Here is a 72,089-nt window from a genome sequence, read left to right on the forward strand (position 1 = left end):
AAATAAGGATAAATGGTATCCCAGCTTAGGTAAATTTGGTGTAGGAAAAGAAAACAGTAATGGATACAGACTTTTGCAATTTTGTAGGTATAACGATCTAGTTATAACCAATACGGTGTTTGGTCATAAAATGGCTCATAGGCTAACATGGTATTCACGTGATGGTAAGACAGCAAGCCTTATTGATTATGTTATAGTAAATCGAAGACTGGCAGCATCAATACAAGATACTAGGATATATAGGAGTGCTGTTATTGATGTTAAAAGTAAAGATCACCATCTAGTAGTGTCAAGGGTTAATTTAAAGCTGAAATATTGGAAGGGTAATTACCTCCTGGGAAGTTATGATGTTAGTAGACTCCAGGATGAGAATTTGAGAGAAACTTTCTAGGAACAGTTGAATACTAAACTTGAGAGTTTAAAATTTGATAATGTGGAAGATGGTTGGAATAATTTTAGAAAAATAATTTATGAAGATGCTGAAGGTGTATTAAGGAAGATATATAGAACTGCAGCTAAGAATATTAGTGAAAAAGATTTATGTTTAATAGAAAGTACAAAGAACTAGTACAAGAATTATCTGAGTGATAGATCGCATGAAAACAAAAGAAATGTATAGAAAGTGGAGAAAGCATTGAAATATGAGCTAAGGAGGTGTGAAGTGGAGGACATGGATAATATTGCCGAGGATTTAGAAGATGCAGCTAGACGGCATAATAGTAAAATATTGTACTGGCACGTTAACAAATTGAGAGGTAGTAGTCAATCCGGACTTGTCCCAGTTAAAGATAGGAAAGGGGTGGCAATTAGCGATAAGGAAAAAGCTAAAGCGAGATGGGCCGAACATTTTGAGAATTTGCTTAACCAAGATAGAGTTGCAGGAAAAAATATAGAGGAAAATGAAAAAGTTTGTGATACCTTGGATGAGAAGGAAGATTTGTTTTATGAGGAGAAATTAGCAACGGTACTAAAAGGATTAAAGAATAATAAGGCTCCAGGTGCTGATAGGGTGGTAAATGAGTTTCTGAAATATGGTGGCTCTGAGGTTAAAAATAAGTTACTGAAGATTATGAATATGATTTTTGAAAAAGGGAAAGTACCTAAAGATTTTAGGAAAACCTTAACTAAGCCACTTCATAAGAAAGGTGATAAGAGTGAGTGTAGTAATTATCGAGGCGTTAGTCTGGTCTCTGTAGGTAGCAAATTACATAGTAATATGATACTTTTTAGACTGAGAGATGCCGTAGACAAAGTTTTAAGAGAAGAGCAGTGCGGTTTTAGAAAAGGTAGAGGATGTGTTGACCAAATTTTCACTCTTAGGTTAATAATTGAGAAGTGTCTAAGTTTTCAATTCTGTTTCGATTCTGTTGATAGAGGAGCTTTAGTAAAGGTTTTATCCTTGTATGATATACCAGACAAATATATTGAAGTGAAGTGATTAGTGTTATATACGGGAATAGCTCTTATACTGACAAGTTATGACAGGAAGTTAGTGCCTGGTTTTGTATTAAATCAGCAGTTTAATAGGGTTGTGTTCTATCTCCCTTTATATGGATCATTTTGATCGGCCTTGTCTTAAGGAGCAAAGGAAAGGCAATGGGAGACCACAGAATCAAATGGGGAGGAAAAATTCTGCTGGACTTAGATTATGGTGATGATTTAAGCATCCTAGATGAAAGTGTGAGCAAAAGGAATGAAGTTTTAGAGGTTTTGCGAGTTCAGGGTGCTAGTATTCGTTTGAAAATTAATGTTAGGAAGACTAAGTCACTAAGGCTAGGAATAAGTGAAGATGAAAAGGTGACGTTGGGTAATGAAAAGATTGATCTGTTGGGAAGCTTCACTTACCTTGGTAGTATTATTAGTAAAGATGGTGGGAGCAGTGAAGATGTTAAAAATAGAATAGCCAAGGCTCAGTGTGTTTTTTCACAGTTAATAAAAGTTTTAAAAAATAGGAAGATAAGTCTGCAAACCAAAATTAGAATCTTAGAAGCTACAGTGATGACAGTGGTCAAATATGGCTGTAAAGCATGGACGCTCCGAAAAGCGGATTAAGATTTGCTAGATGTTTACCATAGAAATTGCGTGATGATTGTTCTGAGTTCTCAGTTCACGCACCGTAATTAAAACGCTAGGTTATTAGAAAAATGTGGTTCAATACCGCGATCATGGGCTGCAAGGAAAGAAATGTTTAGTTGGCTAGGGCACGTTGTGCTGATAAATGATGACAGATTGCCGAAGATTATTTTCTTCGACCAACCATCTAGGGCTAAACGGAAAGCAGGTCGTCCCCGTCTGGGGTGGGAGGACGTCATAAAGACAGATTTAAAGGAAATGGGAACTTCGTGGGCTGGTGTAAAAAGGGAGGCTTTGAATAGATTGGGGTGGAGGAGGAGCATGCGTAGCTGTGTTGGCCTCAGGCGGCTTGGTGCTGCGATGAGTTGTTAGTAGTAGTAGTAGTAGATCGTCCCAACAATGTTTTCTGAGAAAAGGTGGGCATATTGCACCTTGTTAAAACTAAAGTCCTACAGGAAACCCAAAATCGTACAATTCGAGATATAGTTTTGTACATATATCTTCTGAGCCCCTTGCACCTCCGCCATCACCTTTTCAAAAGCAACGCTGTAGCGTTGCCTATAGTAAAGGCCATACGGGTCCAATGTTTTATTTTGTTTCCAGAGGCACTTCATATGGAAGGGGTCGTCGTAGAAACTTCAAAGGGAGCTCATTCGAGTGGAAATCGAGAGTTCTAGTGCCCTTTTTAATAGTCAAAAATGATTGGAGGGCAACTAGACCCCCCCACGCCCATCATTCCCGCAAACACATCAAATCAAAATTTTAAGATAGCCATTTCGTTTAGCCTAGTTGATTTCCAGATAGAAAATATATTTTTGAGGAGGATACTCCCCACAATCCTCAGGCCAAGGGTTTTAAGTTATGCCATGGGGGCATATAAGGTTTTTTATAGAAGGTGTTGTCGTAGAAACTTCAAAACAGGCTCATTCGATTGGAAATTCAAAGGGCTAGTGCCATTTAGAATAGTCGAAAATGATTGGAGGGCAACTAGCCCCCCCACCCCACGCCCATCATTTCCCCAAACACATCCAATCAAAATTTTGAGATAGCAATTTTGTTCAACGTAGTTGATTTCCAGATAGATAATATGTTTTGAGTAGCAAACTCCCCCACAACCCTCAGGGCAAGGGTTTTAAGTTATGCCCTGGGGGCATATAAAGTTTTTATAGAAGGTGTTGTCGTAGAAACTTCAAAAAAGGCTCATTCGATTGGAAATTCAAAGGGCTAGTACCCTTTTTAATAGTCAAAAGTGATTGGAGGAAACTAGCCCCCCCCCACGCCCATCATTCCCCCAAACATATCCTATCAAAGTTCTGAGATAGCCATTTTGTTCAGCGTAGTTGATTTCTAGATAGAAAATATTTTTTTTGAGGAGGACAATGCCCCACAACCCTCAGGGCAAGGGTTTTAATTATGCCCTGGGGAGATATAAGGTTTTATGGAAGGCGTTGTTATAAAAACTTCAAAAAAGGCTTATTCGATTGGAAATTCAAAGGGCTAGTGCCCTTTTTAATAGTCGAAAGTGATTAAAGGGCAACTAGCCCCCCCCCCACGCCCATCATTCCCCCAAACACATCCAATCAAAATTTTGAGATAGTCATTTCGTTCAGCGTAGTTGATTTTCATATAGAAAATATGTTTTTTGAGGAGGACACTCCCACAAAACCCTGAAGGCAAGGGTTTTAAGTTATACCCTGGGGGCATATAAGATTTTTATAGAAGGTGGTGTCGTAGAAACTTCAAAAAGGCTTATTCGATAGGAAATTCAAAGGGCTAGTGCCTTTTTTAATAGTCGAAAGTGATTTGAAGGCAACTAACCCCCCTCTCACGCCCAACCTTTCCCCAAACACATCCAATAAAAATTTTGAGACAGTCATTTTATCAAACGTAGTTTTAAGTTCTGGAAATTAGGTCTTTGAGGATGGCAACTATCCCACGGACCTCAGGGCAAGGGTTGTAAGTTATGCTCTGGGGGCATATAAGGTTTTGTATAGACAACGTTGTCATAGAAACTTCAGAAAGGGCTCATTTGATTTGAAATTTAAATGGCTAGTTCTCTTTTTAATATTCGAAAGTGATTCTAAGACAACTGACACACCTTCCACACCCACCATTTCCCCAAACACATCCAATCAAAATTTTGGTATAGCCATTTTATTCAACGTAGTTTAAAGTTCTGGAAGCTATATGTTTGAGCAGGACACTCCCTCCACAGTATTTAGGGGCAAGTTCTATAAATAGTGCCCTGGTGACATATATTATTTTTGTGGATGAGCAGTTCACAAGAACCTCAAATAGGGTTGAGTTCCTCATACATTGAAAGAAATAGTTGACTTTTTAAGCGTCAAAAGATAACGGTGGGTACCCCGCTCCCCCCGCCCCCCAAACCCTTTTTTCCCAAATGCATCCAATACGAATTTTAAGATAGCTATTTTGTTAAAAATAGTTCAAAGATCATATAACAAAAATATCGGTGTTGACACAACCCACCAGGGCCCGGGGGCAGGTGTTGTAAGTTATTCCCTGGGGGCATATATGGGTCAAATGGAAGGGATGCTCGTATTAACTTCAAAGAGGGATCATTTGATTGGAAATTGAAAGTTCTAGTTATCTTTTTAAGAGTCAAAAGAGATTGGAGGGCACCTAGCCTTCCCCCCTCCACGCCCTTTCTTCCTCAAACCCATCCGATAAGAACTTAGAGATAGCTTTTTTTTAATAGTTCAAAGACCATATAACGAAAACTCAGGGGTCAACAAAGCCCCCCAGGGCTCGAGAGCAGGTGTTGTAAGTTAAGCCCTTCGGGAATATATGGTTCTTATTGAAGAAATGCTCTTTAAAAATTCAGAGATGGCTCATTTGATTGGAAATTGAAAGTTCTAGTTAAGTTTTTCGAGTCAAAAGATATTGGAGGGTAGCTATCCCCCATGCCCCTTTTCCGCAAATGCATCAAATAAAAATTGTGAGATAGGCATTAAGTTAAATATTTTTCAAAAGTCAGATAACAAAATTCAGGTGTCGTCACAACCCCCCAGGGCCCGGGGGCAGGTGTTTTAAGTTATGCCCTGTGGCATATATGGTGTTTATGAAAGGGATGCTCGTATAAACTTCAGAGAGGGCTCATTTGATTGGAAATTAAAAGTTCGAGCTCACTTTTTAATATTCAAAAGAGATCCAAAGTCAGCTATCCCCCAACCCATCTGATGAAAATTTTGAGATAGACATATTGTTCAAAATAGTTCAAAGGTCGGGTGAGAAAAAATCCGGTGTCAATAGAACCCCCCAGGGCACAGGGGAAGGCGTTTTAAGTTATGCCCTATGGGTATGTATGGTTCTTATGAAAGGGATGCTCGTAAAAACTTCATAGAGGGCTCATTTGATTGGATATTGAAAGTTCTAGTTCACTTTTTAGGAGTCAAGAGAATTGAACTATTCCCCCCCCCATGCTCTTTTTTCCCAAACCCGTCCCCTACAAATTCTGAGATAGCCAGTGTTTTGGCAATGTTTCAAAAATTAGATAACAAAAACACCCCCAGAGTCCACGGGATAGGCGTTGTAAGTGTTGTCCTGGGAGCGTATATGGTTCTTATGAAAGGGATGCTCGTTTGAACTTCAGAGAGGGCTCATTTGACTGGAAATTGAAAGTTCTAGTTCAATTTTTAAGATTCAAAAGATATCCGAGGGCAACTAGCCCCCCCCCACACACTTTTTTCCCCAAACCCATCCGATAAAATATTTATAATAGCCATTTCATTAAAAATATTTCAAAGGTCAGATAAAAAATTCCTGTGTCGACGGAACCCCCCAGGGCCCGGAGGCAGGCATTATGAGTAATGCTCTAGGGGCATATATAGTTTTTATGGAAGGGATGCTCGTATAAACTTCGGAGAGGCCTCATTTGATTTGAAATTGTAAGTTCTTGTTCACTTTTTAAGAGTCAAAAGAGATCGGAGGGCAACTAGCCTCCCCCTCCTCCACGCCCTAAATGCATCAGATAAAAATTTTGAGACAGACATTTTGTTAAAAATAGTTCAAAATTCGAATAAAAAAAACTCCGGTGTCAACACAGCCCCCCAGGTCCCGAGGTTAGGCGTTGTAAGTTATGCCCTGGAGGCATATATGGTTGTTATGGAAGGGATACTCGTATAAAATTCCTGGAGGGATCATTTGATTGGAAATTGAGAGTTGTAATTCATTTTTTAAGTGTCAAAAGTGACTGGAGGGCAGCTAGCCTCCCTCCACACTCCATTTATTTTTTTCATAGAGGCACTTTATATAGAAGGGGTTGTCGTATAAACTTCAAAGGGGGCTCATTCGATTGGAAATCGAGAGTACTAGTGCCCTTTTTAAGAGCCAAAAGTGATCAGAGGGCAACTGGCCCCCCAAGCCCTTTTTCCCCAAATACATCTGATAAAAAATTTGAGGTCTCGCACTGTAATTTGAAGTCTCTCAATGTAAAAGTCTAAAACCTACTGCGTCATTGGTGCTTTACTGAAAACTATATGCGTCTTGAACAGTCTTTGAAAGTATAAACAACATCAAATTGAATATTTGATGAATAATGATATTAATTTTTGAAAGATCCATCAGTTCAAGAATTTATTTCACTGTAATTGTATTTTTATTTTCAATACTGTAAGAAGTGGAAAAGAAAATATTTGTAATATAATTCATTTTAATTAAGGCCAATTACGCAGTAGGCTTTTGTTTTTTATTTACAGTTAAGGAGGGGGGCAGTATCCAAACTCTTGTTTGTAGTGAAATTTAATTTGTCTTGTACAACTTTAGAAAGAACTAATAAATTAAACTGGATATTGGATTTATAATGATATTAATTGCTGAAAGCTCATCAGTTCAGAATTTTACTATAATTTTAATGTTTATTTTCAATATTAAGTACAAAAGAAAATTTTTGTAATAAAATTTGTTTTCAGTAAAGCGCCAATGACGCAGTAGGTTTTACACTTTTACAGTGAGAGAAGGAGGTCATACCCAAACTCATGTTTGTGGTGATTTTTGTTCGTTTCAAGCTTGATTTGCGTATTCAAGTTAAGTTTCACTCGTTTTAAGATTTATTTATTAATTTACATTAATATCTATTGTGTGTTTATTTGTATTGATTGTTTATTTAATTTCTGTTTGTTTTAAGTTTCATTTATACTTCAATAGAAAGACATTTTTTTCATTTTAAGCTTGATATTCATATTCAATCTAAGCATTACTCTCTTTAAGATCTATTTATTAATTTATATTATTACTTGTTGTATGTTTTTGCTATGATTGCTTATTTAATTTCTGTTCATTGTGGGTTTCATTTATTCTTTAATAGTAATTTCTGGCCGTTTTGTGTTTGAATTTTAAAAGGTATTTGTATCTGCTGAGCTTAAGTTTAAAATAGCCTTTACTTTTCTTTGAAAAACTTATTTTTCGGAAAGTTTTTTTTTAATTAGTAAAAGATAAATGGACATGTAACGAGCTTTTGGGAACAAGAATAAGCAAATTACTTACTTGGTTAACTAACAAACTAAGTCCAAGCTGCAGCCAGGTACGTAACGAAGACAAGGATTTGGACAACACAGTGGAGAAACAATTGAAGTCTTAACTCAAGCGCAAAAATTCAAGCTGTAGATTGAATAAGTGGGCCTCAGAAAGGTGAGCCATTTTTACCTAGTTTGAGTTAAGAATAACGCAAAGACTTTTAATATAAGAAAAATCAGACGTTGGGTGGCTCCAATATTTCAGCAGAAGTCTGTTTTACATATTAATATAGGAAATAAATGTTTTAAGCATGAAGCAAACTATCCTATTGCGCACGTCAGGAGAGGGAGGAGGAGGGTTAACATTCCAACGTCCTCCCCTTGGTAACTACTGACCTTGCTCGTACAATTATTGATCTTACAGTCCATTACTAGTCCGAAATAATTACAACTAAGCTAGTAAAGAGGCCTTCACAGGCCTTACTATGCCTCCTCCCACCCGATCAGGCCAACCATCCTCTAAAATGGTCATTACTTTGACAGGCTTTTGAGAATAGAGCCTACTTGCTTCAAAGAGAATCGCTTCTATTTTCCAGTGCTTAACATCAAACAATTTTGATAAGCTACGAGTTTACAACCATAGAGAATTATTTATTCAGTTACTGTTATAGTCGATTAATCACATTTGTTCCTCATTGATTATTCAGTATTAGGTTATGTCGTGCAATTTCCCAGGGCTGGAATTTTCCGTAAGTACATTGCAATCCTCCGTAGATACAATCTTACATGGGTACAATCTTAACTGGCTTTTTTTTTTTCAAGTTCAATAATCGTTGAGAGCAATCTTCCATCGGGGCTATACTGCGTAGGTACGATCTACCATAGGTGCAGTTTTCTTCGGATGCAATTTTCCAAAATTTAACTGTCCGTGGATGTCATTTATCGATTATTAAAGAATTTTTTTATTTTTGCTTATTGCATCATTTATCATTTGCTTTGGACCCAAAAAATATAAACAGGGACAAAATAAAATATACGCTATCTGCTTCAGAGACAATCTATAATCGCTTCAAAGACAATCACTATCCGCTTCAAAGACAATCGTCGCTAATAATATACAACAGAAAGGGATGTTCATTCTCTTGTCCTCCATAAACTGATAATCTCTTGATAGTTTCATTTCTATAAGTGTTGTCACATTGTTTGCAAACACTTGGATGTCAGTTGCTATTGACCTAGGATGTTACATAACACCAACACTATTCTTCTAATCAAGAGAGTTCTTTTATTTGGGACTCGTCTATTAGGCAAAGTAACTTGAAAACTTGTGAATATGTTTATAAGCCACTTGAGATAATTTATAATGGTTGACAAAAGAAACTGTGTTAATAATCAAGTATAAATAAACCTGTAAGCAATTTAGGAATCGGTAAGAAAGGATTGAGAGACAATATTCCCTAGCCGGAAATAAAACCTTAAATTTCTATAATCGTTCAATTCCTTCTTAAAACTAAGTTTAATTAGATGTTGGTAGGATGAAACTTTAAATCTAATTAGAAAAAGACATGACACAATGATAAAACTATTTAGTAAGTGGACTTCGTATAGATTCACTATCACCGGGATGGACGAGTTTCAGTGTAGCTACTCTTGGTTCATACTCTCAATAGATAAATATAAAAACCACTACTTAATCTTAATGTGCGGCACAATATTTTTGAAATTGATGGCACCTAGATAAAGAAACACAAATAGTCAATTGAATGAAAGTGTTGTTAGAAATCTAATAAGCCTTGTTGAAACTTAAGAATTAAATCTTTAAAAATATTCACCAAAAATACAAAGCAAAGAGTAAAACGAATATAAAATTGAGGACTGGACAGCTGAATGCAATATTTCATAAGAAAAAGGAAAAAAAACTCAAAGCTCAGAATTCTTTTAATAGTAATGTCACGTGCATTTTTCAGCAGCCAAGATGACTAGCTTGACAAGTCAATGGGACTACTGTCAATTGTCAATTCAATGGGACTACTGTTAAAGATTAACAGTTAAAAGCCCCCAATTGGGCTTTTACTTGATTTTCAAATCCTTACAGCAAGAGTAATGAAGGCTGTAACTTCCCCGGTTTCATGCTTATTATCCTAGGTCACGTAAAATCCCACCCCCCCAATTGTCTGAATTCTGCCGATTCCATGTGAAATCAAATCCTTAAGTGGTACAGCTGCCATTTTTTGAGAACAATCCTTTAATGAATACCTTCTTATCAGCGAAAAGGCTCAATATCAAGAGGGTATCATGCTTTTTATTTGGATAAATGATAAAAGAACACTACTTATTGACTTCAATAGAAGAATCTCAATAGAGGTCAGGGAAAGCACCTAAAATCATGTTGGAAGCTTTGGTCACCAATTCTGTATAGTTGTAAGTCTCTCGATTAGATATTACACAAAGCTTTTTTTAGTATAACCTTGTGTTCCCATATCAAGGTTTTATTATGTTCGATTCTTGTTAAAAGAGTTAATTGAAGGGAGTTGGGTGACACATTAAAATAATTTTTGAAATAGCACTTTGTAGCTTGATAGCCAGAGAGCTAGTCTTGTAATAAATCCAGTGAACACAAATAAATTGTTCATTTTCAAAATCTAAACTTAAACTTTCTTCTAGCTAGATGGCAGGATTGTAAGCTTGAAAATATTTTATTAGTTAGTTTGGTTTTTAGTATCATAATATTATTTCAGTAAATCAGATTAAGAAGGTTTAGCACATATTTTTTATGCATTTTTCAGTAAGGATGTATTTCAAACATATTTTAAAATCAAACAATAATTCAGAAAGATAATGTTTTTATCAATAAGAATTTTATTCTTTTTCAATCCTTGGATTGGTTTGATCTTGCCTTTATTCTTGGACATTGGTTTTTTATATTGATTTTTTTTTATTGTACTTTATATAGCCAGCAGAGCATGATGTCTGCAAGTTACCTTTATTATTTCGTCAAACTCTTTTTAAACTAGTTACAGGGTTCCCCACAGCTGAACCATTCGTCCTTCTTTAATCTTTACATACATCAATGCAACTAGAGAAAATCTAGTGATCCATTCCTGATGGCCTAATTTTTCATGCAGCTACTTTGAATTCATGCGTCTCTCGTACAGCTGCTTATATACTCTTTCAGTAATGTTTATCCTAGGAACTAGCAAGTGGTATAATGATTTCATGGTTACGTTCAACGCATTAAAAAAACACAAGCTGCTTTACTCCCAATTGAAGATCCCATGCTGTCATGCCAACTTCACTTTTAAGATTCAAGTCATCAAGAAAGATGACGAGCCTTATGTTCTAACACTTTTATGCTGAGCTTATTTTCTAAAAAGTAAGACACAATTCGCCACTTTAAATGCCATCAGCCATCCGGCTTAATACTCCATTTTATTGGATCCTTTTTTATAAATTATGGCTTCTTGCTATGTGCCTAGGCTCACGAATCTCCTTTATACAACTCCAAAAAATTCAAAATAAAACTAGCAAGGGAACCTGTAGCATTATCAAAGACCAAATATCGCCTTTGAAGGTATGCTTTGATGTGTCGTCAGTGACTGTCTTCCGTAAGGATGTTTACTTCCCTCCTTCAAAATAAGCTTTCCTTCCATGTTCTGTTGTTTTCCAAGGCAACGAGGTAAGAAAAAGAGGGAAACGGTTTCTTATAATTACCGAAAAGAGGAAGTGCCAAAAGATGATTCGCTGAAACACGGTTTTGCTTGGTGCTGTGTACCCATCTAGAGCTCTCACCAAGGAAATTATTCCATCAGAGCTGTCTATGGAGCCCTTCAAATGTAGCTTTAACAGATAAATGAGGCCTGGTTATTACTGCTACTGCTATTACTGTACTGAAAACTCAGTAAAAACGCAAATTGAGGCTAGCACAGCTACGCAACCATCTCCTCCACCTCAATCCTCTCAAAGCTTTACTCTTTGCCCCGTTCCATAATGATTCAAATTTCTTCAAACATTTTTCCGTAACTTATTCTCCGTTTATTAAGAAACAACTTTTTTTGCTTCGCGGAAGACCCATAAAAATTAATCCATATTTTTGTGCAGCTCGTTTGATATACGGTCATTCAAACGAGTACCAAAAATTATCCTAAGAAAATGCCTCAGGAAACACCTAAAAATATTCCACAGCCTTTCCATTTACCCACGTTTCTGGGTTATATTCGACAACTGTCGTTTCTGTGGGTTCCAAAATTCATCTTCTTTCTTCTTCTATTTAACAGCAGGCAGGCTTTTCAGTATAACTATTTAGCCCTTTTCCTTTTGCTTCACTCTGTGGGCTACAGAGCTACTGGCTTGATTGCCTCATATTTATTAGATATATTCAGATATCTTTCAGCAGATCTTTCGACTCTAGGAGTTCAAATATAAGATGATAGATGTCGATTTCTATGCTCTGTGTGCAGGTATAGTTGGCTAAGCTCTTGGCTGATAGTGGGATTTTGTGGTGTTTGAAGTATTTTAACAGTTTACAAAGCAAGGTATGTTGTGCAGACGTCAGCATATTACATTCAAATAGGCAATGGTCAATTGTTTCATTATTCATATTACAATGCCTGCAAAGAGGGGACAGGGGAATTGAACCACTTGAATTAGAAAGCTTATATGAGAATGCAAGGAAATTTAGTCCATTTGTTCCAGAACGAATTCTATGATAAATTTTAGAAAGATACTTATTGAGAAAGGGGGAAAGGATAGGATTAATCTTATTAAAATTAATATCTGATAGCCTCCATCGGTAAATATCTCTAATTGGGATTGGTCTCCCACTTGGCTGGTCAATATTTATAGCATTTTTTGCTATTTCATCAACCTGATGATTACCACTTATGCCAGAGTGGCTAGGAATGTACTGAAAATAAGTTTTTATGCCACTTGAAGCAAGATTATCAATAATACTGAGACAATGATAAGTGTCAATGTCCAACTTATATTGAGGAGCTGAGGCCAGCAACTCAAGGCTTGATAAAGAGTAGGAATAGATGATAATATTATTTGAATTTTCAATCAAAGGTTGGTTTTGCTTAAGGTGTTCTAATGCCATGATTATGGCATTTAACTCAGCAGACATTATAGATAAATTATTAAATAATCTCTCTCCCATTGCAATTTTCAGGTGAGGAAGAAAAACACCACTTGCAACTTTCTCATTCATTTTTGACCCATCAATAAATATTTGGAAGTGATTTTTATAGGTAATTGTATTAAGTTCTGCAAATTTTTTCTGGACAAAAGCAATGGGGGTTAAATCTTTATTACATTTTGAAAATTCAGTATTTATTATGGGAAATGACCAATTCCATGGAGGGGATTGGGGGAAAGTAGGTACAATAGACTTTGCTGGTACAGGGAACTTCTTTTGAATATTGGCATACTCATCTTCAATACCTCTATACATGGCTGGATTTCTTAACCAATTATGTAATGTGTGTGAGCTATTTGATTCAATTTTTGTAAGATGTTTTATCAAGAGAAAGCTACGTCTCTCCCTTATTGTTGTTAATCTACTCTCCATAAGCAGAAACTTGGTGCTTGTGGGTTTCCTAAGACCAAATATGAGACGTATTATATCATTTTGTGTTGTTTCAATTTTTTGCATCTGGGTTTTTGCACATGCACCATAGACAATGAGCCCATAGTCAATATGGGGTCTTATATGTGATTTATAAAACTGGAGTAAGGTTTTCTCCTTACAACCCCAGGGTGTGGAAAAAAGTCTTTTTAGTATATGTGCTTTTCTATAACATTTTTTTATTGTGTTTGAAATGTGGAGGTGGAAATTAAGTTTTTGGTCAAGCATGAGACCTAGGTAATTAATATTATTATCTTCTGGAATAGTTGTTTTATTTAGAGTTAGTTTTGCATTAACATGGTTTCGCTTCCGGTGAAATTGGATTATTTTTGACTTGGTGGGTGCAATGGGTAAATCTGAATGTTGAGAGAATTTTTCAAACTGGAAAAGTGACTTTTGCAGATTTGACTGTGCTATCTGAAAGGTGTTGCCAGATGACCATAGCACCAGATCATCAGCATATTGTAGATTCGTGTGGGGTAGGTTCATGTCCCAGAGATATAGGGCAAAAAGGAGGCAACTGAGGACTGCTCCCTGAGGTAGGCCTTTGGAAATTGTCTTTTGGGGTGAAGAGGCTGAACCAACACAAACAATGAAACTTCGCACTTCTATGAAGGATTTAATAAAGGATACTAGCTTAGGAGGTACTCCAAGGTTTGCAAGTTTATTTAAAAGGATTTGGTGGTTCACATTGTCATAAGCTCCTTCAAAATCTAGGAAAGCTGCCACTAGGATATTATTTTTTGAGAAAGATTCATTTATTGCATTTGTTAGCAAAATGAAAGCATCTGTTGAGGAGTGGTATTTCGTGAATCCAGTTTGAGTGTGTGGGATTAAGTTATTTTTCTCAACAAACCAGAGGAGTCTGTGATAAATCATTTTCTTCATTATTTTCTCCATCACAGGTGTAATCATTATGGGTCTATAAGACTCAGGGTTATCTTTTGGTTTATTTTTTCTTAGGATTGGTAGGAGGGACGAACATTTCCATATATTGGGGAACCTAGAAGATGCCCAAGCGTGATTATAACAATTTAGCAGTTCTTGTTTGTATGAAGGTGTGAGATTCTTTATCCATGTAGGGTGTATATTGTCATAGCTACTGCTTGTTTTGGACCTAATATGATGTATTGCATTATTCAATTCCTGGATTGAAAATGGATTAGTTATGTACTCGGATCCTGGGCGTGGTTGGTAACAAGGGTTCATAGGAATTGTGGACAGTTTCCTTTGATTATTTGATGTTAGCTTATTAACAAAAAGAGTTGCAAATAGGTAAGCCTTTTCATTATCATTTTCATAATGGGTATTATTATGTATAAGCTCATACAGGAGTGGGTTGGGAGAAGTCTTTTTCCCACATATGTGGCTTATGACTTTATGTATAATTGGCTCATTTGTTTCTCTGGAGAGATTATTTGCAAAATTATTCCAGTATTTATATTTAGCATCTATTATAGTCCTTTTTAGATTAGATTCTGCTTGTAATTGTTTTAAATATGTAGTAGGTGTTGGTTTTTTTATGAATTCTGTCCTAGCTGCCTTTTTTATCCTCCATTTATTTAGGCACTCATTTGTCCACCATGCTATAGGAATTTGTTAAGGGAATGTTTTCTTAGGTGTTGTCCTGGGGATAGCATGATTAGCTGTATTTATTAGTAAAGATGTCAACGCTTCAGTATGTGTGTCAACTGTTGTGTTAGAAATGCATGAACTTTGGATGAAACTTGTAATTTCATCATTTAGCTTATTTTGGAAAATAGACCAATTTGCTTTAGTGTTGATATATTTGGATGTATGAGATAAAGTTTCAGCAGGTTCATTTAGGGAGCAAACTATAGCAAAGTGGTCTGTACATAGACTATCAATTTTATTTATGTAAATTTTGTTCAAAAAATTTAAAGACACAATTTGTAGGTCAATTGTGGAGAAATTGCCACTTTTGGGGTTGAAATAGGTATTCAGGTTTGGAGGGGTAGCAACAGCTAATTCATTTTTATTTGAAGTCATATGCTCAATAAATTTACCATCTTTATTGCTGGTTTATTCCCCCACAAAAGGCTGTGGGTATTGAAATCACCACAAATAATGATATTTTTTAACATATTAGAATTATTTACATAATTAAAGAAATCCTTGGCATCTGTAGTTTGGCCATTAGGGTTATAAAAGCTTATTATGTAGGTTTTTAAATTATTCAGCCAAACACTTATACCAATTGCATCAACATCATTTTCAAAATCTGGAAAATTGATGCCACAAAATTTTATATTATTATTAACTAATAAAGCTACACCACCTCCTTTTCTCTCTGAAGATCTATCCTTTCTCAGGATAGTATATCCCAGAGACTTAATTTGTTGATTTTGGGTTAAATGAGTTTCCTGGAGGCAAGCAATATTAATTGAAGTATTATTCATAAATGATATTAGTTCATTTAGCTTATTTTCTGTGAGTGATCTTACATTCCATTGGAGTATTGATAAATGTTGTGTTGTTGATTTATTCTTCATGTAACTGCGTATCAATGTTCAGCTTTGTTAACAGTAAAGCAAGATCTTTTTTTGCTTGAATGAGCATATCATCTGGGATGTAGATTTTTGCCAATTCTGCAATAATTTTTGTTTTCTGTAGTTGATGTATGTTCATGGCCAGAACTGCATTACAGTTTAGAATGAATAAGCATATATTTGGGGATTGCATTTTTGGTAGTGCATCCTGTTTGTTGGTTAAGGGATTGATTCCTGGTAGTTTTTCTGGTTTGTTTCTTCTTGGGAGGGGGGGGCCAGGCTGACCTCATCTCACCGGACAAGGAGGCTTGGTGGCTTGGTGATTCCTACTTATAGGGATTTGATCAAGGGGGCTTAGAAGAGGGGGTTTTCTATGGGGTGCTCGATGCATTGGGGGCATTTGACTTGGGGGTTTTAGTTGGTTTCATTACAGGCTGTAGTTGGTATCGTTGGGCAGTATTTGCTTTAATTGCTGCAAAGGGGTATGGGATGTCCTTCTCTTTTGATATCCGGAGTATTAGAGCTCTTTTCTTGTATGCAGGGCATAATGATTTATTTGTAGATTCATGTGGGCCTTTGCAATTGATGCATTTAGGCTGAGTGTTGTTGCAAGTTGTCAGCTCTTTAGGATGGAAAGATTTACAATTACTACACTCTTGGAGAATTTCCTTGCATTTGTTTGTTGTGTGTCCCAGTTTGAAACACTTCTGACACTGAATAGGCTTAGGTTTGTATTCCTTGTGTGGCTTGATTTGCCCAAATAGGAATAATTTTTCTGGGATATCAATTTTATCCTTCAGTGTGAATAAGAAGGATCTACTAGTTTTTAGGCCATTAGAGTTGGGTTTTCTAAGTTGGGTAACATCCTCAACTGGGATTGTGTTTCCAGCCCTATCTGAAAGGCCTTCTTTTAACTCCTGAGTAGATATATCTGGGGGACCATTATAAACTACTATTTTTGTTGGTGATTGTTTTGGGTTCCAATTATATGCAATAATTGGGTTATTAAGAAGGGATTTAAGTTTAATTATTGTATCTGCTGATTTCTGATCTTCTACAGCTATTAGCAGAGATCCATCACGGTTAATGTTAAGAGAGAACATTGATTTTAGCAATTTAAAAATTGCAACTCTTATTGCAATGATCATTTTTATTTCAAAGGGGGTAGTGGGAGTAATTTTAAGGTAAATTCCCAAGTTTTTGTAGGGAGTATCTTGGGCAGGGAGAGGGAAAATGCTTTTAATTGGGGAGATTTTTTTTCCTTTTTTTAGAACTTCTAGAGAGGACCTCTTGAAACCCATTATCATCTATGGTTACATTAGCCCCTACACTTATCATTGTCCAATTCTCCAAATTGAAGCTATCAGTTGAACTTTGAGATAGCTTGCTTGACCAGCCAGGATGGGTATCTTTCACTATGACACTTGCACTGGAATTTGATTTGGGATCTGGGGGGACTTTTTTTTTTGGAGGACTTATAATCATCGCCTATTGGAAAAAGCGTTAAACACAGAAATAAAACTAAAACAAGAAGGGAAAATAGATTATATCAAACCGTCTGCACTATACTATGGGGGAAGATAAACACCACAGTATAGCCCTGAGGATGTCTTGAGCAGAATTGGTTTGGTACAACTGCTGATTAGAATAGATAATAATCACAAGAAAAATATATTTCGATTTTCTTAAAAGGTTGCTGCTGCTGTTTTTGTTTGCAGAATTCATATTTTGGTTTGCAGACTTATCTTCCTATTCTTCTTGAACTTTTCTGTTCCTCATCTTCCTATTCTAGAATTTCCTCTTCATCTCCATTTATTCCTAGTCTAAGCGACTTAGTCTCCTTACCATAAATTTCCAATCATCTCAAAATCTGTTAATTTTCAAAATTTCCTAACGATTTTACCACCCTTATCAAACCATCTTTTTTTTTACCTTGAACCCTCACAACCTTGGAAAATTTACTAACATTTTAATCTAGTATACTAAGAATAGCACCTTTTATCTTTGACACTAGACCACTCACTATCTCTGTCCAAAGGAGTTTTACTTCCCCATTTGATACCATATTTCCCCGTAGCCTTTGCCGAACGGATTTTGAGGGATTGAGTCTATCAAAATCCCATTGACTGTCCAAAATATTACTCAAGAGCATTCACAAAACTGAAAGAGAAACGCCAAGATCACGGAATTATTTCCTTGCAATATGCAGCATGTTTCTATTAGTAAGATTATCAAATCTCCTTTCATTGCTGTTCGCATTATTAGGTCACGCAAGCTCTAAGATGGCATATTTTGAAAGAGCACAACTTGAAGGCCATCTGTAAATTGTGTTAGTAAGTACTAACAATGACTGACCTACCAAATACTAAATATAGAAAACGTTTTAGAAGCACAAACAATGTCAAAGGTACAAAAAAATTAAAAAAAAACAATTAAAGAATAGGCATAGAAATGCAAAATAAGTCAGGCAATCTAAAAAAGTTTCGTTTGTATTTCTTAGTTTTAAAACCCCGAATTGGTTAATTGGCCTGCCATCTAGGTGAAGGTTTACGTCCATGTCCACTGGATTGGATATTGGGTCTCAGCTTTCCATTAGTACAGCTAACACTAGCAGAAGGACCTAAACTATTTGGCAGTGCTGCCAGATGGTTGCTGTAAAAAAAAACACCCAAGCAGTTCCATGGTGAGGCAAATCATGAAATGAATTACTATTAACTATATTTGTATTTTGTCTCTGAATCAATATAATATCTAGAAACAAGATTATTCAATAAATTGACTTTTTTGAATTTAGAATTTAAAACAGTCTTATATCCTTTTGTTTAGCTATTTTTTTCGTTATTTTTGATCGCCGCGGCTTCTAAAAATAATAATTCCTCTTTTCCTCTTTTAAGTTACTTTGGACCAGCCAATAGGCTTGCTAGACGACGGCGATTTAAGTGATTTGGACCTGGAGGATAGCTACGATGACGGCAACAAATGGAGGCCTTTCAAATATGAAGGCGATCTACGTACCGACGACTTTCAATCTTCATCCAAAGAGGATGAAGAGCCTAGTTCACTTGAAAGTTTCTTTCTGAATAATTTTGATTCCGTGTTCTATGACGAAGAGGTTGATATTCCATTTTGAGCGTTCAGGACCAATGCTCGCCCAGATAAAAAAAGAATCCAAGTCCAAAAAGTATCCAGATCCAAAAAGTAATAGATCCAAAAAATCCTCAGAACTGTTTAATTATGCGAATTTTGATTTTGAACCGATTGACGAAGAACAGGGACCATGAGAGCGAAGCGACTGAAAGTCTCACGTATTTCCTGATATATTTTTCAAATCATTTCTTTGAACAGATTGCTTTTGCGATGAATTATCACTACCAGAAAACGTACAACAAAGCACTTGCTGCAACGAAATCGGAACTGAAGACATTTTTCGGTGTAATTATTCTGATGGGTAATCCTAAATACCTGAGGATCAGAAGATTCTGGGGCAAAAATTCAAAGTACCAATCATTACTGAGAACATAAATCGAGACAGGTACTTCAAGTTCCAGAGTAACTTGAAGTTTGTTGAGAAAGATGAACCCGACCAAGCCGCCAGAGCTACTGACTGACTATGGAAAGTTACTTTTGGAAGAGGTTCATAGAATATGCATAGTCCTTGAAAGAGGAGAGTTCCTGAGAATTGACGAGCAAATGATTCCATTTTCCAGACGACGTTCAATGCAGCAATTTGTCCCAAACAAGCCAAATGCTTTGGGTTTCAAGATCTTCGTGCTAGCTGATTCATCTGGCTTTGTGTTAGACTTCAACATTTAATAAAAGAAGACTACGTTTTCGGAAGACCTTCAAATGAAGGGATTAGGAAGTGCTGCCGAATGCATCTAAGTAAAGGCATCAAAGAAGAAACAAGTTTATTTTTCGACAGGTTTTTTACTTCGATGAAACTTCTTGAAGATGTTGATGCTCCGAAAATCATAGAAGCAGGCACGTTGATGAAGAGTTGTCTAGAAGGAGCTCTGGTGAAATCTGACGGAGAGATCATACGGCTAGGTAGAGGAACGTCTTTTAGTTTCGTTCGAGAAGACATAAAAATTGCTCTGACCCAATGGTATGTCAACAAGGCCATTTTTCTCGCCTCAGACAGTGTTGTCAAACTACCTGAGTAAAATGTAAGGAGGCATGACATAAAACAGAAGAAGTATTTTAACGTCCCATTCCCTAAGATTGTACACGACTACATCCAGCAAAGTGGGGGTTCAGATTCATGTGACGAAGTGATCAGCTAGTACCAGTTTGGCGCACAGACCAAAAAAAAGGACCGTGCGGGTTCTTTAACACTTTATTGACCTGGCCCTGTCCTATACCTAGTTACTCTATAGGAGAGACTCAGTCAAACTTGGCCGTTCCTGTGAGCAACTCCTTTAGTTCTGGTTCCACTTCGGGGAGTACCTAGTCATTGATAAAGCTAGGGCAGTTTCAGCCAATCTTCTTGAGTCTAACATTGAAGACTGACATGACAATGGAGGAGGAAGCCACCTCGAAAATAAGAAAGCGTTGTCCTTTGCCTTCGGAGCTGCAGCGCTGGGTAGCAGCAAAACTTCTTCCAAAATTTGATGATAGCCTGAAGAGTTGGCCTCGCTGTCACTGCCCAGGTTGTCCATTTTGCACAAAAGTCTACTGCATCAAGTTTCAACTTTTTGTTTGCTTTCATATTGGCAAAGAAACTAGACAGTGTTTTAGTCTTTTTCACCGATAACTTGTTTTGCTCCTTTTTTATATTAACATATCCCCTAGTAAGGACACCAAGCTGAGACCCAATGTCCAGCCGGTTGTACATTACTCCCCACTCCCCCTAATTGTGTGAAAAAATATATGACCCCAGGGGTATATTTTACGATTTGTTTCATCGAGGAGTTTCAAATTTTATTGAAATCAGATAAAGGAAACCTATTCGGAATCCAGGAGTATAAACAAAATGTTAATTAACAATTCCACTGAAAGTACTTAGACAGAGTGTGATTCACGGGTCAAGAAGGCTGCCAACCTGTTTTAAATAAGAAGACATGGCGCATTACGAGATGATGAACCAAAAATAATCATATTATCTGTAACCTTCGCGGGGGGGGGGGGAATGCACTGTTAAAAGTACAACTATTATTTGGTAAAATAGCATAAAATAAGGAATCAAATGGTACTACTCTTTTGTTTTATAACGTTGCGTTCATCCAAGGGTACTAACATAAATTTTAACTGTTTATTCTTAAGATTAAAACGATTCTGTCACTACCAATGACAGCATGCGGGGGACGAGGGCTTGGTACCCCCACCCCTAAATTCCTAAATTGCCCTTAATTTCCAGTCAGTTGCTATTCAAAATAACGATCATTTTCCTTGATTATTTTCTTTGTGATTTTTCCCGCTGTTTTTACTCCTTTACGGTCAGTATCAATTTCAATTGAAAAGGGGTATTTACGGAGTTGTCGGTAGTGGATCTCAGACCCTACAAAATTGAAGAAAAATTGATTTAAGCTCAAGTAAATTGATGATGAAGCCTTTAATTAATCTAAAATTTAAGTCCTATTGTGATAGGACTTAAAGCAACAAAAATCAAGTTCAAATTAAGACATGCTGTAATACTGGAATTTAAGAGCTGCAGATTTTAGATTTTATATTCCCAATCTTTTCCAGGCTTTGAGCTATATATAATTATGGATATTAGATGTCTCAGTTTGACATTTAAGAAATTTATATACTATTTCGCATACAACATCTCCCAATTTCATTATTTTAGCATACCAAAGTAATTTTTCTTATGCTATGTATTAGTAGATTAATTAAGATAATTAAAAACCTGATATTTTTTAAGATGAGCTAAAATTACTACCTTAAAATATCGTATATCAATTTTGCAAAAAAATTATATCTTTAACATGAGAACTTTAACACATGAATAAGAATCTAAAAGCTTTGATAATGCCCGTTAAATTAAAGTGTTCTCATCCAAAGATAATTAGCAGATTCCTTAATTACACAAATTTAGATATATTTTTCTCTGTAAAAACAATGTCATATCTAGTTGTTCGCTTAGAAATCTAAGGTGACGTTAACCCAAAAGTACGAATCTCTAAGCTACAAAATAGATCATGTTCATCAGTAAGTTTTAACACACTACTACTACTACTACTACTATTACTATCCTATCCTATACGCTACTACTATCCAGCTATGAAACCCCATAAAATTACATGTCAGAGAGTATCAATTAAAAAAAAACACACAAGACAAAAAATGTTCGTATAGTCAAGACCTATGGCTTTGGATACTATACCTTGTCCATTGGAAAAGGCTCGAATGCAAACTACTTTATCCTTATCTATTTTAAGCACAAATTATGGATATTATCATGATTAATCGACCTAGGACACCTAAGGTAAAATGGCTTATCCGAATGTGACCTAAAATATACATATCTATTTTGAATTTTGCCAAATTTTACACTTTCTAATAATTTTAGTTTCCTGAATAGATGTCTGCAATTTTCCTTCCATGTGGGTCCCTTCTGTTTACTAGGATTAATAACTTTCCCCAAATCAACCTGACAAAATTTTTTCCCGAAGACAAACAGAAGGACACATTTCTAATTGCTCGTCTTGTACTTAAAGTATCAGGAACATCGAAGTAAAAACACCCCCCACCCCCAGATGAGCTCACCTAAGGTTTTTGTGTATCTGAAAGCGATATTTTGGGCAACCAGCCCCTTCCTAACACCTCCATTTTCTCTATCATAATACGTCTGATAAAAATTTCGAGATAGACATTTTGTTAAGTAGACTTTAAAGGTGCAATTGCTATACCTTAGATAATGCCATCGCCCCCACAACCCTTAGAAATAGGAGTAGAGTAGGAACTACCATTTTGCTTGCGCCCCCGTACCAAACAGGTTTTTTCTGATAGATATTCTATTCTACTGGTCATTACACTCTTTCTTTGCCAACAGATTTACGCAATTTAAAGATTTCTAGTTCATGATATATATAAGTTTTTTTTTAGGTTAAATCCGTGGTCATTCATCTGTAAATTGATTAGTAGGTTTTTTTTTTTAAACTTGGCTAACAGGTTTTTAAACCTATTACTACGAACGCTACATGCATTCCATTTTTGGAACTAGGAACGAGATTGTGTGATGCTATAAGACTGGTTTCGTTTCATGGGTTCATTAATAGAAGGACTATGTTTTTGAAAAGGGTAATTACTTCTTTAGTTTGCGAGATTTGTGAATTTTTTGCGAAAAGATATTTGCGTAAAGGTATTGTGATGGTTAAGAATGCCTCACGGGTAATTAAAGAATGGGATGCTTGCATCAGCAATACGAAGAATAAGCTCAGATAATTAATAGATTTGACTCTTACAATAGACATTGCTAGAAAGTATTCAATAGCTTAATTGAAAAGTAACGATAGAACGACATTGTGACTTGACCTAGCTTTACCTCGCTGATGTGATCTGTATAATACATAAGTAATGTTTGAAAAGTATTGTCAATTTAAAAAGAAATGGCTGAAAAGTATTTTGAGGGGGATGGGTTGCAGGGAGGGTTAAGCTGCACGAGGGTTCAGTTAAAGGGGATACAGTTGCACGGGGGTTTCGGTTATACAGGGGTTCAGTTACAAGGGGGATTCAGTTGCATGGGGGGTTGAGTTAAATGAGAATTGAGTTCCACGAGAGTAGTGCTTTGTCGTGGTTTATCCGTGAGGTCCCTTACCACAACCCCAAAGGGCTCCGATCCCCCCACCCCAACCCCGAAGGAACCCCCGGTCCTCAAAGGTTCTCTAGGCTCCCAAAGGAGCCGTGGTTTACCTTGTAACTTTTACATTCTCTTAATTTTCAAAGTTCCGTTTGAAGGACTCTGTTGTTTTAAGCCAGTGTGATTTTTTCTTTACATGGTGTTCGTTCAAAAAATCTAGACATTCTGTTAAATAATTGATTAGAATATTTTTTAAGTTAAATTTAATGAGAGGATTTCTGTTAAATAAATAATTGTTATACCTTTTAAAATGACTTCCCGGGGTTTGAGGGGGCTCTGTTGTTTTAAGCCGTTTGATTTTTTCGTTACATGGTGTTCGGTCAAAAAGCGAGGATATTCCGTGTGATTTTTTTTGGGATATTTAATGAATTTATTTGTTACCGATAGTTCAACGACTCCTCCCCCCAATGACTTCCAGGGGGTTTTATTACTCCTCCTCGCAATGAATTTATATGGTTTTAAGACTCATTCCCATAGCCAAAACTCCATTCAACCTTGAGCGAAGATATAAAAGTTTGATGAATTATTTTTCTGCTTAACAACTACATTAATAACTTCCAAGATGATAGGACTTATTTTTTAATTTAATTGGGAATGAAAAGTCAAAGTCTAACATAAAGAACAAGGTATTTCGGAGGGGGTAGCTAACTTCATATACGGGATAATTTCCATTCGTCTTAAGTTTTAACGATGCTCCTTATTTCTAGTTGATAATTCTTATTTTTTAATTTAATTGGGAATGAAAAGTCAAAGTCTAACATAAAGAACAAGGTATTTCGGAGGGGGTAGCTCACTTGATATACGGGATAATTTCCATTCGTCTTAGTTTTTAACGATCAATTCTCTCGTTCAAATGTGAAACTTAGGTCCATTCTCTGGTTCAAATGTGGAAAAACCCGTGTGAATGAGTTGAAATAGAAATTTTTTAACAAGAAATGACTGAAAAGTGTTTTTGGGGGAGATGGGTTGATTGGCAGAAGGATGTATTAGCGTAGTTATAGTGGAGGCCGAGTTGCTAGCGAAAAACCCGTGTGGATGAGTTGAAATAAAAAAATTTAACAAGAAATGTCTGAAAAGTGTTTTGGGAGAGATGGGTTGATTGGCAGAAGGATGTATTAGCGAAGTTATAGTGGAGGGCAAGTTGCTAGTGAAAAATCTAAGCTAATAAGGGTTTTTGACCGTAAACTCTAGTTTTTTGTAAGAAAATTATGGAAAATACAATTTGATGGTTCATAGGTGAAACTTAAGTCCAGGTATAAATCGAAAAATAAACTATTTCTGTAGAATCTGAGCTAATAAGGGTTTTTGACCATAAACTCTAGTTTCCTGTAAGAAAATTATGGAAAATACAATTCTCTCATTCAAATGTGAAACTTAAGTCAATTCTCTGGTTCAAATGTGAAACTCCAAAGTCCAGTTTTGGATACTCATAATAATGAGGACTGATGGTTCTAATTCAATATCTTTTTTTTTCATAAAAACAAACTATTTTTTTAAACTTCGAAATTATTCAACTTTTTTTTTTTTGTACGTATCTTAAAATGACAAAATATGCTTACGGCTCTAACAATTGTAATATGTGATTGGTCAGAGACACAATGTGGCTTTCCGACAGGTATTTTATGTCCGGATATTGACACTACCTAGTCTATTGCATGTATTAAATCAGTATTTTTTACGCAGTCGAACGATAAATACATAAGTCATATCTTTAAAAAAAGTGAAGATGGAGCATTTTAACAAAGTGTGTTCACATGACAGTGTTATTGTAGCATTGATTGCTGACAAGGAGAAGTATTTAAATTATGAAACAAGTAAAAATGGTAGCACTATTGGAAATGTATGTGTACATTGTCATGACAGTAAGAAATTTAATTTCTTTGGAGTACCAAAAAAATTCAACTCTTCTTATGGTGGATATGCAAGAGTGAGATATCCAGATATGATAGCACTCAAAGAAAATGCCAACATAAAAATAAAAGTTGATGAAGAGGGACATCTTCTTGCCAGTGCTTGTGGTAACATGCTACCTCTTGTTACACCCCATCGTCAACTTTCGGGTATTAGCATTCAACGGAAAATCAAAAGAAGACATGCATATTCTTCTACTAATATCATAAACCATATCTTGTCGAAGTGACGAAACTGTTACCTTTTTAAAAATAATGTTGTAATAGACAATGAAATTGTCGTAAAAATAAAAAAGGCATTGGCAGAAAATATCACCTAGAAATATAAAAATGAATCTATGAAAAACAAAAAGTGTCAGTGAACGTCACTACCATTAATCAAACAATTAATGAATCAAATAATAGCAAAGATGAAGTGCATATTTAAAATGTGGATGACCCCCCATTAGAAATGTGTTCACATGCTAGTTTTATTGTAGCATTGAATGCTGACAAGGAGAAGTATTTGAACTATGAAACAAGTACAAGTGGTAGCACTATCGGAAACGTATGCGTGCGTTGTCATGACACTATGGAATTAATTTTCTATGGAGCACCAAAAAAATTCAATTATACAAATGGTGGATATGGGAAAGTATCATTTCCAGATATTTTAGTACTCAAAGAGAATGCCAACATAAAAATAATAGTTTATGAAGAGTGGTATCTTCATGCTTGTGCTATAGGTAACATTCTACCTATTGATAGAACCTTTTGTCGACTTTTAGGTATTAAAATTCAAATGAAATCAAAGGGGAAAAGAAACGTCTACTCTGCTACTAATATCATAAACCATATCATGTCTACGTGCCGAAACTGTTACCTGTGTAAAAAAAATGTGATAATAGACAGTGAAATTGCCAGAAAAATAAAAAGGGTATTGTCAGAAAATATCACTATGGACTATAAAGATGAAACGATGAAAAACAAAGCACTAGCAAACGTTACTGGCATTGATCAAACAGTCAATGAATCAAATAATACCAAAGACGAAAAGCATATTGAACCTGTTCATGAGACACCAGTAAAAATTGTGTATGATTCAAAATGGAATAATTATTATTCTACTGATTACGAACTAAGAGAAGACAATAACTACAATATCAAGAGAGAACATGGTGAACCATTTTATTGGAACAGATTCAAAATGTCCAAAGTTAATCATTGATATTAATAATGTATCATAATATATTTTTGTATTCATATTCTAAATAACATTATTTCATTAAAAACATTATATTTTTATGTTTTCTTTTTTTTTTATAATAAGCTAGCACGTCAAGCTTTTATAATATCTCATTAAATACCTATAGTATTAGAAAAGGAATTTGCGTACATCTATCGTCAGACAAATTGGGTAACATTGTCAGAATCTAGGTATTAGACTGTAAAAATTGGAGGTCTATAACTAAGCAAGTAAGTAAGTAAGTAAGTAAGGAAGTAAGTAAGTAACAAACTCTTTTTTGAATCCACCTCTTAGATACACAATACAAAAATTTCATTTAGGAAATTATGAAAAAATTGTCATTAAAGAAATTATGAAAAAATTGTAAGTAAGTATCAAATTCTTTCTTGAATTCACCTGCTTGTTAAACAAAAAGAAATTTCGTTCAAGAAATTATTACAAAATTCCAAGTAATTAACAAACTCATTATTGTTTTCACGAATTAGATACACGATGTAGAAATTTAATTCAAGAAATTATGAAAAATTTATCAGTAAGCATCAAATTCTGTCTTAAAATCAACTCTTGTATATACAGTAAGTAAGTTTCATACAATAAATTATGAAAAAATTCTTAGAAAGTAGATAACACTTTCCTTATGTCACCTATAGGATACACAATGCAGAAACTTCATTTAAGAAATTATCAAAAATTGTAAGTAGCAAATTCTTTCTTGAATTTGCCTCTTGGATAAACAAAAAAAGTCATTTCGTTCAAGAAATTATGACAAAATTCCAAGTAAGTAACAAACTCATTATTGTTTTCACGAGTTAGATACACGATGTAGAAATTTAATTCAAGAAATTATGAAAAAATTCTCAGTAAGTAACAATTTCTTTCTTGAAGTCAACTCTTGGATACACAATACGGAAATTTGATTCAATGAATTATGAAAAAATTTTAAGCACGTAACAAACTCTTTCCTGAAGTCACCTCTTGGATACACAATGCAGAAACTTCATTTAAGAAATTATCATAAATTGTAAATAAGTAACAAATCCTTTCTTGAAGTTACCTCATGGATACACAACGCTTTATTGTTTTCACGACTTAGATACACGATGTAGAAATTTAATTCAAGAAATTATAAAAAAAGGGAAAGTAAGTAACAAACTCTTTATTGATTTTCACCTCTTGGATACAAAAAAAAACATTTCATTCAAGAAATTATGAGAAAATTCTAAGTAAGTAAAAAACTCATTCTTGAATTCACCGTTTACATGCACAATACAGAAATTTCATTCTATGGGACCTCTACACGTGATTAAACACGTTTTGAAACTACATGCTATTCGCATGCCTTTCCTTGGCACCTTTCCAAACGAGCGGGGATTCCCCACTGGTTCCTACACATTGCAAGCAAAAAAGTGTCGTCTCTGTATCGTCTCTGTGTCGTCTCTGTGTTGACACACACATAGAGACGAGACACACACAGACACGACACACAAACAGATTCATAGTGAGAGAGATATCCAAAAAGTTGGGTTGACCTAGGTTCACTTAGAGTGGCGCGCCAATCTACGTTAACCTAGATCAACCCAACTTTTTGGATATCTCTCTCACTATGAATCTGTTTGTGTGTCGTGTCTGTGTGTGTTTCATTTTTCATTCTGATACCTAGATTTTGACAATGTTATCCCATGTGTCTGACAATGGATGTACGCAAATTCCTTTTCTTACAACGTCGATGTTTTAATAGACATTCTAAACGCTTGATATGCTAGCTTACTCTAAAAAATAATGAACACATAACAATGTAATATTTTAAATGAAATAATGTTATGTAGAATAATAATAAAAAAATATATTATTATAAATTATTAATATCAATGATTAACTTTGGATATTTTGAATCTGTTCCATAAAATGGTTCACCATGTTCTCTCTTGATATTGTAGTTATAGTCTTCTCTAAGTTCGTAATCAGTAGAATAATCATTATTCCATTTTTAATCATACAAAATTTTTACTGGTGTCTCATGAACAGGTTCAATATGCTTTTCGTCTTTGGTATTATTTGATTCATTGACTGTTTCATCAATGCTAGTAACGTTTGCTGGTGCTTTGTTTTTATCGTTTCATCTTTATATTCCATAGTGATATTTTCTGACAATACCCTTTTTATTTTTCTGGCAATTTCACTGTCTATTATCACATTATTTTTACACAGGTAACAGTTTCGTCATGTAGACAAGATATGGTTAATGATATTAGTAACAGAGTAGGCCTTTCTTTTCCTCTTTGCTTTCATTTGAATGCTAATACCTAAAAGCCGACGAAAGGTTCTATCAATAGGTAGTGTGTTACCTATAGCACTAGCATGAAGATACCCCTCTTCATCAACTATTATTTTTATGCTGGCATTCTCTTTGAGTACTAACATCTCTGGAAATGATACTTTCCCATATCCACCAGTTTTATAATTGAATTTTTTTGGTGCTCCAAAAAAATTTAATTCCATAGTGTCATGAAAACGCACTCATACGTTTCCGATAGTGCTACCACTTGTACTTGTTTCATAGTTCAAATACTTCTTCCTTGTCAGCATTCAATGCTACAATAAAACTAACATTTGAAAACATTTCTAATGGGGGTCATCCACTTGTTCAATATGCACTTCATCTTTACTATTATTTGGTTCATTAATTGTTTGTTTAATGGCAGTAAAGTTTTCTGGCACTTTGGTTGTTGTCGATTCGTCTTAATTGTCCTTAGTTATACTTTATGCCAATGGACTGTTTATTGTTATTGCAATTCCTCCGTATAATACAACATTATTTTTAAGCAAGTAGGAGTTTAAACACATAAACAAGATAAGGTTTATGTATATTAGCAGAAGAATATGCATATCCTCTTTTTATCTTCTATTGAATATTAAAACCCGAAAGTTGACGATAGGGTGTTAAAAGAGGTAGTATCTTACCATAAGCACTGGCGAGAAGATATCCCTCGTCACCAAATATTTTTTTTCTGTTGGCAATTCTTTTTAGTGCTATTATCTCTGGATATCTCACTCTTGCATATCCACCATAAGAAGAGTTGAATTTTTTTGGTACTCCAAAGAAATTAAATTTCTTACTGTCATGACAATGCACACATTCATTTCCAATAGTGCTACCATTTTTACTTGTTTCATAGTTTAAATACTTCTCCTTGTCAGCATTCAATGCTACAATAACATTGACATGTGAACACACTTTATTAAAATGCTCCATCTTCACTTTTTTTTAAAGATATGACTTATGTGTTTATTGTACTACTGCGTAAAAAATACTGATTTAATACAACCAATAGACTAGGTAGTGACGATATCCGGAAATAGAATATAAGTGGGAAAGCCACCGTGTGTCTATGACCAATCGCAGAGTACAATTGTTAGAGCCGTAAGCATGTTTTGTCATTTTAAGATATGTACAAACAAAATAAAGTTGAATAATTTAGAAGTTTAAAAAAAATAGTTTCTTTTTATGAAAAAAAAAGTATTGAATTAGAACCATCAGTCCTCATTATTATGAGTATCCAAAACTGGACTTAAGTTTCACATTTGAACCAGAGAATTGACTTAAGTTTCACATTTGAATGAGAGAATTGTATTTTCCATAATTTTCTTACAGGAAACTAGAGTTTATGGTCAAAAACCCTTATTAGCTCAGATTCTACAGAAATAGTTTATTTTTCGATCCATACCTGGACTTAAGTTTCACCTATGAACCAACAAATTGTATTTTCCATAATTTTCTTAGAAAAAACTAGAGTTTACAGTCAAAAACCCTTATTAGCTTAGATTTTTCACTAGCAACTTGCTCTCCACTATAACTTCTCTAATACATCCTTCTGCCAATCAACCCATCTCCCCCAAAACATTTTTCAGCCATTTCTTGTTCAAAATTTTTATTTCAACTCATCCACACGGGTTTTTCGCTAGCAACTCGGCCTCCACTATAACTACGCTAATACATCCTTCTGCCAATCAACCCATCTCCCCCAAAACACTTTTCAGGCATTTCTTGTTAAAAAATTTCTATTTCAACTCATTCACACGGGTTTTTCCACATTTGAACCAGAGAATGGACCTAAGTTTCACATTTGAACGAGAGAATTGATCGTTAAAAACTAAGACGAATGGAAATTATCCCATAGATGAAGTTAGCTACCCCATCCGAAATACCTTGTTCTTTATGTTAGACTTTGACTTTTCATTCCCAATTAAATTAAAAAATAATTATTTTCAACTACAAATAATGAGAATCGTTAAATACTTATTTGAATTGAAATTATTTCTTAGATGAAGTTACCGATCCTCTCCAAAATATATTTTTCTTTGTGTTAGACTTCGACCTTTCATGCCCGCTGAAATTAAAAAATAAGTCTTATCTTTCTCAGAGCTCGTAATGTAGCTTCTAAGAGAACCATTGTTTCATCAAAATCTTATGTCTATGCTTAAGGTTAAATAAAGTTTTGACTAGTGGCATGAGTTCTAAGACCATATAAATTCATTGTGGTGTGGAGTAATAAAAACCGCTGGAAGTCATTGAGGGGGGGAGTCGTTGAACTATCGGTAACTAATAAATTCATTAAACTTCCCAAAAAAAATCACACGGAATATCCTCGCTTTTTGAACGAACACCATGTAAAGAAAAAATCAAACGGCTTAAAACGACAGAACCCCCTCAAACCAAGTGAAGTCATTTTAAAAGGTATAACAATTATTTATTTAACAGAAATACTCGCCTTAAATTGAACGGAAAAAATATAAGAATTAATTATTTAACAGAAATTCTCGCTTTTTTGAACGAACACCATGTAAAGAAAAAATCACACGGGCTTAAAACAACAGAGTCCTTCAAACGGAAATTTGAAAATCAAGAGAATGTAAAAGTTACAAGGTAAACCCCGGTTCCTTTGGGAGCCTAGAGAATCTTTGCGGACCGGGGAGGTCCCGCGGGGGTGGGGGGGGGGGATTGGAGCCCTTTGGGGTTGTGGTAAGGGACCTCACGGCTAAACCACGACAAAGCACTACTCTCGTGGAACTCAATTCCCATTTAACTCACCCCCCGTGCAACTGAATCCTCCTTATAACTGAACCCCCGTCTAACCAACACCCTCGTGCAACTGTACCCCCTGTAAATGAACCCGCGGGCCACTCAACCCCCCAAGCAACCCATCCCCTTCAAAACACTTTTTAGCCATTTCTTTTTAAACTGACAATACTTTTCAAACGTTACTTGTGTATTATACAGATCACATCAGCGAGGTAAAGATAGGTCAAGTCACAATGTCATTCTATCGTTACTTTTCAATTAAGCTATTGAATACTTTCTAGCAGTGTCTATTGTAAGCGTCAAATCTATTAAGTATCTGAGCTTATTCTTTGTATTGTTGATGCAAGCATCCCATTCTTTAATTACCCGTGAGGCATTCTTAACCATCGCAATACCTTTACGCAAATATCTTTTCGTAAAAAAATCGAAAATCTCGTAAACTAAAGAAGTAATTACCCTTTTCAAAAACATTAGTCCTTCTATTAATGAACCCATGAAACGAAACACGTCTTATAGCATCACACAATCTCGCTCCTAGTTCCAAAAATGGAATGCATGTAGCGTTCGTAGTAATAGGTTTAAAAACCTATTAGCCAAGTTTAAAAAAAAAAAACTACTAATCAACTTACAGATGAATGACCACGGATTTAACCTAAAAAAACTTGTATATCAGGAACTAGAAATCTACGTCAGAAAAACTTGTCCTTAAATTGCTTAAATCTGTTGGCAAAGAAAGATGTAATGACCAGTAGAATAGAATATCTATCAGAAAAAAAACCTGTTTGGTACGGGGGCGCAAGCAAAATGGTAGTTCCTACTCTACTAATAGGGCTCTAAGTTATACAATTCACTTATTGTTTGCATGTAGTATTTTGTCGGAAAGGGGGGCGGGGGTAGGTTTGACCCAAGGTCTCCAAAAAGGCCAAGGACATTTAGGTGAAGCTTTCAGAGAACGATGACGGGGGTGATAAATTGACCAAAAGGCAATGTGTATATGCTACTACTACTATTACTACTACTGTTACTATTACTATCACCACTACTACTTCTTAAAATTTCACTACTAACCTTAAAATTTCAGGAAATATTTAGGGGGGAGTTGAACTAAATTAAAACACTCTATGTCCATAAAGGTTGTCAAAATTTCCTGGGCATGATGAGGGGATGTTCAACAGACCAAAAAGTTGTATGTGTGTACTACTACTACTGCTAATGCTCCTGTTATTTCTACTATCACTACTAATACTCCTACAACTACTATTATGACTACTGCTACTACTACTAAGACTAAGAGCATGAAGACAAAAAATTTGTGAATATAGAGCGGAGAGTTGAACTAAATAAACACACACTATGTGCTTGCAGGTTGTCAAAAGAGCGCATCAGCAAGATCTTAGGAACAGCTCGGATAATTAAAGTGAAACTGACTGGGCTTGCAGTTGGGGATGTTGAAAAAAAACAAAAGACAATATATGCATGCTACTACTACGACTTCTACTGCTACAACTCCTATTGCTACTTCTACTATTGCTGCTGCTGCTACTACTACTACTACAGCTATTTTGCCACTATTTATACTACTTCTACTACTGCTATCAAAAGTAAGAGCAATAAAGTGAAAACTTCAGGATATGTCAAGAGGATTTTGAACTAAATTAAAACACACTGTGTGCATTCAGGTTGTCAAAAGGACGTATAAGTAATGTGCGAGGATTTTCTACTGCTGAAGCTTGGTGTATTAATGTGAAGCTGTCAAGGAATGTTCAGGGTGACGTTGAATGAAAAAAAAAAAACAATGTGCAAAAGGTTGTTAAAAGAATATATCGGTGTTATAATTCTTTTACTGCCCATGGTATTTTGATGCCCAAAGGTGGTCCTGTATCCCCAACCTTAGCTACGAAATAGATCCGAGCTAGCAAAGGGTAAACTAAGATACTTACGATTAGCGAAGATTCTGCTGGGTCCTGAACGAGGAAAATCGAGTCTATCTCTTGATAATATATATATTGTTCAAACAATACTGTAAGCCTATGGCTCTAATAGGCTTACAAACATACAAATAAACAACACTTACAATCAAACAATCTGGTCTACTCCAAAAGTACTTTGTCAAAGGGAAATTCATTAAACAAGGTGCAGTTTATCTCTTATCTCGACCTAATATAGCATTTCCCTAGACCACAGTTCTGGACTCTTTCGTCAAACTCTTATCCAAATCCCGTTGGACGTCTAGGAAACGGGTATTTCAAGATGCCCTCTGCTTCCTGTATTTTTATCTGATCTACATGCTCTGTTTCTTAAAATTTCAAAATTAGGATTATTAAATTATTTAAATTTTATTAGAGTATTTAATTTTGATGATCCTACTTATTATAATGCCCCCCCCCCAATTAGGAAGAAAATTCCCGTCTCTCAATATCTTAAAATCAAAGGAGAATTTAGCATTTAAATAACTCCTCTTCACCTCAGTCTTGATGCGTGGGGTACCATTTTGCTTGACAGTAAATTAAAATTGTAGCTTGAGTGGTCACTTCTATGGACAGTCTCTGCATACCTGGAGTACTTCACAGTTATTCAAATTGTAATTTACCATATTATTTTATTCTTCTTGCTCTCGTATAACTCTCCTTTCGATCGAAATGCTTTTCTTGGGCACAGCCGACAGACATATATTTAATGGACCATCTAAAAAGAATTCTTGGTTACTTATGCCTACTCCGCCATATTTAATGGACCATCTAAAAAGAATTCTTGGTTACTTATGCCTACTCCGCCACAGTTTATGCCTACTCCGCCATATTTAATGGACCGTCTAAAAAGAATTCTTGGTTACTCATGCCTACTGATGACTCCGCCACAGTTCAAGTGAAACACTGAATGCTAAAGAAGATTGAACTAGCGGCACTAAACAAAATAAAATAAAACTATTTTCTATTTTTATAATTATTTTTGTACTTGAAAAAAATTTCTTTTTTTTCCACAGAACAATCGAGCCCATAAATGGATTGGATTAAAATACCAAACAAGGAAAGAAAGAAAGATTGTTTTAGCCTGCTTCTTTCTTTAAGATATCCCAGTTTGTTTCGACTTTATCAAAGATTGGAGGAAAATTTAAATCACTAGCACTTAGTTCAGCACATATTCCTTCTGTTGATGCGTTTGTTTGCGGACAAAAATCATTCAAAATATTTGACAGTTTGAGCACTGGGGGTTTTAATTGCAGTTGGCGAGAAATCCTTTTTAGAAGGTCAGTTATAGGCTTTGCAATAGTGTTATAATCTTTTAAAAAACGTCAAAAATGACTTAATTATCTTTTCATCTGAACTTTAATTTATCTGGGTTGGGTGAAATAGTCCCTTGATTAACGATGTGACCAAGGAAGACTAATTTTGGAACCACTTCTGGATAATTTTGGTTTTTAAATTTTAACCCTGCTTTTTCAAGTTTTCCTAGTATCCTTTTAACGGTATTTAAACGGTTTTCTATGGTCTCAGTGAATAACATAACATCATTTAAGTAGCTTAAGGTGTCCGTTTTTTTTCATTCCAGTAGAAGAGTATTTTTCTGGTTCATTCATGAACCAGAATCAAGGTCTTTCAGGGTCAAATAAATGAGTCTACTAAAACAGTTGGAAATAAATGATAACCCAAAAGTAATGCTCTCAAAAGTAAATGTTCTACCGTCGTCCATTATTACTATCGCTTTATGCTTGGTTTCAGGATCAAAAGTTATTTTCCAATTTTCCGCGATCAGTTCAAAACTAGAGAAAGATTTTCACCCTCCTGATGAGTCCAAAATCGAATATATTCTGGGTAATTTAGTCTATATCGAATCTATATCTGGGTAATAATGACATCGTTTATTGTTACTGGATTTAAAGCTCTAATAATTTTCTAATAATTTTATCTTATTTTCTTACTATTACTAGTGGACAACACCACTTACTAATCCTTTTTAATACTTCCTTGGGCTTCGATTTCTTTGATTTGTTAATCAAGTCATGAACATAAGTTCATGACTGCTATAAGGAATGTTACAAGGATGCTCTTTGATTGGTGATCTGACTGTGGGTATTTTGTGATTAATAAGGTCAATCTAGTCATAATTGACTTTATGCCTAGTAAAGGTCCATCTATGCTCCGACAAAATATTTCACACTTGATTTTTAATACCTTCGGACAAATGAGCTGAATCCACTTATTTTGAAAATTCAGCTTTTTTTAATACGACTATAAGCTCCTTAATTATGAATTTTTCAAGGATTACAAGATTATCAATTTCATTCAGTCCGTCAAATCCGGAAGAGAAGCCGGTGGTCCTGAGATACGGGACCTAAGAAGCCTTTGTTATGGTAGTGAAAACATTGAATATATCATTTTCTTCAACCAGGAATAGCCTCTTCCTCTTCAGAGAATCAGAAGAATGTAGCCGCAAGCTGTTTCGCCTCTATACAATGATAGAATGCAGCTGAATCTACTGAATAAGAAGCAAATCCTTAAATTGCACCATATTGTGCCACCTGAGTCATGGTCTTACCATGAGCCCATAACTGGTGAAGAAACCAAGCAAATGTGGTGAGCGCCAATTGTTTTTGCTTTTTGAATATTCTTACGCATTTTGTAAGCGAAACAAGCAATTCTTGTAAGAGCACGGGCAAATTGGTCAAAAATATGGGTCGACCCCAAACAAATCACAACGGAAATGATTTTTATACCAGCTCATACCAGAGACCAGAGAAAAATAAGCTCAACAACATATCCAAAGTCGCACATTCTAGGTCGACGCAAAACTAGTTTTTTTTGCTTTTCGTGTCAATTTTTTCAGTTTTTTTCTAAAAAAAATGAACTGTCGGTAAATGTTCGTTTTTCTGTATATGAAGTACCGTCCCGATGTAAAATAAAGAACTGAGCCAGAAAATGAAAGCAAATTTCGTGTAAAGTGTACCATAAAAAACTTCATAATCATCAATATGTGATTTTGCCCTTCACATCGTTGTGATTGTGACCTCTTTTTCACCATACTATCAGAAGTCAACTATTCTGACATAAAATGATGAGTTAAGCCCAAAAATCAAATTAATCTGCTGTATTGACTACTAGAAAACCTCTTTTATATTCATCAATATGCACTGTTTTATTTTCATTTGACATGCTTCTTTTAGCACGTATTGTCCACCAATTCATCGATTGTTGGTAAAAAAAAAAGTGGCCTGATAAATTATGGTTGGCTCGTTTAGAAGACGAGTTAATGCAGAGAAGGCAGCTTCACCACTTTCATTACCTTCGTATGCAATAAATTATAGCAATGTTTTATGATATCTGATGATATCTGGTCAACGTTTCATGACAATGTGGATCATGCACTCTTAACGGCAAGAATACTTTCCATGGAATGAGTAACATTGCTTCTGTGACACCAGCGTCAACTACAACGAGAATACGTATTCCCAGATGAGCCGATGAGCCGACACACAGCCGTCGTATAGTAGGGATCATTTCCTTCTATAGTAGGAATCATTTTATTGTTTTAAATTTTGTTTCCAGTATTTAATTGAAACTCTGATTCTCTTATCTGTAATTGAAATGTCTAATAAGCACTGATAACGTCATATTCCTTACGTTTTGAATTCACATACTAACCCACAAATGTAAAACTGCGTCTATGTATAATACTATGCTGACTTCTCGCTATTTTCGCTTTTCTAAATATTTCTTTTAACCAGCTCCAAAGAAAGAATTGCCATAAATGTGCTAAGAATTATGACTAAAATTAGCCGCATTTGACACAACGCTATGGCAGCTTGTCGGACATTTATCTCTGCATAAACATGTTGTGCGAAATGTCTGCTGAGACACAACGCCGGTGCAGCTTGTTGAACGTTTATCTCTGCATAAACATGATGTACGGAATGTCTGCTGTGACACAAAGCCAGTGCAGCTTGTCGGACATTTATCTCTGCATAAACATGATGTACTAAAACCCCACAGCCGATGAGCCGATGAGGATGCATGCAAAATACGCATTGTCCATCACAAATTAGAGGATAAGGTACTCTCCCGCATTCGATACGAATGTCTAAGAGATTTATAACCAACAGTTGTCAGTTCCAGTCTTGACATCCTGTGGCTTTCGACCTGAAAATTCCAAGACCGGGTCGGAATGGCACAGAGCAAACAATCATGGTCCGGACCCAGGAAAAGCCTCTATTGTTTTCCTCCCTATGATTGACCTTCCAGCTAGTGATGACACTTGCATTTCTTTAACTTTGTTTTTCGTAGCTGAGCAGGCAAGCTGACATACATTTACTCCGGTTGTGACATTTGACCAATCGCTGAGGTAGAAAGCCATGAAAATTGTCGAAGCTCCTGCTTCAGGAAGTAAGCTCTCAAATATTGTTCCAAAACTTAGGGGATTCAACACCATGATGAGCTTCCTTGGATCAGTTTGCTACATCATGAAGGGTTCAGGACTTAGAGAGGCTCTTGAACTTGTCTACGCACCTAACACTGTCTCCCATATTCTTGGTGGGAAAGCAATCACCAGGGCAATACGTGGCCATTTTCTGGTTGATGCTGCGCTTCGTGCTATTCTGCTTTCCGAGGTCTTTTTCGAAGAAATTTCCTGTGTTGCTGAATTAATTCTGCAGCCTGAAGAAATATTAGAACTCAGAAACCTGTACAAACATCTTATGAAAAAAGAAGCAGACGTTGCAGATATAGAAAAAAACCCTTCCCTGGAAAAAAATAGTGGGATCCATCGATAGGAAGATACATGAACTGCTCCAGTACAGAACCTCGAAACTGTGGTTTCAATACTCCGATATTGTATCCGTACTGCGATATTTCTTAAAATCCGAACGATCTAGGTCATGGGATCTCCACTTAAAATCCATCTCTGACATGCTACCTTATCTGGCAGTATCTGGGCAGAGCGAATGGTCAAGCTCCAAGAAACCCATCCTTCCGTTTATCAAGCCTTCCAGAATGGGATGTATGTGATTAGACGTTTTGATAGATTCTGGACTGGGCTCTACACGGATCTTGTCATTGAGCCAGAGCTCCTGGGTTGTCTCAAAACGGCTAGTGGCCTTATCGATGGAAATGGTATGACAGAGGTTCAAAGGTCTTTATGGGCTCTGTCTCGACAAGTCTGCTCTGCACTAAATCTTCTGATGGAGGGTATGTCACAGGTTTTCTATGGAACTAGTGAACAACATAAGGAAACGTCTAAGCCGAGGCAGCTAAGAGACTGTAAAGACACCCAGATCGTTATCGATTTCCTAGAAAAAAGATCACCATTTAATGGGTATCTTCAACTAAGAAACATCACCAACGGTCTGCCAGCCTACGAATCTGCTAACGTTGATTCTGCTAGAGATTTACACCTAAAAATCATTGACTCCATGTCTGGAAAGCTGGTCGCTGATTTTGTGTTTCGACGAAAACAACAGGCAGTTCAATTAACTACAAATCAGAATCCAGGTGGAGATCGCAAAAGACTGGATCCCACTCTCTTTTTTCAGAGGCTCATCACTCTAGCAAAGAGATAAATCTCACAGAATCGAAGTACTTTCAACACGAACTGTGTTCCTACCTGGCATCACTTTTTAACAGTTCTTGCACGCTCCGGTCCCCGAACAAGCCAGAGTTTGCCAAGGCTATAGCACAGGCCTGCAATCTTGAGGAGGGCTCTACTCCCTTCCCGAAAGGCATTTAATATATCATTGACAGTAGACCTCTTCTGCACAGAATTCCTAGGGCCAAAACGAACGATACTCCGTAATCCTTGACCATTATGCTACTTACATGACCCAAAAGTCATCTGCCACTATTGTGTTCAACGGCTACGATGGCGGAGCTACTATAAAGAATATGGCCCAGTCAAAGAGAAGTCGTATAATCACCCGTGCGTTTTTCTTCACAATAGATGTGCAGCTGAATGTAAGATAAGATATAAGATATTTATTTCAAAAAAAGTCTGTCACAAGCCCACAATGGGCTGAATTTGGACTTCGTTGTCGACAAATCATATGGTTGCACTAAAACTGGCAAAAATGCAAAAACAAACAACTAAAAAGAAAATTCACAATGAATAATCATTTATTTTTCAATAATTAAACTGTAAAAAGTCTATTAAAAAGTTATATAGATAAAAACTGGTCAAATCAAATTTAAACAAATACAAATCAGAAAAAAAATTTAAAAGGGACATTAAAAAAAGGAGAGGGGAAAATAGGCAAATAAATACAAAAAAGAACGATATATAAATATATAAATTAAAAGGGACACTAAAAAAGTGTCAATAGTTTAATTGCATAAAGTCAATAAAAGAGTTAAAAAGATGAAAACTGGTCAAAAAAAGGCGGGACAGAAATAAATGAATTAACACAAAATATATAAAATTACAAAGGGAACTAAAGACAAATAAGTGCAAGAACCTGGGCAGCACCATCAGCTAATAAGAAAAGAGAGAGAGAAAAAAGGGAAAAACTAGTGGGATATTTTATTCATGTTTTCTATGATGAAGGGAACAAAATACTTTTCATATCTGGAAGTAACGCAGCGATTGGGGGGGGGATAGGGATGGGCTCAGAAACAGCTCGAGGCCACCGTAATCTGGATAGGGAGTGACGTTTGGGGGAAGTACTTGCCGTCCGGGGGTTTGTTATTGCATTTTTGGCAAAACAAAGGCACAACAAAACCCCCCGTCGCTCAAGGATTTTCAAACTTGCTTTTTTTTAGGAGCAGTGAGTATAAAAATTTCATATTGATGATTATGAAATTTTTATACACCGTTCACCAAATTCGACTCCATTTTCGCACTCGTTTCGTCTTTTTACATCGGAACAATTATTCAGTTCAGGAAAAACGAAGAATTACCGGAACTTGATTTTTTTTTGTTAGGAAAGTGAGAAAACTGACACAATACCCAAAATCAACTAGTTTTGCGTCGACCAAAATTGTGCAATTTTTAATGTGTTGTCCAGCTTCTTTTTTTTTCTACAACATGGTGTAAAAATCATTTGTGTTGAATTTGTTTTTAGGGTCAAACTCTAGTTTGCCTGTACTATAAAGTTTTATGACAATTCTAACAGTTCGAAATTACGTGTCTCCATTTTTCTAGAATGGCAATGTTGTTTCTCGCTTTCCAACTGTTCAAACTGAATTTTTGCTTTTGATTGGCTTAATATTGACAGAATACATTTTTACATATTAATCCGTTTTCGTTTTACAGTTACACAGGGGAAATAAAAAAGTTGGGAATTCTTTTGCTCTCCTAAAAATTTTCAATTATCGAGATATGACCTTTTGATACCCGACTGACGATAAAATCTTATCATAGCATCAATTGTTTCAGATTTATTATCCCTTGAAAAACACTTGAACATTTACTAAAACTTGAACACTAGTGCCTGTTTGGACATTTCCGGCGCTGCCTATTCTGGGGTAATATCATTTATTAACTTTCTGGGCATTTTTGTCAGCGATCTAACTATAAACCATACTCAAAGGTTTGATTGCTATATTACGCGTCCACTAAAAAAAAACACGGAAAGGGAAGCTGCTTACATACAATTGCTCTGAAAACAATTTATGTATTTTAGAGGGCATTTTAGAGGGCATAAAACAATTTATGAATTTTAGAGGGCATACTCCAAAAACAGTAAGTTTTTGACCTGTAATTGAAGTAAGACTAATGCGACAGTTACTTAGCCGATATTGTATATTGCTTGGAAATTTCTTGAAAATTTCCTCCCTAATCAGCAAAGTTGACGCTCCAGCGTTGAAAAGGCAAGGCAGATTCTTTACAGTTTATATTTTAAAATCGTGCACCATTGGTAAATCAGTAATATTTTAGGAATTATAACATTCTAGGCTCCATAGGTGTTTCGACAAAGATGCAGCCATGGTGACCCTTGCAGGCTGACTTCCCGGTTTAAATGTTAGTTATTTTTAGGCACAAAATTTACCAGTCCCTGTCACGATTGTTCGGTTGTGTTTGATTGTTCTTGAGTACTGTTTTCTACTTGGCTACTTGATATAACGCTTTGAATAAAAAGACCTCTTTCCCTTCCTGGACGACGTTTTGTCTCTAGAGCCTGCTAACTATTAGTTGGCTTATGGCTTTCAAAACATCGTACATCCTGTTGTCGAATCCTGTTTTTCATTGCTGCGCAGCTTGAGAGACTGGCAAGTTGAAGGGGCTTGGTTCTGGTTGCCTTTGCCTGGCTTCTTGTTTCTGCTCTTCTCTCGGAATACTTGCTTCAAGCGTAACAGAGCAGTTTTGGGGAAGAAGATTCATAAGGGAAAAACATTGATGTACAGTTCTTTTTTCCTTAACAGTTATATCTCCCATATTTGCTTACATTGTTTTAAACTTGAATCTCACTATTTATGTAAAAAACTAAATTATAGTAGTTTTTATAACTTTAATAAGAGTTAAATGAAAGGGTATCATAAAAACACAGACATTTTTGGGGGGAGGGGAGTGGAGAAGAAATTTTCCAAAACAGGCGAATTACATCAATAAGACGGTGAAATACAGAAGTGTGAAAATGCCAGAGACGAACTTTAGATGTAACGACAATATTATTACTTTTACGTTTTCTGAATCAAATTAAGATGCAAAATAAGGAAAACAGCTTTGCAAGCTAATACCTGTCACTGAAACAAATGTATTCAAAAGCTTAAAATGCAATAGATTTACACAAGGCTTATATATAAGGAAGTCCTCAGTTCCTCGACCTTAGAGCCTATGCTATACCCTGGGAGGATCTGGGGAAATACCAACTCTCACATTTCTCTCGCCAGATGGGAGTGCATAGTAAGATGACGCTTAAGAATGGCCTTTTGAACCTCATATCGGAACCAAATCCTGATTTATGAGGATTTGAAGAATTTCTGAAAACATTTCGTAATTTTAAAAGGAAAAATCCTACTACGGACTAAAATAATAAGTCTGCGGAATGGTATTTTCTAAACATAAAGTACGTTCTAAAACCACACTGGATATAATAAACATTATATTTGAAAAAAAAAAACAATAATAATTAAAAAACCAAATACCATAGTTCACTTCAAAGGGTTGAATTTTTTTTTCTTCTTCTGTGTTGTGCACTGAGGACGGCTTGGCGCAGGTCCTTACTGAAATTATTTGAAAAAAACTACGTTTTCTAAAGAGTTAAAGAGGCTGAGTTACAAGGTCGAACCTTAAAACGTACAGGGATTAGGAGGCACAGTTGGGGGGCTGCCGCCCCCAAACCCCCGTTTTCGCAGCCTGTAAATAAATAAAAAAAGTTTTTTAAAGTGAAAGTAAGGAGCGACATTAAATCTTAAAACAATCAGAAATTATTCCATATACGAAAGGGGCTGTGCCCTCCTCAACGCCTCACTCTTTACGCTAAAGTTTTTATTGTTTAAAAAAAAGAGTTGTGAGAAAGTCAAACTTTAGCGTAAAGAGCAAGGTGTTGAGGAGGGCACAGCCCCTTTCATATACGGAATAATTTCTGATCGTTTTAAGATTTAATGTCGCTCCTTACTTTCACTTTAAAAAACTTTTTTTATTTATTTACAGGCTGCGAAAAAGGGGGTTTGGGGGCGGCAGCCCCCAACTGTGCCTCCTAATCCCTGTACGTTTTAAGGTTCGACCTTGTAACTCAGCCTCTTTAACTCTTTAGAAAACATAGTTTTTTTCAAATAATTTCTGCACGTTTTTGTACAGTTTATTGCTTAATATTGGTTGACTAACTGTTAGATGATTGTGTATTATTCTTTTCTTTCTCGACAGGGTGTTTTAAGGGTCGACCTTGTAACTCAGCCTCTTTAACTCTTTAGAAAACATAATTTTTTTCAAATAATTTAAAAAAGAAACTGAATTTTTTTTAAAATTTAAATTCAGTATATAAAAAATTTGATCTAACGGTGAATCGAACTCGGGTTTTCCGCCTGATAGCCAGGAGTCTCACCATTACACTAAAGAGACATAATTAAATTGTTTTTTAGTAAGGTAATGAATCTTTTTGACGCAAGCAAAACTTGATATTTGGTTTTTGGAAAACAGGGAAGGAGTAATCAGATTGAGCTGAAATTTCTAGGATAAGCTCCCAAGCCCCAGGAAAGCTTATCCTCCAAATTTCAGCCCGATCAGACAACGTTAAAGGGGGGTTGTGGTGGGAAAAATTAACATGGGCTAATATAGGAAAACAAGGTTTTTCTTAAATGTAAATTAGGGTGATAATTTTTTCTGTCTTAAAATATCAAAATGACCTAACAGGTCGAATTCTGCTTCGAATTAGTCATCATTCAACCGGATCCGGTGCCAAATGTGGCCTGTAGGCGTGGCTAAGAAAAAAAAAAGAAATGATGAATTTTAAGTGGCTATATTTGGTTTTTTGAAAACAGGGAAGGAGTGATCGGATTGAGCTGAAATTTCGAAGATAAGCTCCCGGGCCCTAGAAAAGCTTAACCTCTAAATTTCAGCCCAATCGGACAACGTTAAAGGGGGGCTGTGGTGGGAGGGTCCAAACTTCCGGCCCAGTTTACCCCATGAAGATAAAGTCGGAGGAGGATGAAATTTTGCAAGTTTCTTAGTTTGAGCTTGGGCTACAAAATGCGATTGCCGCCGTCTCTCTGCGACCTCTAGGACCTGAAATCGCTTAACATTGTGGTGGGTCGCCTCTTTATAGAGGCACAAGTGTGCCTCCTTGATTATAGAGGCACAAGTGTGCCTCCTTGATGTCTGAGAGTCAAAGAAAAGTAGCTTAGAATAAAACCAAATTTAAGCCCTTTGCGAAAGCTAAGATAAATTGTCGATCGGCTTAAGAATCCATCTAAGAAAAGATAAACTAAGAAATAACTTGTCTTGATTTTCAAGAAAGAAAAATCCTCCCATTTAAAATTAAAAAATAAGTTCAGATAAAGAAATGTTAACAGGTTGGTAAATACTCAAATTGTCAATAGCATTGAAATGATATTTAAATTCATATCAAGCACATTATGTTGGATAAAATTCACGCGAGAATTGTAACAAAAAACATAAAATCTGGCGTCCAAAATGGAGTTGAGTTTTAGTTTAGGTGTAATCCAGTGAAAAATATTAAAATGATATTTAAACTAAAATCAAAGGTATTACGTTTGATAAAAATCCGTTTTAAGCAGCTAGTTTAGAGACAAACTGCCCTCTACTGTCTTATGAAACATAAAAGCAGATGACGCCTTAGTAACCATTTGCAAACTTGTTTTTTATAAAGGTTTCTCATATAGCCTTTTATGTTTTTCTTTTTTTCTATGGTGCAAACATTAGATTTCTTTTCCTTTTTTATTATTTATTTTTTTTACTAGTTATGTTTTAAAATACCTAAAGGTGGAAGAGCAGATGAGCAAATAATAGAAAATCCGACGTTTCAGTTTTGCACCCTGGAATTGCCCCTTGGATGTGATATCCTCCTCCCTTTGGGGCGGAAGAGTAGCGTCTGCAGCTGTGCCGTTGTCAAGGAGATTCACACTGTAATGATTTCATTAGCAGTAAAGCTGGAAGTTAAATGCTATATTTTAAAGATATGTTAATGTGTGTACACCATTTTTTTTCTTTTTTTTTAAGCGAATAAGTGTTTTTTCTTGCAACAATACGTTTCCATATTATATCTTATTCTTTAAATTCATTCAATCTAATAGTGAATTAGACTTCAGACTATTTCAGAGGCCTGGGAACATAATATGCAATTTTTATGTACGATACAAACAACTAAAACATAGTTTAAGGCAAGCAAAAGCAAAGTTTAATATATAAGGAAATTAGCTTTATATTATTGTACAATTAGTGGCATCAATTGGGGAAGGGGGCATTTGCCCCTGTCCATGAAATTTTACACACACACCCCCCCCCCCCCACGAAAAAAACCAACAAACTTTGAAAACTTCCTTTCTTGTATTTTCAGTGAAAGACCGAAAAAAAACAACAGCATTGCTAGATTTAGAAAAACATATTTTTGCCCCTCCTATATTTTCGTGAGTTGATACTAATAGTACAATATATCTTACTGGCAATATAAATTTGAAATCTTTCTAATATTTCCAGAATAATCATAAATCCACGAGAAAGAATTTAGTTTGACATCCTGACCAGGACTACGAAGACTGTTGACAAAAAGTCATATTCATAGGAAACAGCGACCATCACAAACCTTCAGTGGCATATTTTCAGGAAATACGTTATTTTGTCATAAAACTAGTTATAATTGTATAAAATTACTTTTTTGCATATTTAAATAATGTTTGATTATTTGAATTTTGTCAGCCTATAGGCAATATGTAGGGCTTCAGCAATATGTTTTTATTTGTCATTATATCAAAAAAACACATCGTAGAAAACTATATCTTAAGGCTAATCAAGGCTTAGAAGCAAGATTAGTGCTACCTGTCCCCTGTTCACCTTCTTATAAAGGTATTGAATGTCGTTTTAAAGTGTCACTGTTCTGACATAAAATCAGCGTGGTTTATATTTGTCATAAAATCAACAAAAAAAAAAGAAGAAAATCACCATAATAACCAAGATTACTGAAAAGAACTAGTAGAAGTAGATTAAATGTTTACTATACAAGACATTTATTCAGTGGTGGTTTTAGGCTTGGGTAAGAGGGGCAGCAACCCAAAGATTATTTCTTAAACCTCCTTGGCCTGCAATATGCTTTCTTCTTTATATTAGGGCAGCTACCCCCTCTCCCTCCCTATTTCTCTAACATCTAACATTAAATTCCTTTTATTTTGTGTTTTTATACTCCTATTAAGGTACTTAATTGACTAAAAATTTGTAGCAATTTTAATTTCGTTTACTTTGTCCACCCCCCCCCCCCCCCCGTTTATGAGGTCTAATACCGTTCCTGCATTCTTCCTAGACGTCTTGGGAGTTTTTTATTCATTAATGCTATAAATGACAAAACATGAAAAATATTTTTTGTTTTCATTAAAGCACACGTGACGCTTTAGCTTAGTAAAAAGGGTAGAGGGCCTTAGGCTTACTTCTGCTTATGGTCATATGTGTTCGTTTGAACTTTGAGCTGATTATTCATTGTAATTGCTGTTTTTTTTTCGATCTCATTTATTTGTTATTAATTAAAAAAACTTTTTCCACAAAACAAGTTTTTCAAAGAAAAGTAAAGAAGTCTGTTAAACCAAAATGAGCAAAAATAAAATCAAATAATCTACCAAGCGTGAAACTACCACAAATCAGCATCGATAAATAAATGAAACCCAAAACGAACAGAAATTAAAATAAAATACCGAGTCGAACTGAAAACGAGCAGAAATTAACATCAGTAGGGCTCAAAACCCCCTATGCCTTCCTAAGGCCAGAAAATGATTTGCAATTTACTGAAAAAAAATACAATTTTTTTCTTCTATAACTGTAATAATTCAAATAATATTAACATTTTGATTAATAAATATCAGTAAATGTATATTAAACTGACAATGCACATTCATTTGTATTTTTTTCAGTAAAGTGGAAATAATGTTCTGGCCTTGGGAAGGCATAGGGGTTTTGAGTCCTAATCATGTTAAGTTCGTTTTTTTCGGTTTCGGTTTAATGGAGTTCTTTACTTTTCTTTGAGAAACTTATTTTGGGGAAAAAGTTTTTTTAATTAATTTCTCTTCGTTTTATATTGACATAATCTTTTCAGGGAAAAAGAAAGTAATAGTTTACATTTTTCATTTTTTTTTTAAGACTTTATGGTTTGGCCTGCTATTTGTATGCTGGAGAACATTTTTCAGCAATTTTTAACAAGATACACTCTTTTAAAAATTTGGACACAAACAGAAGTGTTTAATTTAGTTTCATACTTCCTCTAGTTGACCTGAAATAGAAAACTAGATACCATTGACAAAAAAAATCTGTTTACATTCTTTGATAGCTTGGATATACCTACGCTATTTTGATTTGGTTAAATTTTAAGAGCAGAAATAGTCCCGAAATTTTGAACATAATACCGTCAGTCGTTCTTTGGATACTGCTGAGATGCCTTATTGGGAAGTAGCATTTACACGGTGGATTTTGATTTAATCTTAAGGCAACATTTAGTTTTTACACATAATGAGCAAATGGGAGGGTGGGCGTGGGAGGGGGATTAGTTGCCCTCCAATTACTTTCAACAATTAGAAAGGGCACTAGCCCTTTCTATTTTCAATAGATTGAACCCCTTTCGAAGTTTCTACGACGACTCCTAAGATACGAAGTGCCCCGGTCTAAAATAAAACAAAAAAAAAACAATAATATATTGTACCCACATCGCTTTTTACTATGAGAATGTCAAGCCTTTCAATCACTTTCTACTACTAAAAAGGGCACTAGCCCTTTCATTCTCCAACCGAATGGGCCCTTAAAGAGTTTCTACGTCAACGCTTTCTATAAACACCTTATATGCCCTAGGGCATAAATTACAACCCTTGCCCTGAGGGCTGTGAGGGGGTTGTCATCTCTAAAGACCTAATTTCAGAACTTTCAACTACGTTGAACAAAATGGCTGTCTCAAAATTTTGATTGGATGTGTTTGGGGAAATGGTGAGTGTGAGAGGGGCGTTAGTTGCTCTCCAATCACTTTCAACTATTAAAAAAGACACTAGCCCAGCGGCGGATCCAGGGGAGGCCGGGGGGGGGGCCTGCCCCCCCCCAAGATTTTCTGGCGCCCTCTCATCCATCGTGCAAACGACCCTTTTTTGTGAATGATTCAACTAAGGCCGACGCTAAAAAAAAAAATCGGATACGCCGTCATTTTTTACTTTCTTTTTATCACATTATCTAAAGTTCAAATCCGACACTGCACGAATCATGATTATTGGGTTTATTTTTGGGACGTGCTAAACGAGCAAAACATTTTGTGAATGCTTACGAGAAACGCATGTCTTTGGGGAATTGCGTGGGTGGTTAGATCCAACCGGCGGGAGGCTAGGCGCGAGCGACCCTGCCCTGCCTTCGGAGTATTTTTGCTCCGTGTGTTAGACCAGTTAGACGGAAACGCATTTAAAATGGATCGGAAAAAAAAAATCAGGGCATGAATATAGAACAGAGAAGAAACAAATAATGATGGCGGAAAGCCGTAAAGGATCGAGGGACATCTCTGATTATTTTGCCAAGAAAGATTATATTAAAGGTAAGCTTTTAAAGATAGAACAATAAGGAAGGAGTGTCGTTTAAAGTGGGTATCAACACTTCTAATTTCTAGATTTAGCCCATTGTCGGATAGCTTTCCTGATAAGGCTCATTCGTCAAGCTTCATCGCGTCCCAGCTGCTGTTGTTGTTATATATTGCTTACGGTCCCTCTTGTACAGTGTTCTTCGTATGCAATTTGTCCGAAGCGTTTGACCTGATTTTTACCAGCCCACTCGTCTCGCCTGACGGTTATGATATTGGCTTAAAGCAGTATTTTTACCGACACACTGTGTCAGCTCTGAAATTATCTTTCAAATTCTTGCAGTTAAAGCTCTCTCTTTAGCCTTGTAAACTTCGGTGATAATTGTTTCGGGTTTCAGCTCTTGAAAAATATTTGTTAGTATATGTCGGGGATCGGTTCTTGGGGTTGCAAATTAAATTAGTGATGTTTAGGGTGGTATTTTATTTTAAAGTCCGGGTTTCCTAGAAATAGTTTTGGGGTATGAAAGTTCATGATTGTTGGGGGAGTTTAAAGTTAATGTTGCTGATTCAGTTTATTTTCAAATTTAGTTCCAATTCTGCCTTCACCATGTTGAGAGTTAAATCTACTAAAGCAAGCCATTATACAAAGTGTATATACGTTTACAATAAATGTCTTGTGCAAACTTTAAAAGAGATACTTTTTTTGTTAGATGTTGAGACGACGGCAACTTCTGATGCCCGCTCTGAGTCGACGGTCGGAATGCACAAAAACGCATTCAGCCAGGAGAACGAACTGTCACCAACAACTACGTCCACTTCACATACGGCCTTCATAACAAACTTCTGCGAAACGACACACACTGATCAGCTGACTGAAGGATCAAGAAGCAGTACTCAAACCTTGGTGGTACATAGCCCAACACTGATTTCACAGTCCCTGCACCCGCAGCAGAATCAAAGCGCTATTTTCTCGCCTGAAACTGACGTCACGCCGTCGAATGACTTTGGTATTGCAGTAGCGCTAAAAGAGCGAAATCAGTTGTCTTCTGGCGAAATTATGTTTTTTATGAACGAAAGGTGGAAGCCAAAGAACCAATCTGATCTTCCAGTCTCGACACAAAAGAGAAAAGGTGGCGAAGTCAAGCGTCGCTTGAATACCGAACATCTTGCCCGGTATCCTTGGCTCGCAGTGAGTCGTCATCCAGACCACGAAGGCCTTTGGTGCAGTGTTTGTGTTTTGATGAGGACCAACGAAAGCGGAGGAGGATGGTCGGCTTTATCTGGAGGTGGCGGAGGGCAAAAAATGGGAAAGTTGGTCTTGAAACCGCTAAAAGACTATTCGAAACTTACCGGGAAAGATGGTGCGCTGACAAACCATGCTGAAGCACAGTTTCACAAACACTGCCAGGAAAAAGCTGCCGCGCTGCTAACAACGTTTCAGCGCGGTAGTCAAGATCATGATATCAGGAATGCTCTGGACTGTGAAAGGGTCAAGCAAATACAGCAGAACCGTGCACTCTTGAGAAGCGTTGTTGAAACTGTCAAGCTTTGCGGGGCACAGAATATCCCCCTTCGTGGCCACCGTGATGATGGCAAACTTGATATCCAAGACTCTGATGTCATTACAGCAGTAAACGACAGGAATTTCCGCCACCTACTTCGGTATCGGATTCAGAGTGGAGACTCGCAACTTAAAAATTTACTTGAAAATGCACCGAGAAACGCCAAATATACGAGTAAACAGATCCAGAATGAACTGATTGGAACAATTGGGGAAATGATAAAAACCGAAGTAGTGAGAAAAGCAAACAAAGCAACGGTTTGGTGTCTTCTTGTGGACGAGTCAACAGACAGGCAGACCAGGGAGCTGATGGTCATTGTTTGTCGTTATGTGTGTAAAACCGAGCAGGGATACGTGATTCGAGAAGATCCTTTTGCAGTTGTCGATGCCTTTCAAACCCTGTCAAGACTCGCTGGAGATGAGGAAAGTGACGACGGTAGAAGCATCGAAGAGAAGCTAGACGGCAAGAGCCTCGGGAAGCTGCTGTTGAGTGAGGTCAGGAAGTCAAATCTGGATTTGTCAAAGTGCGTTGGTCAAGGATACGACAAAGCTGCTAGCATGGCAAGCTTGACAAATGGTGCTGCTGCTGAAGTTAAACGCCAGTGTGAACTGGCAGATTACTTCCACTGTGTGAGCCATGCCACAAATCTCTCATGTTCAAAGATAGTTTCAGTTCCCATTCTGCGCAATGCCCAAGACGTTGTTCGAGACACAATTTCTCACTTCAGCTCAAGTGCCAAGAGAACAAGACTTCTAAAAAGCATCTTATCGCGGACAAAGCTAAAACAGAGACACTCGTCAGTCTTTGTACCACGAGATTTGTAGAGAGACACGAAGCAATCAGCAGGTTTTGGGACTCCCTTCCGTCGATCGTTTCTGCTCTGCAGGAGATGGAAGGATGGCACGATCGAGAGGCAAGTAGCAGAGCTTATGCATTACGATCCTGCATTGAAAAATCAGATACACTCGTAGGACTGGTTTGCCTGAATTCGTTTTCGTCGATCATGAAACCTTTGGCCGAGTCACTACAACAGAAGGATGGTGACCTCGTGAGAGCCTTGTCCCTCATTAGCAGCGTGAAGGCAATGCTGGAAGATATGCGATCACATGCCGAAACCAAATTCAGACTGCTTTACGAAGATCTTCTGAAAATGGCCGAAAAGATTGATGCTACCATCAAGGTAACGCAGCCACGCATAGCTTCATGTTCTACATACCGGGCAGGGGTACCCAAGATGGATCCAGAAAGTCATTATAGGATGGCGGCATTTATTCCAGCCCTGGACGCCATGCTGCTTGATTTTACGGAGCGGTTCAGCTGCCATTTTACGAATGCTGCAAAACTTTCAGCTTTGATCCCGGCTGTGGTTAATGGCAAACGCTGGGAGGACGTTCAGCCAGGGTACGAAAAGTACAAGGAGCTGCTCGTGGGTACGGAGATAGACGTTAAAACCGAGTTCGAGATTTGGAACAAGTATTGGTCTAAGAAACCGTGCAAAAACCGAAAACAGCTATTTCAGCGCTGAACAGTTGTCAGGAAAATGTATTTCCCAACATCTTCGCATTGTTGACAATTCTCGCGACGCTTCCTGTGTCAACCTGTGAAGCAGAACGAATGTTTTCAAAGGTTGACAGGACATGTTCATCAATACGAAGCACGATGACTGAAGAGAGGTTGGAGGCTCTACTACTCATGCGGACTTACAGAGACGAACTGCCGAAAACAGACGATGCTATCGATATGTTCGCTCTCAGAAAAGCTCGCCGATTGAGTTTAGTTGTGTAGTGTGGTACTGTTTTTTTTTTTTGCTACGTTTTACCTTTATGAGCATATTTGGCAGTGTTTTAATATAAATAAATAGCTATCAAATTAGTCCTGTATAATCAGTTTTTGGCGCCCTGTGTCCGGCGCGGCCCCCCCCCCCCCCAAGATTTTCCTCTAGATCCGCCGGTGCACTAGCCCTTTCAATTTCGTTGTCGAATAATCCCTTTTGTAGTTTCTACTACAAAGCTTTCTATAAAAACCTTATGTGCTCCCAGGGCATAGCTTACAACCCTTGCTCTGAGGGCTGTGGGGGTGTCATCCTCAAAGACCTCATTTCCAGAACTTTCAACGTTGAACAAAATTGCTATCTCAAAATTTTAATTGGATGTGTTTTGGGAAATGGTGGGCGTGAGAGGGAGTGTAATTGCCCTCCAATAACTTCCGACTATTAAAATGGGCACTAACCCTTTAAATTTCTAATCAAATGAGCCCTTTTTGAAGTTTCTACGACAACACTCTCTATAAAAACCTTATATTCCCCCAGGGCATAACTTACAACCTTTGCCCTGAGGGCTGTGGGTGAGCTGACATCCTCAAACACCTAATTTCCAGAACTTTCAACTACTTTGAACAAAATGGCTATCTCAAAATGTTGATTGGATGTGTTTGGGGAAATGGTGGGCGTGAGAGGGGGGTTAGTTACCCTCCAATCCCTTTCGACTATTAAAAGGGCATAAACCCTTTCAATTTCCAACTGAATGAGCCCTTTTTGAAGTTTCTATAACAGCGCTTTCTATAAGAACCTTATATGCCCCCAGGGTATAACTTAAAACCCTTGCCCTGAGGGCTGTGGGGGGAGTGTCATCCTCAAAGACATAATTTCAGGACCTTTCAACTACGTTGAACCAAAAGGCTACCTCAAAATTTTTATTGGATGTGTTTTGGGAAATGGTGGGCGTGAGAGGGGCATTACTAGCACTCCAATCACTTTCAACTATTAAAAAAGGCACTAGCCCTTTCAATTTCCAATCGAATGAGCCGTATTGAAGTTTATACGACAAAGCTTTCTATAAAAACCTTATATGCTCCGAGGGCGTAACTTACAACCCTCACCCTGAGGGCTTTGAGTGGGCTGTCATCCTCAAAGACCTAATTTCTAGGACTTTCAACTACTTTGAACAAAATGGCTATCTCAAAATTTTGATTGAATGTGTTTGGGTAAATGGTTGGCGTGAGAGGGGGGTTAGTTGCCCTCCAATCACTTTTGACTAGTAAAAGGGCACTAGCCCTTTCAATTTCCAACTGAATGAGCCTTTTTTTTAAGTTTCTACGACCGCTCTTTCTATAAAAACCTTATATGCCCCCAGTGAAAAACTTACAACCCTCTCCCTGTGGATCTGTGGGGGGATTGTCATCCTCAAAGACATAAATTCTGGACCTTTCAATTACGTTGAACAAAATTGTTATCTCAAAATTTTGATTGGATTTGTTTGGGGAAATGGTGGGCGTGAGAGGGGCGTTATTTGCTCTCCAATCACTTTCAACTACTAAAAAAGGCACTAGCCCTTTCAATTTCCAATCAAATGATCCCTTTTGAAGTTTCTACGACAAAGCTTTCTATAAAAACCTTATATGCTCCCAGGGCATAACTTACAACGCTTGCCCTGAGGGCTGTGAGTGGGCTGCCATCCTCAAACACTCTATTTCCAGAACTTTCAACTACTTTAAATAAAAGTGCTATCTCAAAGTTTTGATTGGATGTGCTTGGGGGAATGGTTGGCGTGAGAGGGAGGCTAGTTGCCCTCCAATCACTTTTGACTATTAGAAGGGCACTAGCCCTTTCAATTTCCAACTGAATAAGCCCTTTTTGAAGTTTCTACGACCGCACTTTCTATGAAAACCTTATATTCCCCCAGAGCAAAACTTAAAACCCTTGCCCTGAGGACTGTGGGGGGAGTGTCATCCTCAAAGACATAATATCCGGACCTTTCAACTGCGTGAACAAAATGGCTATCTTAAAATTTTGATCGGATGTTTTTCGGGAAATGGTGGGCGCGAGAGGGGGGTTACTTGCCCTCAAATCAATTTCGGCAATTAAAACGGGCACTAGCCCTTTCAATTTCCAATCGAATGAGCCCTTTTTGAATTTTCTACGACAACGCTTTCTATTTAAAAAACCTTATAATTCCCCCAGGGAATACCTTCCAACCCTTGCCCTGAGACCTGTGGGGGGAGTGTTATCCTCAAAAACATAATTTCTAGACTTTTTAACTGCTTCAAACAAAATGGCTATCTCAAAATTTTGATCGGATGTGTTTGGGGAAAAGATGGGTGTGAGAGGGGTGATAGTTATCCTCCAATCACTTTCGAATATGAAAAAGGGCAGAAGTGCTTCTAATTTCCAATCGAATGAGCCCTTTTTAAGTTTCTACAACACTGCAATGTAAAAAAGCCTTATATACACCTATGTCATTACTGATAAACTGTGGCCCGAAGGCTCTTAGGTGCTGATCATCATTAAAGGCCTAATCCATAAAACTTTCGACCATGTTGAACAAAATGGCTATCTAAAAATTTTCATTGGATGTGCTTGGGGAAACGGTCGGCGTGAGATGGGGTTAGTTGCCCTCTAATCACTTTCCACTATTAAAAAGGGCACTAGCCCTTTGAATTTCCAATCGAATGAACCCTTTTTCAAGTTTCTTCGACAAAGCTTGCAATAGAAACTTTATAATCCCCCAGGGCATGACTTACAACTCTTACCCTGAGGGCTGTGGGGGAAGTGTCATCCTCAAAGATATAATTTCCGGACCTTTCAACTACTTTGAACAAAATGGCTATCTCAAACTTTTGATTGGATGTGTCTGGATAAATAGAGGGCATGGAAAGGGTCTTAGTTGCCTTCTAATCACTTTCGACTATTAAAAAGGGCACTAGCCATTTCAATTTCCAACCCAATGAGCCCTTTATGAAGTTTCTGCGACAACGCTTTCTATATATGCCCCCTGGGCACAACTTACAACCCTTACCTTGAGTACTGTTGGGGGAGTGTCATCCTCAAAGATATAATTTCCGGACATTTTAACTACTTTGAACAAAATTGCTATCTCAAAATTTTGATTGGATATGTTTGGGCAAAAGGTTGGCGTGAGAGAGGGGTTAGTTGCCCTCCAATTACTTTAGACTATTCAAAAGGGCACTAGCCTTTTGGATTTCCAAGCGAATGAGCCCTGTTTGAAGTTTCTACGACAAAGCTTTCCACAAAAAAACCTTATATGCCCCCAGAGCATAACTTACAACCCTTGCTTTGAGGGCTATGGGGGGATTGTCCTCCTCAAAACATAATTTATATCTGGAAATCAACTATGCTGAACAAAATGGCTATCTCAAAATTTTGATTGGATGTGTTTGGGGAAATGATGGTTGTGAAAGGGGTGTTAGTTGCCTTCCAATCACTTTTGTCTATTAAAAAGGGCACGAGCCGTTTCTATTTCCAATCGAATAAGCCCTTTTTGAAGTTTCTACGACAACGCAACTTCGATACGAAGTGCCCTGGTATGGAAAAAAAAATATAATTCGATGCGAAGTCCAAAAATGTTTGGGGGAATGGTTGGCGTGAGAGGGGGGCTAGTTACCTTCCAATTACTTTCAACTATTAAAAAGGGCATTAGCCCTTTGAATTTCAAATCGAATGAGCCCTTTTTCAAGTTTTTACGACAACGTTTTCTATAAAAACCTTATATGCCCCCAGGGCATAACTTACAATTCTTGCCCTGAAGACTTTGGGCGGGAGTGTCCAGCTCAAATATATAATTTATGGACCTTTCTACTGCGTTGAACAAAATGCCTATCTTAAAATTTTGACTGAAGTGTTTGAAGAAATAGTGGGCGGTGAAGGGGTGTTAGTTGCCCTCCAATCACTTTCGACTATTAAAAAGGGCACTAGCCTTTCCAATTTCCAATCGGATGAGCCCTTTTTGAAGTTTCTGCGACAATATTTTTGTGTCGCAGAAACTTATATGCCCCCAGGGCATAACTTACAACCCTTTCCCTGAGGGTTGTGGGGGGGGGTGTCATCCTTAAAGACCTAGTTTCCAGAACTTACAACTACGTGAACGAAATGACTATCTTAAAGTTTTAATTGGATGTGTTTGGGGAAAAGGTGGGCGTAGAGGGGGGTTAGTGTCCCTCCAATCACTGTTGACTCTTAAAAAGGGCACTATCCTATTTAATTCCCAATAGAATGAGCCTTTTTGAAGATTCTACGACACAAATCTTATATGCCCCAGGGCATAACTTACAATCCTTGCCCTGTGGGCTGTGGGGGAGTGTCCTCCTAAAAACATCATTTCTATCTGAAAATCATCTACGCTTAACAAAATGGCCATCTCAAAATTTTGATTGGATGTGTTTGGGGAAATGGTGGGCGTGGAAGGGGTTTTATTTGCCTTCCAATCACTTTCGACTATTAAAAAGGGCACTAGCCATTCTAATTTCCAATCAAATGAGCCCTCTTTGAAGTTTCTATAACAACTCCTTCGTTACGAAGTGCCCTGGTATGGACAAAAAATAAATAAATAATACACTGTGACAACATCGTTCTTTACTTAGGCAGCACGATTGCGCTGCCTATGATTAGTGATGTTTGCTCGTTTTAAGCTCGGAAAAAGTCATAACTTTGTTTCTGCTCGTATTTGGTGTAATTTAGCTCTTTAATTTTCTCTAAGAAACTTCATTTTTCTAGACTTTTTTTATTCAATTTCTATCCTTTTTAATGACATTGTCTCTTGATTGATTAATAAAAGAAAATTTTTAAGGTTTTTTTCCAATATAAGGCTCAAGAGTTAAGATTTTGGCTTGCAATTTACAATTTGGGCAAAGTTTTGCAAAAAAATTAAGCAGTACTTTTTTAGTAATATTTTAGAACCATCATAAATACAAACAACAAGCAGAAACAACACTCTAAATGAATATTTTGACCCTATAATTTAAGGGTGGTCCTCAGCAAACAAATGAAAATATAAAAAAACTCACATGAAAATAGACCATTGAAACTGAAATCTTTTTAAAATAATCCTCTCATCTTCAGGGAGGCTCAACCAGGACTGGTACATTTGTTTTGCTGAGTACGGCCCTTGGATATAGGGTTGAAATATTCGTTTAGGGTAAAGGTTCCGCTATCTAAAAAAAAATTCCATTATAATTCTACTCGGTGCCGGAAAAAAGGAACCGGAGCGATTGGGCCCAACCGGGCCCTGCGTTTGAAAGGGCCCAGCACCTTCATCAAAATGAATAATTGGTTTTCAAAATTTGAAATGTTCTGTGAAAACACAAGGAAAATAGATTTTAAAACACCGTTTTAGAAGCATTTGCAGAACAAAAATTTAGAAATATGTAAGTTCATGTGCCCATAGATAAGATAAGATAAGATTTATTGCAAAAAGCCTGTGGGCCATAGCAACACATAATACAATCTACAAACCAACACTCAGGAACAAAATACAACTTTACATAGTAAAAATCAAAAAGGAAAAAAGAAAAAAGAACAACAAAACGACAAAAAAGAAACACAACAAGGTTCGACTTTTAACCAACAAACACCATATAATAAGATTCAAATAAAAAAAATAGTATCAAGCTATCTCCTCAAATATGATTCCCTATATTTAATCTCTAAACAAAGAAACTTGCATAACTGTTTGATAACAAATGCATTCCTCTCAGCCATCCACTCAGTTATCCAGCATTCGCTCTCAAAAACTTGTCCAAACGAATCAATCCGCAACTCAGACAGCTCTTCACACTCGGATACAAAATGAAATAAGTTTTCATTCACCAATCCACACATTGGGCAGAAATAAGGGCCAGCCGCCAGCCTAAACTTTCCCGAAAATTTCCATATTTGCTGTCCCACCTGCGCTACCTGCACAAGGCTGTGGTACCACTCCACTTCAAGCCACTGCACTGCCTGCGCAAGACCGTGACACTCCTGCCCCACCTGCAAAAGGCTGTGAGGCCACCCTCCGCATGCAAGCTGATACTGCCCTGTCGACACAATTTGAAGATGTGAGTATATTTTTTTTCAATCTAACAAATGCTAATTTTTTACCTCTCAGAGGTAAAAAGTAAAAACGGTAAAACCTCTTTTTTTAAATTCTTTTATTTACTACTTTTGTCTTTTCAGGTTAAATGTCCCCCTCTCCCTTAGCTTATAAAACTCAGTCCCATCAGACATAACTAAAATAAGGCTGTTTTTCAACTTTTTACGCTAATAAAACTAACTATTTTTTACCTCTCAGAGTGCGTATTCAAGCCTTGCCGGCTTTTTACTCTTTTCTAAATTCGTTTATTTGCTACTCTTACCTTTCCAAGTTACATGCTTTTCCAACTTTTTGACTTTTCAAACTTTAAATTGTATGCTCGGAGAGTTTTTAGGGGGAGCCCCATCTCACCTATTAGTTCCATTCCTACCTATTTTTTTTTCTAGGCCGAGATTGAACGCCTCGCGGCTCAATTCATCGGTGAAGGAGTTGGAGCAGTGAAGGAAGCCTCCGATGAATTGTTAGCCTGCACCGAGAATCTCTTCGACATAATCCCCCCTTCTGTAAGTTTTCATATGACTATTTAAAACATAAGCTTTAAAATTCTTAACTGCTAATAAGGAGGTCCATGAATGGACTCTCAATACAATCAAAAAGGGTCTTTTAGAGCCTTGTAACATTTATAGCAGTAGTGTGGCCCAAAGGGGTCCTTTACATACATGGTCAGTAGTAGGGGTCTACAGTTTTAAGGGTGCATGGTACCCTTTCATAATAGAATGGTACATTCCAACGAGTAGTGGGGGTTCAATGAGTTCAAGGGTCTCATGGTACCCTTTCTTAATACAATGATGCTTTCTAGTGACTAGTATGACTTCTATACTCCTTCTCTCCTTATCCTATGGCGATACCTTCCAAGGAGCTAAATATGCTCTTATTATTCTTCTAGGTTCACACACCTACAACTGGACCATCAGAATTCCGCGAAAATACGACGGAAAGTGAACACAAGGGGTATTTAACTACGGAGGTGAGTCTGGCTAGTGTAGAGTCCCCGACATTGATTCAGATAGCTTAGGGCGGGATATCGGCCTCAATGCAGAATTTTCGGACAGTGTGCTAGCACAATTACCATCAAGTGAGGTCGAGATAACGCCCGCAGTGCAATGTGATTTAAGGGAACAAAGTGGATATGGCTCGCCTCCTATATTGCCTCAGTTGCATTTAGCAGAAACCACTTTGCGCAACATTCATGTGTATAGGACCAAGTTTGGTGATCCGTTCAATTCCTTAACAAGTGGTAGTATTTATACGGATCTTATAGACACCTCAGACTCCTATGTAATTATGATTCGGGCACTTCTCGAAAACCATGTGCGGGAGGCGGGTGGTCGGGACTGTATAAAAACAAACCATCAAACTTAAAATCATTTTTAAATGCAAGTACGGGTGAGTTGCGCGAGCATCACATAAAGACAAAGATGTAGACGCTGCATCCAGACTTGAATAATTTTGAGGGCGTTTTTTAAGATTGGGTTGGTGAAATGTTTAATAGGATGGAGAAGTACAACGAAAACGGGAGTGGGTTGTTAGTTTTATTTATTGAAAAATTAGAGCTTAATATCACTAAATTTAGAAAGGAATTTTTTAAGAGGGGGAGCAATGGGAAAGGGGGTGCAAGATATAATGCAAATTTGAGGGGTACTAAGGATGTAAAACAATTCTCTTTCGACACGGGCTTGGAGTGTTTCAAATATTCCGTCCTTGTCGCGGGTAATAAACCCAAGGCAATGGCTACCACTAAGAAACATTTGGACTGTGTAGCAGTAAATGGCGGTGGAGAGGGGGTCTGAATTACCTAAAGTAGATTTTAATTGTTTAAAGTGACATTATCCAATTACACTCCAGGGGATTGTTATTTTTGATAGGGCAAACGAGCATTTGAAAGTTGGGGTAACAGTTTAACAATTTGACGAAGAATATGAAGAAGGGGAACTTAGTGGTAAAAAAGGAGTAATCTATTCCATAAGGGCACCGTCCGTTGAATCAATGAAACACTTGGTATAGCTTTTCTACGAGCCTGCTAAAGATCTTGTTTCAATTGGACATTTTTTTTTATCCCCCATATTAGCAGGGTTTTAAGTGAGGGTAAAGTGGGGACGAGTACCTGCTATTACTGCCCAATGTGTTTATCAAGATTCCATAGTGAATTTAAATTGAAAGATCCTTTGAGACACTGCAAACGTCATGGGTACCAGTCTGTGGAAACTGTTTCAAAGGACAATGCCACCTTGTGGTTCAAAAGCCTTCAGAAAACGCTGTTGCAGAGCAACAAGGTGACATTGGGCATTGAAGCTGTACTCAGAGATGTGTCTGATCCGTCAAGTTTGAATCATTTCAAAAATATGAAGCCATTGCAATCTCTTTTGCGCATGCACGAAGAGATTCAAGTAATACCATGCAATTGGTAGATTTTGTTGAAACGTTGAAAGGGAAGGATTGTGTTGCCACAGCTATGGCTGCTCTCATTAAAACCGCAACTGAGGCAATTTAAAGGCTGCATCATACACACTATCCATTCATCTAGCACCAGAAGACGAGATGGCTATTACAAATCTGGACATTTGTTGGGTTTGTAAGAAAAAATTAATGAGGGGATACAAAAGCCCGGGACCATGATCATTATGGCAAGGAATTTCATCAAGGGGAAGTAGCTTTCTGGGGGCTCCGACCCAAAAGAATGTGCCCAAGTCATTTCGGATCCCAACTTCACATTATTGACGATCATAGACTCTAATATGGTCCTTGTACATAGAAAGAAAAGAAATTTAGTACTAAATAAAAACATTACTTCTGGCAGTGCCATTTTAGAAAGTTCAAAAAACTTATGTTGGTGTTTTATTACAATGTGTGTAAGCACCAATGGCCAGGGATGGGACAAGTTCAGGTTTATTATGAAGATACCGACTTACTCCTGACAATTAAAACAGATAATCAGTTATATGATTTGGAAAATGGAGAGTACATTAGCTGTCGGATGAATTATACAAACTGGGATAAGTCCCACTATCCGAAGCTGGTGAAACGCCAGGCCCCAAATCAATTTCTTAAATTAAAATCCGAGACGAGGAGTGACTTGGTATCCCATGGTGTATTTCCCGGTCCGAACGTGCACTTAGTGGAAACACACAATGATACTACCAAAAACGTCTGCAAAGGGGTGCCATCATAGTATGTAAGAGAAAATTTCACCATGAGTGTTCATAGGAACTGTCTAGAAAATAATTTAGTTCCAAGAGTGAGTGTCATGGTCATTCGCTCTTTAAAGTTTAAAAACTAAATAATTCGATTCAAGAAAAATGCCATGTCCACCGTATCGAACAAAGTCTATGTACTCGAGTGTGGTATGAAGGTACTACCACATGACCACTACCCTACTTCAGATCGATTTGAATGCGTAAATTAAAGGAAACAACTCGGTCTGGAGAAAGCTCTATAGTTGAGAGATGGAGAGGGGGCCGTCTCTGGGGGGAGGAGGGCCGTTTTTACTTCGCCAGCTCAGCACTGCCTTTTTTTCTCTAGTCATTTTTCCCAGGGTTTTATTTATTCATATTCTTTTCTTTGCGCAGTAATTTCAAGTCTTTTTAAGTGTTTATTTATTTATTGTTGTCACCCCGACCACGGGGCCCTGTCCGGAACTCTTTGCCGACCGCCACGGCACCAACCGCTGGCCCCCTGGCTGCTGCGCCTCCCCTTCCGGTGCCTATTTAAATGTTCAAGTGTTTTCAAAATGTTTATTGTAAATATATTCGAGTGTTTATTTTAAAATTTTGTAGTGCATTTGTGAATTAAGGACACCATGTATAATCTATTTCCTTTGAGTATTTATTCAACAGATTGAGTATGGGTTAGGTTAGTTGCATTTTGACATTAGAGGAGTATGTTTCAATTTAAAACACCATTCAGATCTTTTCTCTGCGGAGCGTCCAAACTCATGTTGGTGTTTTATTACAATGTGTGTTAGCGCCAATGGCCAAATGGGACAAGTTCAGGTGTATTATGAAGACACCGACTTACTCCTGGTGACAATTAAAACAGATAATCAGTTACATGATTTGGAAAATGGAGAGTACATTAGCTCTCGGATGGATTATACCAACAGGAATGATTTCTACTCTCCGGGCTGGTGAAACGCCAGGCCCCAAATCAATTTCTTAAATTAAAATCCGAGACGAGGAGTGACTTGGTATTCCATGGTGTATTTCCCGGTCCGAAGGTGTACTTTGTGGAAACGCACAATGAGACTACCAAAAAACGTCTGCAAGGGGGTGCCATCATACTATGTAAAAGAAAATTTTACCATGAGTGTTTATAGGAACTGTATAGAAAATGATTTAGTTCCAAGAGTGAATGTCACGGCCATTCGCTCTTTAAAGTTTAAAAACTAAACAGTTCGAGTCAAGAAAAATACCATGTCCACCGTATCGGACAAAGTCTATGTACTCGAGTGTGGTGTGAAGGTACTACCACATGACCACTACCTTACTTCAAATCTAGTTGAATGCGTAAATTACAGGAAACAACTCGGTCTGGAGAAAGCTCTATAGTTGAAAGAGGGGGAGGGGGCCGTCTCTGGGGGGAGGAGGGTCATTTCTCCTTCGCCAGCTCAGCACTGCCCTTTTTTATCTAGTCATTTTCACAGTGTTTTATTTATTTATATTTTTTTCGTTGCGCAAAGCAGTAATTTCAAGTCTTTTTAAGTGTTTATTTATTTATTAATGTCACCCCGACCACGGGCCCTGTCCGGAACTCGTTTTCGACAGCCGCCGCACCAACCACTGGCCCCCCGTCTGCTGTGCCCCCCTCCCCCAGTGCCATCTTAAATGTTCAAGTGGATTTAAAATGTTTATTGTAAATATATTCAAGTGTTTTCAAAATGTTCATTGTAAATATATTTAAATGTTTTTTTTAAATTTTTGTAGTGCATTTGTGAATTAAAAGAAACCATGCATAATCTATTTCCTTTGAATATTTATTCAACAGATTGAGGTTGGGTTAGGTTAGTTGCATTTTGACCTTAGAGGAGTATGTTTCAATTTAAAACACCATTCTGACCTTTTCTTTGAGGACCATCCATGTCCAGCAAAACAACACTTTTAACGAAAATAATTCAAAATCATGACAAGATGTTCTTTGAGAATTCAAAAAAAATCTATTATGTCTATATTGTATGGCAAAAATTTTTGAAAAAATTAAGAAGATTAATCGAAGCATAAACTTCATACAAGGACTTGACGTATTTACTAGTATTGCGTCAAACTCGTGGCTGATTATTGACAATTTAGCTTAAACTATTGAAGAATGGTCGAAGGAAATGTTAAAATTATTCACGGCTTCGTCCCATCATAAAAAAAATTCTGTAACTGTTATTCTCCATAATCTTTTTAATCAGAGTAAATGTATGAAAACACTTGCTTTGAATTGTACTTACTATATCATCTATAGAGTTGTTAACGTTTCAAGTTGTCTTACAATTCTAAAACAACAAATCTAACGTGGCGAACCCCAATCTGTACTTTCGCCATATAATCAAGCAACTAGTAAAACCTATGGCTACGTATTATTAGATGTGAATCAAAACACGTCCGAAGATGTACGCTTAGTCACTGATTTCTTTGATAATTAAATTACTGTATATCTACCCGTAAATACTAAAAAAGGTCATTAGTCGCTATCATGACGTCAAAAAAGCTACATGAACACCGGCATTTATTTTCCGTGCTAGCAAATTCAAAACCGCGGCTTAGGAAAGCAATACTCAAACATGGAGTTGACAAGGAATTCATGAATTTATTATCGAAATTTTGTTTAAATTTAACGGAAGGTAATGTTCAACTGTCAGATGGTGTTAAGCAACAGACAAAGCAACATCGGTCACTTGTACCTACTCTAGCTTGCAAAAAGAATGCAAATTATAAAAGAAAACGTCTTGTTCAAGCGGGTGGTAATTTCTTTTCATTTTTACTACCGATAATTGCCATACTTGTAAACACTATTCTCTTAAATTTATTAACAATGAAATAATTTTCGATGACGAGAAATTAATTTTACTTCAAAATGCCCTTCGACGTGTCAACAAACATAAACCTTATCGTGAAAAACCGCTCAAAGTCAATGTCATTGATCAATCTTCTGAAAATACTGAAAGTTTGAAAAAAGAAGATTTATTAACAAGTGTCGTAGACGTGTTACTTCAATCCTAACGTGAACAAGGTAAAAGACTCTTGAAGTATCTCGCTGAAAATGAACATAATTGATGAGAAAAGAATGAAGTTATAATCCAGGGCAAGAGTTACAATTTAATAAACTTGTTATTGGATCTGATTGCAAATCGTAAAAGAGTCGATTTCATTGATAGTCATTTATATAATTTTTTAATGTCGTCAAATTTTCTTGAAAGCCTTACTAGTAATTAGCAAATTCGAAAGGAATTAAAAGAATACAGTCCATCAACAAAATTAAAGCTTGAAGATGATGATTTTAAATCTTTTCTGGAAAATACTAGCACACCCAGTAGAAATAATGATTCGATGACACCAGTAGCTAGACAAAAGCGAAGAGGTATTGACTCACCGATAGTATGCAAAAGGATAACGGACGGTTCACACCACGTTTACGTTCAAAATTGATCAAGCTTTGAAAGGTGTTTTTGAAAATATTGGTGAGCCAGGAAGTTTGAGTTCTCCTACTACACTCGCTCAGGTTACCAAAATTATTAACAAGTTAGAAAAAGAGTATATACAAAAGGAACACAGTTATACTCTTTATCGAAATCATAAGGCTTATAGTAATCATTATCGAAAAACTAAAGCCTTTCACCCTCTGCATATATTACAAGCAGATCTTTTGACTCTGGAGGCGATTCAAAGACGTCATAATAAACCATACAAGCATATTTTACACGCGATAAGTTTCTATAGTCGGTATGCATATGCAGTTCCACTGCAGTCAAAGAGAGGCAATGAAGTTGCTAAAGCCCTTGTATGTATCTTTGAACAAGATTCATATAAAAAAAATCAGACAGACCGTGGAGGTGAATCTGTTTATCCATATGTAAAAAAGGTTCTATTGAAATATAATACAGTACTATATCAGAGTCATAGTCTTACAAAGGCGGCATTGGCTGACGGTTTGATATAAATAATTCGACTTTTAATTTCAAGGTAATGTGCATTGAAAAAACACTTGCATTTATACATGATTTAGATAAAATTATGTTGATTTATAATCAACGTCCTCATCGATGCTTGTCAAATGCTAGCCCTATTGAAGTTCATTATAGTGACAATACATTTTTCCTTAAACAATATTCTAACGAAAAGGCGGAGAAGAAAAAATTTAATGTTGGTGATACTGTTCTAATCAATCGTACAAGAAATATTTTTGAAAACAGAAATTATTTGTGGTCCACTGAACTTTTTAAAGTGTGAAAAGTCTTGTACACTAAACCTATAAATTACTGGCTTCGTGATATGGAAGATGAAGAGATTCTTGGCGGTTCTTATGACTATGAACTGCAAGAACTTGGAAATAGTGAAATATATTAAATTGAAAAGGTATTAAAGACTCGTACTCGCAAGGGCAAGCGACAGTTGCTTGTTCGCTGGCTAGAATACAACTCTAATTTGGATTCGTGGATACCCGCTGAAGACATCCATAATGTCTGAAAGTTTTTATGTGAAATTCATGTCCCATGTTTCAGATCCTTTTTATGACGATTTGAATAAAACGAGCGATTTTTGGACAAAAGTCTCCCCTGCCATTAAATTTGAGGGAAGGTATGAAGTTGCTCTTGTAGATTGTATTCTTAAAATTACATATTATATCCTAAGTCAGGATCGTACATATAACATAAAAATTATACCCCATTACTGGCCAATCATTAACAATCAATATGTAATTGAAAAGATAAAATCATAGGAATATTCCTTTGTCAAATTATCATATAAGGAGTTTGGGACTATGAACGAATTTTGTCGTGCTATCAACAAAAAAATTCATATCGTAAAAATGGTGCCTTTCAATTCAACTATTCAAAGGAAGAAGGTAAAATCTAAATTAATTCACCTATTGACAATGAAAAGGTTATTTTCAACGATATTCTAAGAGAAGTGTTTGGTTTTAAACATAATGTAATCCATGGTAAAATTGCAGGAAGTGCTAATGGCATGAATAATGTCATTTTCGCAGAGCACCCAACCGCCTTCACCTCAGACAGTTCTATATTTCTTTACGCTTCCTTTGTCGAGAGATCGAGAGTCGGTAATACCATTGTCCCCCTCCTACGTGCTCTTGAACGAAAACCTCTAATGACCATATAAATCATTACAATATAAAGCACCTTCAATACATTCCAGTCAACACTTCGTATTTTGAGCTCTGTCAGTTAACATTAAGAAGAGCTCTGTTGCATAAATTTGAACTGTTTGGACTTTCATCGCTTGTATGTAAGTTAAATAGAATTCTGCTCTATAATTTATGCTTTGATAAATCTTATAGGACCGTATATGAATTGATAATGCAATCCCTGGATCGAGAGTCTCAATTATTCGAAATTGGTATAAGTGAAGAAATGTTTTCGAAAACTCATGGCATCACAGTATTGGATTTGTCCGGTACTCAAGATATGCGTATTGTCTGGAAGGGTAATGTGAAGTTAGAGTGTACCTTTTCCAAGCCATTGGAAGAAATTATTGCATTAATCTTGCTAAATCAATTTGAAATCTATTGGAAAATTACCCCTGACGGCATTGTTTTATTAGACGTGGCGCCATGAACACGAATCAAATAATCAGTGTATTCAATATGGACCCCTACATGTCCAAATATAAATCCTATTGCATACCTTCATATTTCCTGGACCATATTCAGCATTTTGACAATACAAATTGTCATTGTTAATAGTAGTCCGTCAAGTGTAAAGACGGGACACTGGTTATGTATCTTTCAAACAACAAAGAATATAGAATTTTTGATCCGCTTGGTCTACCATATACATTCTACACACTTCACATTAAAAATTTTCTTGAGCAGAACGGAAAATCTATTATTCCAAATCGGAAGCGGGTACAATATCTATCAACGACAAGCTGTGGTTTTCATGCCCTATTATATTTATTTCTCGAAGTCCTGGGCATGCTTACATGGAGTTCCTCAAGATTTATGACGACAATCCTCGATTGAGCGACTTTCTTATTGAAAATACTCTTTCCTACCTCTATAATATAGATTTCGGTGCCCTAAAAGTGAAATGTTTTTAAAATATATGTAAATTTGTTTATTAATAAAATTTGTATATACAAAACGCTGTGTCCTTTAGATTTCTTCTTCTACGTATAGGTAATCATCAGAAACGATAAGTGATAACAGCTCATCATATTCAACCTGTATTCATCGTGACGTGCAAAGTCATGGTCACATTTTCTACAATATGGTATAACTTTATTTTTATTAAATCTCTTTATAAAGTCAATAATACTACTCTGATTCATATTATAAACTTCACGTGTGTCAGTCTGCTTATTTGAAGCGATGTCACATACAAAATTCTCATATGAAGAATCACTTTCTGTAACAGCTAAATAAAAGTCTGTAGCCTTATAATCAAAGTAGCCGGTATCTTCACATCGATGTCGTATAAACCAGACTTTTTAATTATTCCAGAAATTGAAGGGCAGGCCAGGTTCTTTTTCCCAAAACAATTTAAAGCCACGACGATACAAGTCTCTTAAAAATAAACTGAACTCACGTTCAGATTTTTTTGCAATCATGCCAGAGTAATGATTTTCTCATCGATCACATTAATCATAGTGACAATTGGAACCTAAGAATCCTCTATTATGATACTCAGAAATCTCTTCCAGACAAGAATTACAGTCTTTAATTTGTACTGCATATCCTCTGTGCAATTGACACGGATTGCATAATTTACACTTTTCATAATAATCATCAGCAAAAGTACGATTCTTACACGATGACCAGCTGCCTAATGTATACAAGGATAATGGGCATGTGTAAAACATTTTTTGATGTTGGCTGTCTCACTTCCAAAAAAAAACTGATTGAGGAAAATGAATGTTCTTTGCTATCAGTTTTAACTTATCGACTCACTAGAGAAATGGGAGGAGTAACTGAAACCCTGTGTAATCTTCAAACAGATGTGAAATATCTTTTTGATTTGTCTCAATCAATATATCTATAAATTGAGTAAAAGCCTGGGGGCCACGACACATAAGTCTCAGGCAATGGTCCAACGATGGAGACTCATTTCTCATTATATTATCAATCATCCTCTTAGTGAAGATTTTCTTCTGTACTGATAATCTTTGAAAATTATTATCTAAAATTAACCATTTCTCCAAAGTAACAAGATTACCTAAAATTTTTTGTCTGTCCACTTAATTCATTTTAATCCTGATAGTCCCCTCTCACGAAACTGACTCTCGAACAACATAAATGGCTTCTACCACCTGTGGAGGCATATTTAGACAAGATTCCATATAAACGTCAAGGACTCTCAATAGAAAAACATCGTGGGGAAAATAGAAACAAGGGTGACATTGGCTATTAGCTCTATTTATTATAAAATATATCCATACCAACATTCAACAAACATAACCAACAAACATACCCAACAACCAACAAACATAACCGGCAACCAACAACCATAACCAACAAACATAACCAAAAAACAAAACCAACAACCATAACCAACAATCATAACCAACAAACATAACCAACAAAACAACAATCATAACCAACATAACCAACAACCAACAAATATAACCAACAACCAACAAACATAACCAAAAATCATCAAACCACATAGACAACATAACCAACAAACATAACCAACAACCAACAAACATGTCCAAAACAATATCCAAAACCAACAAACATAAATAACAACCAACAAACATAACCATCAAACATAACCAACATAACCAGCAAACATAACCAACATAACCAAAAATCAACAACCAACATCCAATGTTAATCTCCCTGTGTTAATCTGCTATTGGGCTTCCAGAATGTATTATGGCGTCACTACTCAAAGATGCTGTAAAGTGCACCAGTGTTATTGCAAGTCATTGGGATCCTTCCACTCTGTATGAATTCAGTGTGGAGCCCTCCATTGTCCCACAGGAAAAGTAGGCAATAAAGATGATTTACTTGGGGGCTTCTGCCTGCTTGGCTGAATTGCATTCCTGCATCAATAATTTGCAAATGTTTTTTTGACCTGTTATAGGACATCACTTGCTTTCCAAACAGTTCCACAAACAATTAAGAAACTGGAACTCACGTTTTGCTTTAGCTTCATTCACCTTAAGCGATGATCGAACCAAAAATGATCGTAATGTTTTCAGCTTCAAAATAGCTGGACAAATTTATCACAAAATCAATTTAGCAGCACACCCTTCACAGACCCTCGAAGGTGATTTTAAACCATATTCATTAAGCCGAAAGTACTTTTTAGACCCCAGTGGAGATGTTCAAGAACACATTTCACATCTTTTAAATTATTATATATATATATATATATATATATACACACACACACACACACACACACACACACACACACACACACACACACACACACACACACACACACACACACACACACACACACACACACACACACACACACACACACACACACACACATACACATATATATATATATATATATATATATATATATATATATATATATATATATATATATATATATATATATATATATATATATATATATATATATATATATATATATATATATATATATATATATATATATATATATATATATATATATATATATATATATATATATATATATATATATATATATATATATATATATATATATATATATATATATATATATATATATATATATATATGTATGCATGTATATATGTATGTATGTATGTTTATATATGTTTATTTATTTATATGCTGGATTTGAATTTTGCTTAAAAATTTAATATATAGAGGGGGCCCCGCAAAAACAAATTCTGACCGGGACCCGCACCTAGTCGATCCAGCGATGTTTCTACTTGTTGTTTTTATTTATAGAATTTTGGATGTATTGGATGTATCCGGACTCCCCATCCGGTTACAAACTTAAATATAAAAGAATATTGATGGACCTTAAGTTCAGGGTATCAGTTATAATAGTATATGCCCCTATAAAACCTACTGACGGTGATACCAAAGACATAGAGGAATTTTACGTACAGTTACGGCAGCAAATAGACAGGGCCCCAGGTAGAGGTATGATGTTTTTGTTAAGAAACTTTAACAATCAGGTCAGTAGAAATAGGGATAGATGATATCTTAACCTAGGTCGATTTGGTGAAGGAAGAGAAAACAGCAATGGCTACATACTGTTGCAATTTTGTAGGTGTAATAATCTAGTCATAGCCAATACGGTGTTTGGTCACAAAGTGGCGCATAAGTTAAAATGCTATTCATGTGATGGTAAGACAGCAAATCTTATTGATTCTGTTATTGTAAACCGAAGACTGACAGGATCCATGCAAGATACTGGGGAAACATAGGAGCGCTATTATTGATGTTAAAAGTAAAGACCACCATCTGGTATTGTCTAGTGTTAATTTAAAGTTGAAATTTCGGAAGGGTAACTACCTTCCGGGAAGCTATGATGTTAGTACACTCCAGGACGTGAGTTTGAGAGAAACTTTCCAGGAACAGTTGAATACTAAATTGGGGAGTTTAAAATTTCACAATGTGGAAGATCCATGGAATAATTTTAGGCAAACAATTTGTGAGGTTGCTGATGGTGTCTTAGGGAAGAAAGTTGTGACTTCAACTAGGAATATTAGTGAAAAAGCTTTATGTTTAATAGAGAGGAGAAAGAGCTTGTACATGAATTACCTGACTGATAGATCATATGGATACAAAAGGAATGTAAAAAAGTACAGAAAGCATTAAAATATGAGCTAAGAAGGTGTGAAGTGGAGGGTATGGATAAAATTGCTGAGGATCTGGAAGATACAGCTAGACGGCATAATAGTAAAATATTGTAGTGGGATCTTAATAAATTGAGAGGGAGTAGTCTATCTGGACTTTTCCCAGCTATAGATAGGAATGTGGCCCGAAATAGTGATAAGGAAAGAGTTAAAGAGAGACGGGCAGAACATTTTGAGAATGTGCTAAACCAAGATACAGTTGCAGGAAAAGATACGGATTGTTCTAGGTACCCGGCTGACTGAGCATATTTCAAACATAGGCTGTACAAAAAGTGTGGTTCAATCCCGCTTTCTAGGGCTATAATGAGAGAAAGGTTGAGAGGGCTAGGGCACGTTCTGCGGATGAAGGATGACAGACTGTCAAAGATTGTCCTTTTGGCCAACCGTCTAGGGCTAAACGGAAAGCAGGTCGTCCACGGTCGGGGTAGGAGGATGTCATAAAGGAAGATTTAAAGGAAATGGGAACTTCCTGGGAGGGCTTAAAGAGGGAGGCTTTGAATAGATTGGGGTTGGGGGCGTGCGTGCCGGTGTTGGCTTCAGGTGGCTTGCTACGGTGAGTTGTTAGTAGTAGTAGTAGTTTTTAGCAATAATCCTATTGTATTATGTTTTTTGGCGCTATGCATTTTGAACCTATTTACTAAAAACCGTTTTTTTTGTATTTAAATATTCCTGAGATATAGTAGATACGAGCCTCTACCTCCACATTCCAGGAAATTTTCAGCTTTAATCTTCTTAGTTGCTCTTAGTCGCTCCGCGAGGCTGTTTTGGCAGCCTCGGTACACCTAATGTGTTTTGGTTTAGTCTAATTACCCTCAAAATTACCTGAGGATTTCAGGAAATGTCTGT

The 72,089-nt window shown here is 36.5% G+C and overlaps 1 long non-coding RNA gene across 1 annotated transcript; it reads left to right on the forward strand.

The window, feature by feature from the left end:
- The first annotated feature begins 7,475 nt into the window (after positions 1-7,475).
- Positions 7,476-45,888, forward strand: LOC148956697 (uncharacterized). Its single transcript, XR_016141551.1, has 3 exons — positions 7,476-7,722; positions 35,957-36,270; positions 45,773-45,888. It is a non-coding gene; the product is annotated as an uncharacterized LOC148956697 (long non-coding RNA).
- The last annotated feature ends 26,201 nt before the right edge of the window (positions 45,889-72,089 follow it).

Source organism: Artemia sp. Qi Xiang Cuo, chromosome 1, assembly GCF_049724085.1.
Source record: "Artemia sp. Qi Xiang Cuo chromosome 1, ASM4972408v1, whole genome shotgun sequence".
Taxonomy (NCBI): domain Eukaryota; kingdom Metazoa; phylum Arthropoda; class Branchiopoda; order Anostraca; family Artemiidae; genus Artemia; species Artemia sp. Qi Xiang Cuo.